We start from the raw sequence: 72,089 nt of genomic DNA, 5'->3' as shown, positions 1-72,089 counted from the left end.
CGCTGGCAACGTTGTGACATATCACTGGGTCCAGCACTCAGTTGATGCGACTCTTCTTTCTGTTCCCTGCCTTCAGAGAGAATTGTGACGTATCTCTAACCCAAAACCAAGGTGAGGCAACTCTCCTGCTTACTGTTTACCCACAGGTGGAATTGTGACATGTATCTTTTCCCAGCCCATAGGTATGACTATGACTGATACCTTGAATTAGCCAATAGAATAAATACTGTCTCTCATAGCAAGGCTTAATAGAAATGAGTAAAACTTTTAATCTGTTCTTTGTACAAAGATCATAGATGATGACCGCTGTCTTGCATGTCATGTAAAGCCTTCGGATGGTATATAGAGTGTCATCACAGGGCCCAGCACACAGGCGAGATTGTTTTTCATATGCACACTCCGCCAACCATTAAGATTGATACTCTTGCACATGGACAGAGAACACTTCTGAGCTCCTGAATCTCACACACAGATACAGTGTAAAGTTGGAATTGTAACGGTCATATGTGAACATCTGGCCACAATTGAGATGGTGACTCATTTCTAAACCCAGCTCATAGACAGGAGACGACTCTCCTATAAGGACCCAGTCAATCAGAGAGATACTCTCATACCTGGACTTCATTTCACAGGTAAAATCATTGATCTACACCAGCATAAAAGTCTCAGAGTGAAATGTCACTGACATGTATATTGTATACATCAACCAGGTGGCACAGAGATTGTCCTAACAAGACCCAGCACACAGGTGAGATTGTGACACACATGTGCACACACAGATGACAGTAAAGATTGTTATTTTTCCACATCGATGCAGCCCTCATTTGAGGTTATAAACCTCACATTCAGAGCAATTCAAAAGTTGAAAAATTGACTCTCATACATGTATCCAGTCCACAGTTGTGTTTGTGACACTAAGATAAAGATTTAACACACCAGACAGGCTGGGACTTCACTAAACAGATGCAGTCTTTCTTTTCTTTTCTTTTCTTTTTTTTGAGACAGAGTCACTCTGTCGCCTGGGTTAGATTGCAGTGGCATGATCTCGGCTCACTGCAACCTCTGCCTTCCAGGTTCAAGCCTCCTGCCTCAGCCTCCCAAGTAGCTGGGATTACAGGCGCCCACCACTACACCGAGCTAATTTTTTGTATTTTTAGTAGAGATGGGTTTTCACCATGTTGGCCAGGCTGGTGTTCAACTGCTGACCTTGTGATCCGCCCACCTCTTCCTCCCAAAGTGTTGGGATTACAGGCGTGAGCCACCGTGCCTGGCCTAGGGATGCAGTCTTAAAGAGAGATTGAGTTTCCCACACATGAGTCCAATCTACCATTGAGATTTTGACTCATGTACTTACACCCAATATACAGGAGGTGTTGAGTCTCGTACCTAGATTCATGACATTTGGGAGACTGTTAATCATATCTATAGACTTTCTTGCAGGTGTAATTGCGGCATATGTTTCTGCCTAACACCTGAGTAATTTTACCCTCTAGGATGGGCCAAGTTCAGAGATGTGACTGTGACATGTCACTGGACCCAGGACCTAGGTGATGCAATTACATTCTCCTGCCTTGGTGCTGCCTTCAGTGGGCACTGTGACATTTTGCTGGGCCTTGCACTTAGATGATGTGAGTCTCTTCTCTTGCACTGGTGTTGCCTACAGTGGGACATTGTGACGTATTACTCAGCCCAGCACCAAGGTTATAAGACTCTTCTGCTCTGCCCTGCCCAGATACGACATTGTGCTAAATTGCTGGGTCCAAAATTAAGGTGATTTAACTCTCCTGCCTGGGCTCTGCCTACAGAGGTCATAGTGACATATATCTGCACCCAGTCCTCAGGTGATGGGACTCTTCTCCTTCAGGGTCCCTGCTCACCAAGAAGATTTTGACTTATTTATGGGTCCAGCACCTAGCTGATATGCCTCTTCTTTTTAGGTTCTGCCTGCAGGGGACATTGTGACATATCACCAGGCTCAACACCAACGTGACTTTTTTTTTTTTGCCTTGGCCCTTCCCTCTAAAGGCGTTGTGATATATTTCTGAACACAGCACCAAGGTGATGTCCATCTCTTGCTTGAATCCTGCACAAGAGAAACACTGTGACTTGCCTCTGGGCCCATCAACAATGTAATGTAACTGGGTGAATCACTTGAGGTCAAGAGTTTGAGACCATCCTAGCCAACATGGAGAAACCCTGTCTCTACTAAAAATACAAAAATTAGCCAGGCCTGGTGACTCATGCCTATAATCCCAGCTACTCAGGAGGCTGAGGCACGAGAATCACTTGAACCCAGGAGGCGGAGTTTGCAGTGAACTGAGATCACACCACTGCACCCCAGCCTGGGTAAAAGAGCGAGACTCCATCTCAAAAAAAAAAAAAAAAGAAAAAGAAAAAAAAAATTAGCACTCTCTTGTATATGGTATAAAGCAGTTGGGTGGTTCAGAGAGTGTCTTCGTATGGCCGAGCACACAGGTGATACGGTGTTTCTTATATGCACATCCTGTGAACCATTAGGATTTTTACCCTTATACATGAATAGAGCCGATTGGTGAGGATATAAATTTTATATGCAGACAGCCCACAGTTGTAATTGTGACTGTCATATGTGAACATTTTGTCACAATTAAGATGGTGATATATTTCTTTTTCTTTCTTTTTTCTTTTCTTTTTTTTGAAATGGAGCCTCGTTCTGTCACCCAAGCTAGGGTGCAATAGCACAATCTCGGTCCACAGTAACCTCTGCCTCCCAGCTTCAAGCGATTCTCCCGCCTCAGCTTCCTGAGTAGCTGGGATTACAGGTATGCACCACCACACCCAGTTAATTTTTGTATTTTTAGTAGAGACAAAGTTTCACCATGCTGGTCAGGCTGACCTTGAACACTTGACCTTGTGATCCACTTGCCTCACCTCCCAAAGTGCTGGGATTACAGGCATGAGCCACTGCACTGAGCCAAGATGCTGATACATTTCCCAACCCAGGTTGCAGGCAGGTGAGGGCACTTCTACCTATACACAGCTGATTAAAGAGATGTTGAACCTCATACCTGGGCTCAGGGCCACAGGTATAAGCATGGGTCTTCACCAGCATGAATATCTCAGAGCATGTTGTGACTCTCCAGCATAATGTACAAAGTTCTCAGGTGGGACAGAGAGTGTCCTAACAGGATCCAGAACACAGAAAAGATGTTGACTCTCCTATGCACACCCAGTCCGCAGTAAAATATGTCGTTCTCGGCCGGGCGCGGTGGCTCAAGCCTGTAATCCCAGCACTTTGGGAGGCCGAGACGGGCGGATCACGAGGTCAGGAGATCGAGACCATCCTGGCTAACCCGGTGAAACCCCGTCTCTACTAAAAATACAAAAAACTAGCCGGGCGAGGTGGCGGGTGCCTGTAGTCCCAGCTACTCGGGAGGCTGAGGCAGTAAACCCGGGAGGCGGAGCTTGCAGTGAGCTGAGATCCGGCCACTGCAGTCCAGCCCGGGCGACAGAGCAAGACTCCGTCTCAAAAAAAAAAAAAAAAAAAAAAAAAAAAAAAAAAAAAAAAAAAAAAATATGTCGTTCTCCCACATAATCACAGCCCAATGTTGAGATTCTGAATCTCACACCTGAAAGAAGTTGAAAGATGGAAAATTGACTCTCATAGATGGATCTGATCTACAGGTAGGTTGGTGACACTAAGACCAAAATTAAGCACACCCATGAGACTATAACTTTTCTAAAAAGACACAGTTCACAGGAGCAATTGATGCTGTCATGAACAAATCCAGTCCGTGACTGAGATTCTAACTCATGTACGCAGACCCAACATACGGAAGGTGTTGACTTTAATGACTAGAACCAGGATATCTGCTCTATTATTAATCTCATCCCTGAAATTTTCTGCAGGTGTCATTGGGACATACACCTGTGCCCAACAGCAGAGTGACGTGACTCTCTTGCTTGGACACAGCTCACAGGGGCCATTGTAAAATACTGCTGATCCTATTACCCAGGTGATGTGAGTCCCCTCTCCTGCTTTGGCACTGCCCATAGGGAACATTATGACATATGACTGGGACCTGCACCCAGGTTATGTGACTTATCTGTTTGTGCTCTGCCCACGTAAGACATTGTAACATATTGTCAGTCCAGTATCCAGGTGATTTAACTCTCCTGCCTGAGCCCTGCCTATAGAGAGCACTGGGACATATCTCTTCACCCATCATTCAGGTGGCAGGACTCTATGTTTCTGCCTGGTCCCTGCTTACAAGGGAAATTGTGACATCTCACTGGGCCTAGCACCTAGCAGATGTCTCTTCCCTTCTGCCAGAGTTCTGCCCAAAGAGGAGATTGTGACATATGGCTGGTCCCAACAGCACAGTGACATGGCTGTTTTGCCTTGGCCGTGACCTCAGAAGACATTGTGACATATTACTTGACTTAGCATCAAAATAATGTGAGTCTCTTGCCCGGACTCTGCCCACAAGAGGTATTGTGACATGTCTCTGGATGCACCAATTATTTGATGAGACTCTACTCTCTTATTTGAGATATGCCCATTAGGGAGACTGTGGCATATCCCTGGGCTCAGCACCTAGGCGATGTGACTCTTGATCCATCCTGAGCACTGCATATATTGTGTATTGTGACACATGGCTGGGCCAACACCTAGGTAATGCTACTTTTCAGCATAGGTTCTTCCAACAGTAGTATTGTAACATAACTTTTCATTCATCTTCTAAGTGATGTGACTCTTTTTTTCTGTCTGGGCTCTGCCAACAAAAAAGATTGGGACGTATCACCAGACCCACCACGTAGGGGATGTGTGTCTTCTCTTTTACGCAGGCCTCTCATATTTTGAGTATTGTGACATATTGCTAGGCCCGACACCTAGTGTATGGAAGGCTCTTGCCTAAACCTTACACACAGAAAGCCTTGTGACATATCTCTGCATACATTACATAGGAGATGCCACTCTCTTCTGTTTGCACCCTACTCACAGGAGAAATTGTGACATATTGCTAGGAGCAACATGCAGGTGATGTGACTTTCCTGCCTGATCTCTGTCCTTAGGGAATATTGAGAAATATCTCTAGATCCAAACCCAGATGATGTGACTCTGCTGCTCACTCCCTATCCACAGGTGGGATTGTGACATATGTCTTCACTCAGGTAACAGATGTGATGATCACCCTCATTCCTCACACCTGCCAATAGGAGAACACTGTCTTTTGTAGGTAGGCTTAGAAAAATGGGTAAGGTCCTTGGTCTCCTGTTTGTACAAAGATCATGGAGATTTATCACTCTAATGCATGTGGTATAAAGCACTCAGCTGGTACTGAGAGTGTCAGCACAGGGCACAGCACACAATTGACATTGTGTTTTATACATTTACACGTGGCAGTCATGAAGATCATCACCCTCACACATAGACGGAGCCCACTGGAGAGGTCCTGAATCCCAAATGCAGACACAATCTATCATAGGTAGGTAAAGACTTTTCTGTCTGGAACCCACCAATTGAAGAGATATTGACCCTCATATCTGGGCTTAAAGCCACAGGTGAAATCATGAATCCATTCTAGTATTGATTTCAGAACAGAGATATCAGAACAGATTGTGACTCTCATGCATACAACATAAAACCCTTGTGCGATACAGAGAGTGTCCTTACAGGGCCCAGGAATCAGATGAGATTGTAAAGCCTGTATGCGCACCCAACTGATAGTAAAAAGTGTCATCCTTCCACATGAACACAGACCTTTTTGAGCTTCTTAATTTCACACCCTGTGGCAGAGGAAAGTTGGGTTCTATCTACAGAGAGCATTGTTATATGTTTCTGTGCTCATCACTCAGTTGGTGTGACTCTCCTCTCCTGCCTGGGCCATGTCTTCAGGAGAGTGGGAGATACGGAGAGTGACTTATTCCTAGGCCCAGAACACAGGTGATGTAATACTTCTTCCTGGTCTCCTTCCTCAAGTGTTACTATGATATATCATTAGGCCCATCACATAGATGATATGACGCTCCTGTTTTTTTCTGCAACTTGTGCACAGTGTGGATTGTGGAATATCACTTGGCTTAGCACCTACATGGTGTGACTCTCTTCTCATGCCTAGGCCTTATCCACTGCATTGGTTGTGACATAAAGCCGGGCCCAGTACTAGGTTATGTGACTCCTTGGGTAGTACACAGAGTGTCATAACAGACCTCAGCACAAAGTTAAAATTGTGATTCTTATAGGCATACCCAGCCAACAGTGAGGATTGTCCTTCTCACACATGAACAGAGACCACTGGCAAGATCCTGCATATGGCACATGGATGCGGTCCCTGGTTGAAATTGTGCTGTTCACACTCATCCGTCACTGGGTGCTGGGTTCATGGTATATGCATTTTGTAAAAATTTATAAAGCTGTCATTTTATAATATATGTGCTTTTTATGTGTGTAAAATTGAAAACATAATTTTTGATTTTTCTATGTATCTCTTATATTTCTTCCACAATCAATTTTTGTCACATACTTTTCTGGAAAATAGATAATTTCATCTAAATTTTCAAGTTTAATGTCATGACATTTTTAAAAAATATTATGTTTGAATCTTGAATGTATCTCTAAATATCCTCTTTTGTCCTTTGTAAAATTTTTATTCCCCTTGAAATAGTTTATCTACTTCATTATTACATTCAAAGAACAGCACTACTTTTACTCACATGTTATCGCTGAGTAACGAATGAATCAGAGAAGTTGAGAAACTTACCCAAGGTTACACAGGTACTCTGAGCCTGTTCTTCTAACCATTGTACACATGGTGTCATCCAGGAAAACACATGCAATACTATTTCTAAAGGTCCATAAAATCACATATATACACATGCAAATTTGTGTAAAAACAAAATGAACTTATACAGAGTATTCCTGCAGAAAGGCACTGGTTGAGGGTCTAGAAGGTCACATAGAAGAAGTCTTCTCTGTTTTTGTTGTTTTGTTGTTTGTATAACAATAAGGTCTTGCGGCCGGGCGCGGTGGCTCAAGCCTGTAATCCCAGCACTTTGGGAGGCCGAGACGGGCGGATCACGAGGTCAGGAGATCAAGACCATCCTGGCTAACCCGGTGAAACCCCGTCTCTACTAAAAAATACAAAAATCTAGCCGGGCGAGGTGGCGGGCGCCTGTAGTCCCAGCTACTCGGGAGTCTTGAGGCAGGAGAATGGCGTGAACCCGGGAGGCGGAGCTTGCAGTGAGCTGAGATCCGGCCACTGCACTCCAGCCTGGGCGACAGAGCGAGACTCCGCCTCAAAAAAAAAAAAAAAATAAGATAAGGTCTTGCTATATTGTCTAGGCTGATCTCAATCTCTTTGGCTCAAGCAATCCTCCTGCTTCAGACTCCCAAAGTGCTCTCCGTCATATTTTTAAAAGTACTTATTGGGTCAAGTATGCTGGCTCATGCCTGTAATCACAACATTTTGGCAGGCCAAGGGGAATAGATTGTTTGAGTACAGGAGTTTAAGTGAAGCCTGGGCAATGTAGTGAGATCTCATCTCTACTAAAAATAGAAAAAAAAAAAGCTGGGCATGGCGGCGCACACCTGTAATCTCATCACTTTGGGAGACTTTTTCTTCCATGATTAAAAACAAATCTTGGTGTCTGGCAGCCAGGCACAGCCAGGTAAGGTGAGGGCAGGAGGCAGAATCTTGCAATCCGTGGGCTGCGTTGCCTTTTTCAACATTTCCTTTTCCTCCCCAGCTACACAGAGAATTTCTTCAGTGTTTGATCTTATGCATCTTTGAATCCAAGCATCTCATTCTTTGCCTTATACATATTAAAAATGTATTCACAGTTCATAAAACAAAATCTATCAAGAAATATTCTAAACAAAAACAGTCTCTTTATAGAACCTAGTAATGCACCTTAATTCCTTATAATTTGTGTTAAGAATTACTAGTATAATGATGTTTTCTAACATGTAATAAGTACTTTTAGATGTTTAACGCTTGTGATATATTATAAAAACCTTCTCAAAATTAACCTGCGACTCCAAAGAATATGTATGACCCAAACAGTTGTTTTCGTCCCAATACCAAGGAATGGCATACAAGGCTGTCTTCAAGTTGAGGACAGGTCATAAAGAAAAATTTTTAAAAAGAGAAAAAAATGTCTGCAAACTTGTTTCTACACATTGGTCTTACACACATTTCTCCATCAATTTTATTAATTCTGAATGAACCACATTACCTGAAGTGGTACAAATAATTGTTTCAAATTGTAGAATCCCCAGGAAACAGAAAGAAGCAAAAGCAAACTCTCCCAAAGAAAGTCACATCTATTCCAGACCTTGATGAACCTTGCAAATTTTCCATTATGTGCAATGACTAGCAAGCAATCAAATATAACAAAGTTGACAATAAATAATGTGAAAGACACCAGAAAAAAAATATAACAGAAACAAATCTGCAAAGACATCCAATATTAGAGTTATTAGACACAAAAATTCAAAAACAGCTATGCTTACCATAGCTAAAAAAGACAAAAGAAAGTATCTGCAGGAAAGAAGAAACGATATAAAGATTCTAAAAATAAATTGTAAAATGAATAATACAATAACTAAAATAAAAACTAACCACATTTGGACTTACATGTACAAGACAGAATCAGTAAACTAGATGCTAGATCAATAGAAATTAACACATATGCAACAAGTATCAGTCTCAGAAAAATGCCTGGTAAGTATTGCAAGCATTCAAAATTTAAAACTGAAAAGCAGAAGGTTGATAGTACTTAACCTTTCTCAAAAATAGAGTAGGTAAAAACACTGCACAACTCAATTCCTGAGTTAATATCAAAGCTTGACTGAGACAAAACAAGGACAACTATAGATAATCTCATTCATAAAGACAAAAAAAATTTTTTTTTTTGAGACGGAGTCTTGCTCTGTCACCCAGGCTGGGGTGCAATGGCCCAATCTCAGCTCACTGTAACCTCCGCCTCCCGGTTTCAAGCGATTCTCCTGCCTCAGCCTCCTGAGTAGCTGGGATTATAGGCACATGCCAGTATGCCAGGCTAATTTTTGTGTTTTTAGTACAGACGGGGTTTTACCATGTTGGTCAGGCTGGTCTCGAACTCCTGACCACATGATCCACCCGCCTTGGTCTCCCAAAGTGCTGGGATTACAGGCGTGAACCACTGCACCCAGTCAAGACAAAAATTTTTTAAACCAATTACAAACAAAGTGACTCTTTCTCTGTATAAAATGAATAAAACCATCAATAAGTTTATCTCAAGAGTACAGGATAAGTTGAACATTGTATAATCTACATGTCTACATAAAATAGGCACAGAACAAGAGCTTGGTAACTAGAAATAAAAGAATATTTTATTTTACTTCCTAAATATACAAGGTATTTCAAATAAAGTACAGCAAATGTACATAATAAACTACTGAAAGCTTGTATTTTAATGTCATAAACGTAATAATTATGTTGGTGTTCAAGATTTTTATTAAACATTGCATCCATGGTTTCAGCCAACAGGTTAAAATGAGAAATCAGTTATACAATTATACTGGCAAAGCAGAACTAGTCGATAAACTAATAAACTATTGGTTCTACCTAGGTAGACTGGATCCTTGCAAAGCAACTAACACAAAAATTGTGCATATATATCGAGGATTTAAAACTTCTAGGAGAGGCCCGGTGGGGTGGCTCATGCCTGTAATCCTCGCACTTTGGGAAGCCGAGGCGGCAGATCATGAGGTGGGGAGTTCGAGAACAGCCTGGCCAATATGGTGAAACCCTGTCTCTACTAATAACACAAAAATTAGCCGGGCATGGTGCCTTGGGAGGCTAAAGCAGAAGAATCGCTTGAACCTGGGAGGCGGAGGTTGAAGTGAGCCAAGATTGCGTCACTGCATTCCAGCCTGGGTGACAAAGTAAGACTCTGTCTCAAAAACAAAAAACAAAACATAACAAAAAACAAAACTTCCATGAAAACATGAAGAACAATATTGTTATTATAATTGTGGGAAAATAAAAACTTCTTAGACATCGCACAATATAAAAATTATACATATGCTGGGAGTGGTGACTTGTACCTGTAATCCCAGCATTCTCTGAGACCCAGGCAGGCAGATCACTTCAAGTCAGGGGTTCCAGACCAGGTTCACCAACATGGTAAAACCCTGTCTCAATTAGAAACACAAAAATCAGCAGGGTGTGCTGCGCATGTCTGTTGTCCCAGCTATTCGGGAGGCTGCGACATGAAGAGCGCTTGAACCCAGGAGGCGAAGATTGCACAAAGATTGCAGTGAGCTGAGGTTGCGCCATTGCACTCCCTAGGTGATAGAGTGAGACTTTATCTAAAAAAAAATGCATTAAAATATTAATAAATTAGACTATATCAATTTTAAGAATTTTTGATTATCAAAAACATAAAAGCCTGTTTTAATAAAGATGGTGAAAAGGCAAACCATAACTGGGGGAAAATAGTTTAAAAACACATAGTACAAAAAATTAGTATTTAGAAAATATATATTACAGAATATGTATGAATAAACAAGGAATGGAAAACATAAATAGGACAGATAACAAGTCTTAAAGCACAAACTTACAAAAATGTTAACTTCATTAGTAACTATGGAAATGCTCAATAAAACTATAAATAATATGTCTTTCTAATTAACCATTTTGTCAAAAAAATTATGTCTAGCAATTCCAAGAGTTGGTAAAAGATATGCAATATCTCGAATGCACAAATACCGACTGGCAATAGACTTGATTTATAAATTGATGTATATTTACACTATGCAGTAGTGAAAATGGAGAGCTATAGCTATGCAAAGCAACATGAAAATAAAACAATTATAAATAAAAAAGCAAGTCACAGATGAAAACTCATGCTAGCATGTATAGACAGGCAAATAGTAGGTAACGCTGAAACATATACTGTTAATAGACAAAATTGCACAAAGTAAATAATAACACAAAATTCAGATAGAGGTCACTCTAGGGTAGGAGGTTAATAGAAGACTTTAGAGGTATTGACAGGAGTGTGTGAGGATTTTATGCAGCAAGACTGACAGTTTTATAAGAGTAAAGAGCAAAATTTATTTTTTCTCCATTTTATCTCCTAAGGGCTAGCAGAAAGTATGGCACAACGTGTGTGCTCCACACACATTTATCAGTTAAATGAATAAATTCCCCTTGTAAACGGTCGAGCTGTGCAAACCAAGACTTTATTTATTATTGTTTAGTTGATACAATCAAATAGAAGGTAATAAAGTGTAAAATTCAGAAAGCACTGTTGAAAGTTTGATGTAACTTCGGCATTCTTAGGTAAAATAGAGTAAAATTTTTAGTTTCTAAGTTTGTGACCATTATAAAATTAAATTGCCACGTGAGAATGAAAAATGAAATCTTACTTTAGGCGAGCATAATTTGAGAGGAAAAGGCGAAAAGATAAAAGAAAAACTGAAAACTCGGTTGGGTCAGATATGCCAGTTCTACTCTATACTTTCTTTTTTTTTTTTTTTTTTTTTTTTTTTTTTTTTTTTTTGAGACGGAGTCTCGCTCTGTCGCCCAGGCTGGAGTGCAGTGGTGCAATCTCGGCTCACTGCAAGCTCCGCCTCCCGGGTTCACGCCATTCTCCTACCTCAGCCTCCCAAGTAGCTGGGACTACAGGCGCCCGCCACTGCGCCCGGCTAATTTTTTTCTATTTTTTAGTAGAGACGGGGTTTCACCATGGTCTCGATCTCCTGACCTTGTGATCCGCCCGCCTCGGCCTCCCAAAGTGCTGGGATTACAGGCGTGAGCCACCGCGCCCGGCCCCTACTCTATACTTTCTTTTTTGGAACTAGTTCCCTCCTGACGCAGAGGGAGGCTGGCTGGGGGACCCTGGGCCCCTCTGTCCTTGTCGCGGTGGCAGTGGCTGATCTCTGCTCAGGCGTGAGGGCTGCAGCCCTGCGCTGGGCTTGTGCCTGCCCGGCCCAGCCCCTCCTCACTTCCCTGGACTCTTCACGGTGTCTACCCGCCCCCGCACAATCCTGAGCGTCCCTCTGGTGGAAGGGGAGGTGGCAGCAGAAAACCAGTGGGAGGAACTGGCCCCGCAGGTCCAGGAGGGCTCGCCCAGCTGTGGGAAATGCCCTGGTTGACGGCGGATTTCCGTGCACCGAGCTGAGCCCCGACCCCGGCTTTGAGCCCAGGGTTCCCCGCGCTGGGCGACCTTAGGCGTGGGTGCTCGGCTGCTGCGGTGGTTCCTGCTGTGCTCAGCTGGGTCACGACTGGAACTGGTGCCCGCCAGAAGTGAAGGAGGTGCCCCTCAGGCGGGAGGAGGCGGTAGCCATGGTCCCTGTAAACCAGGCCTTGCTGACAAATCTCAGATGCCAAGAACAGAAGAACGGAGACTTTCAGCCAAATGGACGAACTGTTGGAGCGGCTGAGGGTGAAGATGCCCAAACTCCTCAAAGCGGAGCAGCGAAGCAAACACCAGAGGAGAAGAAAAATGAAAGTCAAAGAAAATTAGCAGGAACCAAAGGCAGATGCTAATGCAGTGCAAAACAGTTCACACTATGATAGAAAGAGTTGATGAGTCTCAGAAACTAATCTTAGTGACAGAGCAAAAGGACAGCAGTGAACGTGGTAAGGTGCTGACGATTCTGGTCCACTAGGACAGTAAATACCATCACAGTCACCACACAGTGAATTACAACTGCATCATTTCCTATTTATTCCTAAATGAATAAAGGTGATTCTCATCACAAGTGCAAATAAAAAGTTATTTATCTTTTTTTTAAACTGAAGTGTCATGCTTTAGCTTTTTTTTTTTAGTTCTTATAATTTTGAAAATGAAATTGACATTTGTATGGCTTATGAAGTTTTCGATAGTCTTGCATTAGTTGAATTGTTCTAAGTAAGTATATTGTAAACTAAGAAGAGTAAACTGTTTGTGTTTTACATATTAAAGGCTCAAAGTAACAAATAATGTATCTGTTTATGATTTGAAAACTTCAAAGTTTGATTATTTATCCATACATACACAGAATAGTGTATCATGCTAAAACATTTGTTTTTTAAAGTGGCAGCCATAGTTCCTGCCTGTCTGGATATATTTTGGACTTTTGTATGTTAAATACAACATTAAAAAAACTTTATTATGTTTCAGAAAATCTTAGATTGCTATACACAAACAAACTTCAAAGGAATATCATATGGTGTTCCTTTAAATTAAGCATTTAAATGAAAGCACAGCAAGGCTTTCTTAAGATGCTAATCTGCTCTATATAAAAATTTCTAAAAGATTGTAAAAGATTTGTAAAAATCGGAGATCCATTCCAAGATAGCCAAATAGGAAGAGCTGTGGTCTGCAGCTCCCAACATAATTGAAGCAGAAGATGGGTGATTTCTGCATTTCCAACTGAGGTACCTGGCTCATCTCATTGGGACTGGATGCACAGTGGATGCAGCCCATGGAGGGTAAGCCAAAGCAGGGCAGGGCGTCACCTTACCCAGGAAGCACAAGGGGTTTGGGGATTTCCCTTTCCTAGCTAGGGAAAGCCAGAACAGACTGCACTTGGGAAAACAGGACATTCCCACCCAAATGCTGCACCTTTCCCAAGGTCTTAGCAATCGGCAAACAAGAAGATTCTCTCCCACACCTGGCTCAGCAGGTCCTGCACCCATGGAGCCTTGCTCACTGCTAATGCACCAGTCTAAGATCAAATGGCAATACAGCAACCTGGCTGGGGGAGATGCATTCAACATTGCTGAGGCTTGAGTAGCCAAACAAAGTGGCCGGGAAGCTCGAACTGGGCAGAGCCCACTGCAGCTCAGTAAGGCCTACTGCCTCTATAGGCTCCACCTTTGCGGGCAGGGCATAGCTGAACAAAAGGCAGCAGACAGCTTCTGCAGATTAAAACATTCCTGTCTGACAGCCCTGAAGAGAGCAGTGGTTCTCCCAGCATGGCATTTGAGCTCTGAGAATGGACAGACTGCCTCCTCAAGTCAATCCCTGACCTCGTGTAGCCTAACTGGGAGACACCTCCCAGTAGGGGTCGACAGACACCTCATATAGGTGGGTGTCCCTCTGGGACAAATCTTCCAGAGGAAGGATAAGTCAGCAATATTTACTGTTCTGTAATAATTGCCATTCTGCAGCATCCACTGGTGATACTCAGGCAAACAGGGTCTGCAGTGGACCTCCAGCAAATTCCAATAGACCTGCAGCTGAGAGACCTGACTGTTAGAAAGAAAGCCAGCAAACAGAAAGGAATGGAAGCAACATCAACAAAAAGGACATATACACCAAAACCCCATCTGTAGGTCACCAACATCAAAGACCAAATATAAATAAAACCACAAAGATGGGGAGAAACCAGAGCAGAAAAGCTGAAAATTCTAAAACCCAGGACACCTCTTCTCCAAAGGACTGCAGTTCCTCACCAGCAATGGAACAAAGCTGGATGGAGAATAACTTTGATGAGTTGACAGAAGTAGGCTTCAGAAGGTCAGTATTAACAAACTTCTCTGAGCTAAAGGAGCATGTTCAAACCCACCACCAGGAACCTAAAAACCTTGAAAAAGGGTTAGACAAATGGATAACTAGAATAAACAGTGAAGAGAACACCTTAAATGACCTGGTGGAGCTGAAAACCATGGCAAGAGAACTTCGTGACACATGCACAAGCTTCAGTAGCTGATTCAATCAAGTGGAAGAAAGGCTACCAGTGATTGAAGATAAAATTAATGAAATAAAGTGAGAAGACAAGGTTAGGGGAAAAATAGTAAAAAGAAATGAGCAAAGCCTCCAAGAAATATGGGACTATGTGAAAAGACCAAATCCACATCTGATTGGTACACCTGAAAGTGATGGGGAGAAAGGAACCAAGTTGGAAAACGCTCTTCAGGATATTATCCAGGAGAACTTCCCCAACCTAGTGAGGCAGGCCAACATTCAAATTCAGGAAATACAGAGAACACCACAAAGATACTCCTCTAGAAGAGCAACTCCAAGATACATAATTGTCAGATTCACCAAGGTTGAAATGAAAGAAAAAATGTTAAGGGTAGCCAGAGACAAATGTCAGGTTACCCACAAAGGGAAGCCCATCAGACTACCAGCAGATCTCGCAGCAGAAATCCTACAAACCAGAAGAGAGTGGGGGCCAATATTCAACATTCTCAAAGAAGAGAATCTTCAACCCATAATTTCATGTCCAGCCAAACTAAGCTTCATAAGTGAAGGAGAAATAAGATTCTTTACAGACATGCAAATACTGAGAGATTTCATCAGCACCAGGCCTGCCTTACAAGAGCTCCTGAAGGAAGCAATAAAAATGGAAAGAAACAATGGGTACCAGCCACTGCAAAAACATGTCAAACTGTAAAGACCATCAATGTTATGAAGAAACCATCAATTAACCAACAAAACAAACAGCTAATATAAAAAGACAGGATCAAATTCACAAAAAACAATATTAACCTTAAATGTAAATGGGCTAAATGCCCAATTAAAAGACACAGACTGGCAAATTGGAAAAAGAGTCAATACCCATCTGTGTGCTGTATTTAGGAGACCCATCTCACATTCATATACACACATAGGCTCAAAATAAAGGGAAGGAGGAAGATCTACCAAGCAAATGGAAAAAAAAAAAAAAAAAAAAAAAAAGCAGGGGTTGCAATCCTAGTCGCTGATAAAACAAAATTTAAACCAGCAAAGATTAAAAGAGACAAAGAAGGACATTACATAATGGTGAAGGGATCAATGCAACAAGAAGAGCTAACTATCCTAAATAGATATGCACCCAATACAGGAGCACCTAGATTCATAAAGCAAGTCACCAGACACCTACAAAGAGACTTAGACTCCCACACAATAAAAATGGGAGACTTTAACACCCCACTGTCAACATCAGACAGATCAATAAGACAGAAGGCTAACAAGGATATCCAGGACTTGAACTCAGCTCTGCACCAAGCAGACCTAACTGACATCTACAAAACTCTCCATCCCAAATCAACAACATACACATTCTTCTCAGCACCACATCACACTTATTCTAAAATTGACAACATAATTAGAAGTAAAGCATTCTTCAGCAAATATAAAATAACAGAAATCACAAAAACTGTCTCTCAGACCACAGTGCAGTCAAATTAGAATTCAGGATTAAGAAACTCACTAAAAACTGCAAAACTACATGGAAACTGAACAAGCTGCTCCTGAATGACTACTGGGTAAATAATGAAATGAAGGCAGAAATAAAGATGTTCTTTGAAACCAATGAAAAAGATACAACATACCAGAATCGGTGGTGCACATTTAAAGCAGTGTGTAGAGGGAAATTTATAGCACAAAATGCCCACAAGAGAAAGCAGGAAAGATCTAAAATTGACATCCTACAATCGCAATTAAAAGAACTAGAGAAGCCAGAGCAAACAAATTCAATAACTAGCAGAAGGCAAGAAACAACTAAGATTAGAACAGAAGTGAAAGAGATGGAGACACAAAAAAACCCTTCAAAAAATCAATGAATCCAGGAGTTGTTTTTTTGAAAAGATCAACAAAATTGACAGAACACTAGCAAGACTAATAAAGAAGAGTGAAGAATAAAATAGATGCAATAAAAAATGATAAAGGAGATATCACTACCGATCCCACAGAAATACAAACTACCATCGGAGAGTACTATAAACACATCTATGCAAATAAACTAGAAACTGTAGAAGAAATGGATAAATTCCTGGAAACATACACCGTCCCAAAACTAAACCAGGAAGAAGTTGAATCTGTGACTACACTGATAACAGGTTCTGAAATTGAGGAAATAATGAATAGCCTACCAACAAAAAAGGTCCAGGACCAGATGGATTCACAGCAGAATTCTACCAGAGGTTCCAAAAGGAGATGGTACCATTCCTTCTGAAACTATTCCAATCAATAGAAAAAGACAGAATCCCCCCTAACTCAATTTATGAGGCCAGCATCATCCTGACAACAAAGCTTGGCAGAGAAACAGCAACATAGAATTTTACACCAATATCCCTGATGAACATTGATGCAAAAACTCTCAATAAAATACTGGCAACCCAAATCCAGCAGCACATCAAAAATCTTATCCACTACAAGCAAGTCAGCTTCACCCCTGGGGTGCAAGACTGGTTCAACATGTGCAAACCAATAAACACAATCCATCACATAAACAGAACCATCGACAAAAACCACATGATTATCTCCATAGATGCAGAAAAGGCCTTTGACAAAATTCAGCAGCCCTTCATGCTAAAAACTCTAAATAAACTAGATATTGATAGAATGTTTCTCAAAATAATAAGAGTTATTTATGACAAATCCACAGCCAATATCATACTGAATGGGCAAAAACTGGAAGCGTTTCCTTTGAAAACTGGCACAAGACAGGGATGCCCTCTCTCACCACTCCTATTCAACATAGTGTTGGAAGTTCTGGCCAGGGCAATCAGGCAAGAGAAAGAAATAAAGGGTATTCAGTTAGGAAAAGACGAAGTCAAATTACCCGTGTTTGCCGATGACTTGATTTTATATTTAGAAAACCCCATCATCTCAACCCCATGTCTCCTTAAGCTGATAAGCAACTTCAGCAAATTCTCAGAATACAAAAGTTTTCAATGTGTAAAAATCACAAGCATTCCTATACACCAATAACAGACAAACAGAGAGCCAAATCATGAGTGAACTCCCATTCACAATTGCTACAGAGAAAATAAAATACCTAGGAATACAATTCACAAGGGATGTGAAGGACCTCTTCAAGGAGAACTACAAACCACTGCTAGTGAAATAAGAGAGGACACAAACAAATGGAAGAAAATTCCATGCTCATGGAAGTCCTTGCCCATTCCTACGTCCTGAATGGTATTGCCTAGGTTTTCTTCTAGGGTTCTTATGGTTTTATGGTTTTAGGTCTAACATTTAAGTCTTTAATCCATCTTGAATTAATTTTTGTATAAGGTGTAAGGAAGGGATCCAGTTTCAGCTTTCTACATATGGCTAGCCAGTTTTCCCAGCATCATTTATTAAATATGGAATTCTTTCCCCATGTCTTGTTTTTGTCAGGTTTGTCAAAGATCAATGATTGTAGATGTGTGGTGTTATTTCTGAGGCCTCTGTTCTGTTCCATTGGTCTATATCTCTGTTTTGGTACCAGTACCATGCTGTTTTCATTACTGTAGCCTTGTAGTATAGGTTGAAGTCAGGTAGCGTGATGTCTCCAGCTTTGTTCTTTCTGCTTAGGATTGTCTTGGCAATGAGGGCTCTTTTGTGGTTCCATATGAACTTTAAAGTAGTTTTTTCCAATTCTGTGAAGAAAGTCAATGGTAGCTTGATGAGGATGGCATTGAATCTATAAATTACCTTGGGCAGTATGACCATTTTCACGATATTGTCTTCCCATCCACGAGCATGGAATGTACTTCCATTCGTTTGTGTCCTCTTTTATTTCATTGAGTAATTCTGCTTGAAGAGGTCCTTCACATCCCTTGTAAGTTGGATTCCTAGGTATTTTATTCTCTTTGAAGCAATTGTGAATGGGAGTTCACTCATGATTTTGCTCTCTGTTTGTCTGTTATTGGTGTATAGGAATGCTTGTGATTTCTGCACATTGAAAAATTTTGTATTCTGAGACTTTGCTGAAGTTGCTTAGCAGCTTAAGGAGATTTTGGGTTGAAACGATGGGGTTTTCTAAATGTACAATCATGTCATCTGCAGACAGGGACCATTTGACTTTGTCTTTTCCTAATTGAATACCCTTTATTTCTTTCTCTTGCCTGATTGCCCTGGCCAGAACTTCCAACACTATGTTGAATAGGAGTGGTGAGAGAGGGCATCCCTGTCTTGTGCCAGTTTTCAAAGGGAATGCTTCCAGTTTTTGCCCATTCAGTATGTTATTGGCTGTGGGTTTGTCATAAATAACTCTTATTATTTTGAGATACATCACATTAATACCTAGTTGACTGAGAGTTTTTAGCATCAAGGGCTGTTGGGTTTTGTTGTATGCCTTTTCTGCATCTATTGAGATAATGATGTGGTTTTTGTCATTGGTTCTGTTTATGCAGATTAAGTCTGCAGAAGCTGTCTTTTCTTCAGCTATGCCCTGCCCCCAGAGGTGGAGTCTAAAGAGGTAGGCAGGCCTCTTTGAGCTACGGTGAAGTCCACCCCGTTTGAGGTTCCCAATGGCTTTGTTTACCTACTCAAGCCTCAGCAATGGCAGACGCCCCTCCGCCAGCCTCACTGCTGCTTTGCAGTTCGATGTCAGAATGCTGTGCCAGCAGTGAGTGAGGCTCCACGGGCATGGGACTCTCTGAGCCAGGCATGGGATATAATCTCCTGGTGTGCCATCTGCTAAGACCATTGGAAAAGCACAGTATTAGGGTGGGAGTATCCCCATTTTCCAGGTACAGTCTGTCACGGCTTCCCTTGGCTAGGAAAGGTATGACCCCAATGCCTTGAGCTTCCTGGGTGAGGCGATGCCCTGCCCTGCTTCAGCTCACACTCCGTAGGCTACACCCACTGTCCAACAAGCCCCAGTGAGATGAACCCAGTACCTCAGTTGAGAATGCAGAAATCAAATTGTCTGAGTCACTCATGCTGGGAACTGTAGACTGGAGTTGATCCTACTTGGCCATCTTGGAACCTTTATCAACTAGTTATAAGTATTCTTAACTTACAACAATATAGTTGTTTGCATCAGTGAAACAAAAATCCATTTCCTATTCTTTTTTTTTCTTTTGAGAGATAGTCTCACTCTGTCTGTGGTCGGCACGCAGTGGCATTATCTCAGCTCACTGCAACCTCTGTCTCTCAGGTTCAAGTGATTCTCCTGCCTCAACTTCCTGAGTAGCTGAGACTACAGGCATGCACCACCATGGCCAGCTAATTTTTATATTTTTAGTAGAGATGGGGTTTCACCGTGTTGGTTAGGATGATCTTGATCTCTTGACCTTGTGATCTGCCCACCTCAGCATACCAAAGTGCTGCAATTACAGGTATGAGCCACCGTGCCCAACTGAAAAATCCATTTCTTCTGCAGTGAAACACAATAGAAAAATGCTAGTTCTTTTATCACAGCTTTAACTGGAAGGATGTGTTTTCCTTTAAGAAATCAAGTTTAAGTTGCAAAGCCTGTAACAGCATCTTGGGAAACCTGGTCTCATCCTTGTCTACACAGTCCTCATACAGAATTCCTGGCCTATGGTGAGTAAAAAAATGTCACTTTGTAACAGAATCAGAAACAGTATGCTCTTCTAGCCTCAGAAACACAGGAGTTTAATCAACTCACAGGTATTTATGGGTACAAATCCACGGCTTGGCCCAGCTTTAAAAAATCCTATCTAAGATTTCTTTTGGAACAGAGTTCCATCAAAGCCTACCGAAAAGGCCTATGGAGAGAGAGTTATTCTTGCTGCACTATGGCCATATAGGCTGAGTATAATACTAAAGTCTATTTTGCAAACAATTCAGACTCTTGTGAGTTGTTTTTAACAAAACAAAATCTAAAAAAAAAATATGCTTCAAAACTTTTCATACATTTCTCATGAACTTCTAGTCTCATTCATTGTTTTAAAGTTTTTGATGACATTTTAAACCCTGCTTATTCCTGTAAGCCAACCAGAAATCTCTGCCTGCAGTTCAGAAAAAAAAAGAAAGGGATGGGTAATGTAAAAATCTAAATCAATATTCTAGTTCTAAGCAATTATTCTGCAAATCCGGCTGGGTGATGGTAATAAATAAGGTGCCAATAACCCACAGGTTTCTTTTATCAGAAAGTAAGATCAAGGGAGCTAACCAAAGCCAAGTCTCATGCCCCCAAATCTTAGCAAACATAACTATAGCTACCAGTTATTGGGGTGTGTCAGCAGCCTCAACATTTTTAGGCTTTTCCTACCCTCCTTGTTTCATTTCATTGCGTGTCCTCTACTAAACCAGCTTGTTTTTTTTTCCCTAAAAACTATCAAGCTCCAAGTGGTAATGCAAATGGAATGCATAAACACACGTTTCTTTCAAGACACTTAAACCAGCCCTGGAAGAAATTCTAGCTGCTGTTTTCTACACACACCCCTCTCCAGCGAGGAATAGCCAAAAATATCAATGCCTAATCTCCCTAACAGAAGTTAGGGTCTCCACTCCTGAGAGGTGACTGAGAGGGATTAGCTAGCTAGCCTAAGGTAGACAGCGAGGGAAGGGTCCTCAGAGAGCCCCCAACCCATGAGTCAGTGCCTCATAACCACATACCTACCAACCTGGGCATAATGGCACACACCTGTAATCCCAGTGACTCACGAGGCTGAGGTATGAGAATTGCTTGAACCTTGGAGGCGGAGGTGGCAGTGAACTGAGATCACACCATTGCGCTCCAGCCTGGGTGACAGAACGAGACTCAGTCTCAACAAACACACACAAAAAAAACCCTCATCTTTCATCAATACCTTAATAGTTTTATGTCTGAGTACTTAAGCCTCAAGGACAGGACCCTGGATGACGATAAGAGCATATTTAAATTCATAAAGTAAAAAATGACCATCAGAGTCTAATAAGTGATGAATACAGCAACATAATACTTCACAAAATCATTCCGGGTATGTTTGATAAACAAGAAGGTTGCACAGGACCTTCTTGTGCTACTCATGTGAAGTGTTCTTCTCTCTCACTTTAGTCTCAATTCCCAACCTTACAACTACCTCATACTCACATACACAGAATGAGAAAAATTAACTTATTTTCTTAGAAGGCCATGATTCACATTTTATTCTATTATGTCGTTTCCATATTGCTGTTATAATAGTGTTGAAGTGCACCCTCTTTCACCAGAACACTTTTGTGAATGTGAATGCAATGACACTGGAGAAGACCAGCTCAGCGCACTCACCTGAACAATCCCTTTGCTTTACAGGCATTAAAAATGCCTTCGAGGAGTGAAAGTGACTGTGGATTGAGTAGAGAGTTATACATTGAAAAACATTTGTCAATTGTTTGAAGATTACATTGCACGGTCTACAACTTTTAAAATATAAAATGCATAGCATAAATACTGCAGAGGAAAATAGAATAAAAATGAGGGAGCTGACCACAAAAGACAGCCAAAGCTGTATTATAGCAATATAGAAAAATATATATCTACTGTCAGAAGAAGGTAACTTGAAGTATTTCAGAGATGTTCTCTAACAAACTAAAAATATTTTTAGTTTTAGATTCTGTAAAAAATATTTAAGCATTTTTAATTTTCAAAAAAATGTGAGTGCATACTTTGTCAACTTAGTTTTTCTGAAGAATTTAAATATAATAGAGTAAAATAATATATATTTAAAATACCTTTTCTGGTAATAGAGCAGTTTAAAGATTAAAAAAGTAAAATTTTACAAAATTATATGCTGACCAATTTAATCAAAAGCTTCTTTCTTACACCTGTGAGAAATGACACAAAGATTCAACTTTTATGTTGGGCAGAAGAGAAAATGATTACCAGGGCCTAGAAAATTGTTTCACTAATCAATGTTGATTTTTATTGCTATAATGTCTCAGATCATGTTAATAATAAAGTAATGGCCTTGATCCAAAAATTTGTTTAAAAATTTATTGTTTCAATCAGTCAAAATATTAACCAAAAGGCATAGAAATAAAGGCATTTAACAGAATTTAGTACAAAATTAAAGTGTATCTAGAAACAAAAAGAAAAAAGATATATAATAGCTAAGGTATGAAATCAACCTAAGTGTCCATCAACAGGTGAATGAACTTTAAAAAGTGGTATATTTACACAATGGAATGCTCTTTATTCCTTAAAATGAAAGTCTTAGAGGTGGGCTCAGCAGTCTCTATCTTAGTAAGCCTCACAGGGACTCTGATGCATGCTGAAGTTTGAGTATCATTGGAATGGATACTGTCAATATGATTGCTGGGTCACCATGTCTGAATGTTAAGAACATCTGGAGTGAGACCAGTAAGTATATTGAAGCTCTTTCTCCAGCCATAACCAGAAAGTCTTTGCTTTCCCTTTGCCTTGCACCATGATTGTAAGTTTCTTGAAGCCTCTGCAGCTGTATGAAACTAGAAAAAGATGCACACCCAAAAGCCTCATTACAGTTTTAAACACAGTTGTGGAAAAGAAAGCAACCCAACCTGGTGTGAAGATGAGAATGAATACCTTTATGATGATCTACTTCCAGTTAATAGTGATTCGAGAATCCTTAAGACAGCACTCAGCTACCAATGTCAATGAATAAGATTTTGCATCACAGTTGAAATCTGCTCACCACTCCTTTTGTAGATGTTCTGAATTGTGTACCAGAAGTCAATTGTTATTGGGGGATCCCACCCACAATATTTCAATGTAGCTTCTATTTTCCCTAAGTGTCGGGCAGTCTGAGAAATAAAAAGAGTACAGAGAGGAATTTTGCAGCTGGGCCTCCGGGGGTGATGTCACATATTGGTAGGACCATGATGCCCACCTGAGCTGCAAAACAAAGATCATATGCTTCTGATGAAACAGGGCAAGGACAAAAGCAAAGATCACAAGGCAAAGTGCAAAAATTAGAATTACTGAAGAGGGCCTATGTTCAGATGTGTACATAATGTCTTCATAAACATCTTGAACAATAGAAAACAGGGTTCAAGAGCAGAGACCTGGTCTGACCTGAAATTCACCACCCTAGGTATTTTTCCCATCCTAATAAGGCTAAGGGTACTGCAGGAGGCCATGGCGTATTTCAGTCCTTATCTCAACCACGTAAGACAGACACTCCCAGAGTGGCTATTTATAGACCTCCCCACAGGAATGCCATTCCTTTCCCAGGGTCTTAATAATATTCCTTACTAGGAAAAAAATTCAGTGATATTTTCCCTGCTTTCAAGTCCATTTATAGGCTCTCTGCAAGAAAACTATGGCTCTATTCTGCCCGACCCCACAGGCAGACTTTATGGTTGTCTTCCTTTGTTCCCTAAAATTGTTATTCTGTTTTTTCAAGGTCCACTGATTTCATATTGTGCAAACACACATTTTACAATCAATTTGTACAATAGTGGTTCTGAGGTGACATACATCCTCAGCTTACAAAGATAACAGGATTAAGAGATTAAAGTAACACAGGCATAAGAAATTATAACAGTATTATTTGGGAACTGACAAATGTCAATGAAATCATCACAATTTATGTTCAGAGACTGAAGTAAAGACAGACATAAGAAATTATAAGAGTATTTTTAGGGAAGTGATAAATGCCCATATTAAAATGAAATCTTCACAATTTGTGATCCTCTGCTGCAGCTCCAGTTGGTCCCTCCATTCGGGGTCCCTGAAAAATTATCTCATTATTAAGATGACTTCTCAAGTGATTCATTTTTATGACACATAATAAGTGTTAGCTGAGGTCTAGCTGTATGGTGAAAAGTGCTGATGAAAAATATTGTCTACAGATAGGATAGTCAACTTTTATTAACTGTGAGTTATACTGGGAGCTATACGTAATTCATTGAGACTTTATTTGGTCAGTTTTTTTATATTTCAAAAAAAAGAATTTTTTGAAAAGTATTTTAAAATATATATTCTGCTCAACTCACCATTTCTTTTTTTCTGACTAAAAGGACTTTTTCATGATCTTTCAGGGATTATATTTTCTTTCACCTTCTATCTGCATTCTCTTTCTTCAGCCAATTGATTAAAAAAGAGACGCAGAGAAGACACATTTGCTTCTCATCCACACATCACTTCCACTTGCTATTAGCCAATGTGAGTAGAGCTGAGAATAGCAGTTTTCTAGCATGACAGCAACTTCGGAGAAATAAACACTCAGAAACAAAACTATAAATCTTTTCAAAAGCTAATGTATTTTAAGCAAAATAAACAGATGGATCAATAATAAAATGCTTGTGGTAAAATTGATTTATTTTGATTTCTATCAAGTTCAGATAAGATTTGACCAAAATCTAGCAAATAGAGCAGAAAAAATATCTGAATTAAGAATATTGTAAATGAAGTTAATTTGTCAATAGAAATAAGATTATGACCTCATGCTAATAGTCTCCTCTACGGCTGTAAAACATCAAATGCTACTTTTTATTATAAACTGTATTTCCTATAAGTATTCCATTTATATCACCCTCTTTCACTATTTTCAATGCCTTCTCCCTTCATATCAGTGGAAAACAGGCCAGCTACTTCCAGGAAAGCAGCAATGCTCTTTTCACTTTAACAATGATAATCAAGAGCACTTGTTTTGGTAATACTCTCAGCCAAAAACTGTTATTTTGCCTGAAGTACTGATTTTCTATTTTTCTCTATATTTATTAATAAAATAAAATTCTTAACCAAGAGGAATTTATCTCATTCAAGTTTTATGGAATTTTGTTTACATTTAAGTGTCTCTGACTTTCCTGGAATATTGAAATTGTTATGAATCTAAATTGAGTACTATAAACAAACAATCTTTTACTAAAAGACTTTTGAAGTGGAGTGATATTTATAAAAACTTTTCATAACATTGAAGAAATGTTTTAACCATGTTCCCAATAATTACTCTGAACACAGAATTTTCAGTTTTCAATATTCTTTCTGCGTCACTCAGGGGAAATTGATATCTTTACAAATTGGCCACAAAAAAGGTGCTGAGTGGAGGTGCAACACATTGCACATCAATGTGTTTCACATGTACCTATTAGCGTCTTAATTTAGTTGAACTGTCATTTGCATAGCTACACACTGAATCTAGTCATACTATTTTTTGCCAATGAATGCCATGTTTGTTACCCATTAGTTTTATACACTTATGTTCTCAGCTGAAAAAAATAAATCTTCCTTAATTTACTCTACATTGAGAGACTAGATTCACAGTCTGGGGCTATAATAGTGGTTGACTGTTTTTAATATTATTCTTGGCAAATTCTCATACATTCACATTCAGAAAGGATATAAATTTTATGAAAAGGGAGCTGACAAAAAGTAAAAACTTTCAAATACGTTAAGTTTTGAGATCTATTGCACAGGATGGTAACTATAGTAACTATAATGTATTGTATATTAATAACTAAGAGGACATTTCAAATGTACCACCACAAAAATGATAGGTGAGTTCACAGATATGTTACTAAACAAAACTTAATTATCCCATAGTTTATACATATAGTAAAACATCACATTGTAGCCCATAAATTTATGCAACTGTGATTTACCAATCAAAATGACTACTAATACTTTATATATATATATATTTCAAAAGGCTTGCTCATTTACAGATGTAGGTAAGTACATCTAAGTGCTGAGAACCCAGCACTCAGAAATAGACTGTTGATTTTTAATGTTCAAAATAGTATAGTACTTTAAAAGACAGACTCTAAAGCAACTGTTTAGAGTAAAATTCTCTCTAAATTTTTAAATAAACGATTTCCTTCACTTTTTAGAAAAAATTTTTAATTTATATTTTTAAACTATATTCAAATGTCCAATTAATATAAATTCATTTCTGTAGTACAAAATGTGTACAATAAAATCTGTGATACAAGTAAATATACTATAACCCTCTTTATATTTGTAATGTGTTTTCTCAAAATTAATATTCTTCTGTACTTTAAGAATTATTTTCTGAAAGATCTATTGACAGTAATTGCACCCTTAATGCTTTTATTTAGTATGAACTCTCTGATGTTTAATAAGATGTGAGAAGATATTAGTGGCATTCAATTTTTTTTTTCCAGACAGAGTTGCCCAGGCTAGTATAAATGCTTTCCTTTGCAATAAGGCATGAGCATTGGTTAAATGTTTTGCCACACTGTTTATTATAGCAGTTTTCTTCAGTATGAGTTATTTTACCTACAATCAAGTGTGACAGCCATTTAAAGGCTTTATCACATTCTTCACATTCCCAGGATTTCTCATCAGTATGATTTCTTTTATATTCAGAAAAGTCTTGAGGTGTTGCCAAAAGCATTGTCTTTCAGGTTGTAGAGTCTGGTTTGTAGAGTCTGTTAAGAATTGAGGATCTATTAGAGGCTTTCCCACATTCTTCACACGTGTATGGTTTCTCTAGAGTGTAAGTTGTCTTATATGTAGTAAGCCTTAAGGACTGGTTAAAGGCTTTGCCACATTCCACACAATTGTAGGAATTCCCTCCAGTATGAATTACATGAATGTTTAGTAAGGATTGAGGAACAGTGAAAAGGCTAGCCACATACTTCACATTTGTAAGGTTTCTCTCCAGTATGAATTCTCCTGTGTTTAGTAAGGCTTGAGGATCAGTTGAAGGCTTTGCCACATCCTTCACATTCGTAGGGTTTCTATCTGGTATGAATTACCTTGTGTTTAGTAAGGACTGAGAACTTACTAAAGGCTTTGCCACATTCTTCACATTTGTAGAGTTTCTCTCCAGTATGAATTACCTTATGTTTAGTAAGGATTAAGAACATACTAAAGCCTTTGCCACATTCTTCATATTTGTAGTGTTTCTCTCCAGTATGAATTACCTTATGTTTAGTAAGGATTGAGAACATACTAAAGCCTTTGCCACATTCTTCACATTTGTAGGGTTTCTCTCCAGTATGAATTTTCTTATGATAACTAAGGGTTGAGAACCACTTAAAGGCTTTGCCACATTCTTCACAATTGTAGGGTTTCTCTCAAGCATGAATTCTCTTGTGTTTACTAAGGCTTGAGGCCCAGCTGAAGGCTTTGCCACATTCTTCACATTTGTAGGGTTTCTCTCCAGTATGAATTTTCTTATGTTTAGTAAAGACTGAGAACGTACTAAAGCCTTTGCCACATTCTTCACATTTGTAGGGTTTCTCTCTAGTATGAATTTTCTTATGATAACTAAGGGTTGAGGGCCAGTTATAGGCTTTGCCACATTCTTCGCATTTGTAGAGTTTCTCTCCAGTATGAATTACCTTATGTTTAGTAAGGATTAAGAACATACTAAAGCCTTTGCCACATTCTTCATATTTGTAGTGTTTCTCTCCAGTATGAATTACCTTATGTTTAGTAAGGATTGAGAACATACTAAAGCCTTTGCCACATTCTTCACATTTGTAGGGTTTCTCTCCAGTATGAATTTTCTTATGATAACTAAGGGTTGAGAACCACTTAAAGGCTTTGCCACATTCTTCACAATTGTAGGGTTTCTCTCAAGCATGAATTCTCTTGTGTTTACTAAGGCTTGAGGCCCAGCTGAAGGCTTTGCCACATTCTTCACATTTGTAGGGTTTCTCTCCAGTATGAATTTTCTTATGTTTAGTAAAGACTGAGAACGTACTAAAGCCTTTGCCACATTCTTCACATTTGTAGGGTTTCTCTCTAGTATGAATTTTCTTATGATAACTAAGGGTTGAGGGCCAGTTATAGGCTTTGCCACATTCTTCGCATTTGTAGAGTTTCTCTCCAGTATGAATTTTCTTATGATAACTAAGGGTTGAGGGCCACTTATAGACTTTGCCACATTCTTCACATTTGTAGAGCTTCTCTCCAGTATGAATTACCTTATGGTTACCAAAGACTGAGAAAGAGCTGAAGACTTTACCACATTCTTCACATTTGTAGGGTTTCTCTCCAGTATGAATTTTCTTATGTTTAGTAAAGATTGAGAATGTAGTAAAGTCTTTGCCACATTCTTCACATTTATAGGGTTTCTCTCCAGTATGAATTAACTTATGGTTACTAAAGACTGAGAAACAGCCGAAGGCTTTACCACATTCTTCACATTTGTAAGATTTCTCTCCAGTATGATTTTTCTTATGAAAACTAAGGGTTGAGGGCCACTTACAGGCTTTGCCACATCCTTCACATTTGTAAGGTTTCTCTCCAGTATGAATTTTCTTATGATAACTAAGGGTTGAGGGCCACTTATAGGCTTTGCCACATTCTTCACATTTATAGGGTTTCTCTCCAGTATGAATTTTCTTATGATAACTAAGGGTTGAGCGCCACTTATAGGCTTTCCCACATACTTCACATTTGTAGAGTTTCTCTCCAGTATGAATTACCCTATGTGTATTAAGGATTGAGAACATACTAAAGCCTTTGCCACATTCTTCACATTTGTAGGGTTTCTCTCCAGTATGAATTTTCTTGTGACAACAAAGGGTTGAGAACCACTTAAAGGCTTCGCCACATTCTTCACATTTATAGGGTTTCTCTCCAGCATGAATTCTCTTGTGTTTAGTAAGGTTTGAGGACCAGCTGAAGGCTTTGCCACATTCTTCACATTTGTAAGGTTTCTCTCCAGTATGAAGTACCTTATGTTTAGTAAGGCTTGAGAACACACTAAAGCTTTTGCCACATTGTTCACATTTGTAGGGTTTCTCTCCAGCATGAATTCTCTTGTGCTTAGAAAGGTTTGAGGACCAGCTGAAGGCTTTGCCATGTTCTTTATATTTGTAGAGTTTCTCTCTGGTATGAATTACCTTGTGTTTACTAAGGACTGAGAACTTACTAAAGGCTTTGCCACATTCTTTACATTTGTAGGATTTCTTTCCAGTATGAATTCTCTTATAATAAGTAAGTGTTGAGGACCAGTTAAAGGCTTTGCCATCTTCTTCACATTTGTAGGAATTCTCTCTAGTACAAATTCTTTTATGGTGAGATAGGTGTGAACGCATGCAAAATGATCTGACATATTCTTTACATTTCAAAAGTTTCTTTCCAGTATGTCTTATCTTATGTCTGTTTGAATTTGAACGTTTATTAAAGACGTTTGCATATTTGCCACATTGAAATACTTTGCTCTGTGTAGTTGTCAAACTCTGGTTAAGCTGATTATAACCTTTTTTGTGCACCTTACACTCATCCACATTGGTACAATCAATTTTTAACTGTAAATTCTCATGTCCACATTTTTCATATTTTCTCAATATCACTTTTTGGAGAGAATCTTCTATGCCCTGCTCTGGCCAAAGGTCTTGAGCAAAATGAGAACATATAACTGAAAAGAAATAAAAACAACAAATTAGTCCACTTATTAGACTCAGATAAATATAGTTTCCAAATCTAACCTATAAATTATTCAAACTACATAAGCAAGATGACATTGCAAATGACACAGGCCCTAATTCTTCATAGACATATAAATGTAATGAAAACATACAGACCAAAATACATATGAGGATAATTTATATATGAGTTAAGTGTGTGCAGTGCCTGAATTAAGCCCAATGCAAAGAGCCACATAGAAAAAAGAAAAGTTTGTTAAATTTACCCAATACAACTCTTTCTGCTCCTCAATATTACCTAGTCCCTTCAGAAGTAAATTGTCAACTTGTTTGTTTGTTTGTTTAAGGAAAGTAAAATATTGGCACATACGATTTAATTTACCACACACTGGTTTCTGTCTCCCACGACAAAAAGTGCTGACAGATATGGTGATATACTTTGAAATGACACTTTTGAGTCTGCTGAGACCAAAGGTAAATGCACTGCAGCAGAGCACTGCAGTGCTGCAGAGAGAGAACAGGTGTACCAAGTGATTACTTTTCAGAAGAAACATAAATAGGCTCTCTTAACTAAAACTAAACACAAAATTTCAGACAAGACAAATCTGAAGACGTTTGAGAGACCCACATAATCTCTAGCCAAGATCATTATTTTCTGACTGTGCCAGGACAAAGCTACATTATAAACTTTGTGACAGGTAGCCTTTTTAAATGTCCAAATCTCAAAGATTACAATCTATACAAAATAGGGCAATATAATCTCATCAAAAATATTATAAAATTTTCATAAAGAAACCATTAAAATGTATACACTAATTTTAAAAACTGAATAACATTCGGTGAGTGAAATAGGAAAACAAAAGAGTATAGAAAATCAGAAAAATGAGGATAAGAACAAAAATAACCAGTGAATTGTCAATAAAAGATTTGCAGGCCAGAAGAGAACTGCATGATATAGTCAAAGTCCTAAAAAAAAAAAAAAAAAAAAAGAAAAAAAAATAGCAAACAAGTGAGAATAATACCATCAGCAAATCTGTCCTGCCTAATAGGAAAAAAAAAACAAAAGAAAGAAACTTTCAAAATAACTAAATTCTTAAGTATATTGGGACTGCATATGTCTTCCATAGGAAACATGCCGAAAGCAGTTCTTACCACTGAAAATAACATAATGCAAGAAAACAAAACCTAATCATATAAAAATACATTATTTTCTAGAAAAGATATGCACATACAAAAAATTGAATTTCTAGCATTATTCTAATGGTGCAGAAAAGATTTTTAATTATTCTCTAACATTTGAGAGATAAAAGCATAGGAATTATTATAAACATCTGTAAATGAATATACAACATAAATAGATAAACTTAGCAACATCAGTGACAAATTTAAGGGCAGACATAATCAGGAAGAATTTTTTATGCAACCAAAGTTAATTTTTCACCTGATTAAAATATGCTGTTGTATTTTTAGAGGTTTTATGTAATCCCCAAGATACCACACACATAAAAACTATATACATATACAAAAGAAAAATAAGAAAGTGAAAGCATATCAATACAAAAATCAGAAAGAAACAAAGGAAGACAGAGAGAGAAAATGAGGGACATGCAAGAATCAAATAGAATAGGTAATAAAATAAAAGTAATGCCTTCACTTTCCAAAATGTATTTAAATATATGGAAAATTAACTTTCAAATCAACAGATTTTTTATAGATTTATTAACATTTTTTCTTTTGAGACAAAGTTTTACTCTTGTTGCCCAGGCTGGAGTGCAATGAGACTATCTCAGCTCACTGTAACCTCTGACTTTCAGGTTCAAGAAATTCTCCTGCCTCAGATTCCCAAGTAGCTGGGATTACCAAAGTCCACCAACACGCCCAGCTAATTTTTGTATTTTTAGTAGAGATGGGGTTTCACAATGTTGGCCAGGGTGGTCTGGAACCCCTCACCTCAGGTGATCCACCCACCTTGGCCTCCTGAAGTGCTAGGATTTCAGGCATGAGTCACTGTGCATGGCCTATTAAATATTTTAAATATCAAGAACCAACTTGCCTTCTACAAGCGTCAGTTGAAATCTAATATTAAAAAGGCTCAAAGTGGCAAGATGGAAGTAGACATTTCATGCAAATATTAATCAAATGAGAGTGGAATAAGTCAAAATAATATTACACAAGCTAAATTTTTAGTCAAGGACTCATATTTTATAAAATGCACTTGACAGTGAAACTCCAAAGAGACAAAGAAAGATATTAAAAATAATAGATTAACTGGGAACCTGTGAAAACTTTGAATATGTGTGTGTGTGTGTCCGTCACACAGGATTACAAATATATAAATCAAATACTGACAGAATAGAAGAAACACAAGGAGAGCAATATAATTATAGTAGGATATTATTATACCACACTTTCTGTAATAAAAATCAAAATAGAGGAGGCTGGCAAGATGGCCGAATAGGAACAGCTCTGGTCTGTGATCGACACAGAAGGTGGGTGATTTCTGCATTTCCAACTGAGGTACCCGGTTCATCTCATTAGGACTGGTTGAACAGTGGGTGCAGCTCACTGAGTAGGAGCCAAAGCAGGGTGGGACGTTGCCTCACCAGGGAAGTGCAAGGGGTTGGGGAACTCCCTCTCCTAGCCAAGGGAAGGGTTTAGGGACTGCACCATGAAGCACAGTGCTCTCCAGCCCAGATACTGTGCTTTTCCTGTGGTCTTCATAAGCTGCAGACCAGGAGATTCCCTCCGGTGCCTATGACACCAGGTCCCTGGGTTTCGAGCACAAAACTTGAAAGCACAAAGACTGAACTGGGTGGAGCCCACCGCACCTCAGCAAGATCAGACTGTATCTCAAGATTCCTCCTCTTTGGGCAGGGCATCTCTGAAAAAAGAGGCAGCAGCCACAGTCAGGGGAATATAGATAAAACACCCATCTCCCTGGGACAGAGCACCTGGAGTAAGGGACAGCTGTGAGTGCAGCTTTAGCAGACTTAAACATCCCTGCTGGACAACTCTGAAGAGAGAAGTGGATCTACCAGCACAGCATTCAAGCTCTGCTAAGGGTCAGACTGCCACCTCAAGTCTCCTGATTGAGACTCCTGATTGCCACCCGTGTCTCCTGATTGAGAGACACCTCCCAGTAGAAGCTGATAGACACCTCGTACAAGACAGCTCTAGCTGGCCTTTGGTGGGTGGCCTCTGGGACAAAGCTTCTAGAGGAAGGAACAGGCAGCAATCTTTGCTGTTCTGCAGCCTCCACTGGTGATACCCAGGCAACCAGGGTCTGGAGTGGGCCTCCAGCAAGCTCCAGCAGATCTGCAGCAGAGGGTCCTGACTGTTAAAAGGAAAACAAACAAACAGAAAGGAATAGAAGCAACATGTACAAAAAGGATGTTTACTCAGAGACCCCATCCGAACATCATCAACATCAAAGACCAAAGGTAGATAAACCCATAAAGATGGGGAGAAGTCAGTGCAAAAAGGCTGAAAATTCCAAAAACCAGAATGCCTGTTCTCCTCCAAAGGATCACAACTCATCACCAGTAAAAAAACAAAGCTGAATGGAAAATAAGTCTGATGAATTGACAAACTCAAATTTGACAAATTTCAGAGGTGGGTAATAACAAACTCCTCCAAGCTAAAGGAGCATGTTCTAACCCAATGCCAGGAAGCCAAGAACCTTGAAAAAAAGGTTAGATGGATTGCTAATGAGAATAACGACTTCAGAGAAGAACATAAATGCCTGATGGAGATGAAAAACACAGCATGAGAACTTCATGAAGCATGCGCAAATATCAACAGCTGAATTGATAAAGTGGAAGAAAGGATATCAGAGATTGAAGATCAATTTAATGAAATAAAGCAAGACGACAAGATTAGAGAAAAAAAGAATAAAAAGAAATGAACAAAGCCTCCAAGAAATATGGGACTATGTAAAAAAAAGACCAAATCTATGTTTGATTGGGGTACCTGAAAGTGACAGGGAGAATGGAACCAAGTTGGAAAACACTCTTTAGGATATCATCTAGGAGAATATCCCCAAACTAGCGAGACAGGCCAACATTCAAATTCAGAAAATACAGAGACCACCACAAAGATACTCCTCGAGAAGAGCAACCCCAAGACACAGAATCGTCAGATACACCAAGGTTGAAATGAAAAGAAAACGGTAGAGGGCAGCCTGAAAGAAAGGCTGGGTTACCCATCAAAGTAAGCCCATCAGACTAACAATGGATCTCTCTACAGAAACCCTACAAGCCAGAACAGAGTGGGGCCAATACTCAACATTCTTAAAGAAAGGAATTTTCAACCCAGAATTTCATATCCAGCCAAACTAAGCTTCATAAGTAAAGGAGAAATAAAATCCTTTACAGACAAGCAAATGTTGAGAGATTTTGTCACCACCGGGTCTGCCTTACAAGAGCTCCTGAAGGAAGCACTGAACATAAAAAGGAAAGACTGGTACCAGCCACTGCAAAAACATACCAAATTGTAAAGACCATTAACACTATGAAGAAACCGCATCAACTAATAGGCAAAATAACCAGCTAGCATCATAATGACAGGATCAAATTCACACATAACAATATTAACCTTAAATGTAAACATGCTAAATGCCCCAATTAAAAGACACAGAATGGCAAATTGAATAAAGAGTCAAGATCCATCGAAGTGATGTATTCAGGAGATCCATCTCATGTGAAGAGACACACAAAAGGCTCAGAATAAAGGGATGAAGATCTACCAAGCAAATGAAACCCAAAAAAAAAAAAAAAAGAAGCAGGGGTTGCAAATCTACTCTCTGATAAAACCAGACTTTAAACCAGCAAAGATCAAAAGAGACAAAGAAGGTCATTACATAATGGTAAAGGGATCAATTCAACCAGAAGAGCTAACTATCCTAAATATATATGCACCCAATACAAGAGCATCCAGATTCACAGAGTAAGTCCTTAGAGACCTACAAAGAGACTGAGACTTCCACATAATAACGGGAGACTTTAATACCCTGCTGTTGGATCAATGTGACAGAAGGTTAACAAGGATATCCAGGACTTGAACTCAGCTCTGCACCAAGCAGACCCAATAGACATCTACAGAACTCTCCACCCCAAATCTACAGCATATACTTCTCAGCACCACATCTAAAATCACTCCTCAGAAAATGGAAGAGAACAGAAATTACCACAAACTGTCTCTCGGACCACAGTGCAATCAAATTAGAACTCAGGATTAAGAAACTCACTCAAAACTGCACAACTTACATGGAAACTGAACTACCTGCTCCTGAATGACTACTGGGTAAATAACGAAATGAAGGCAGAAATAAGATCAAGTCAGCTTCATCCCTGGGATGCAAGACTGGTTCAATATACATAAAACAATAAACATAATCAATCACATAAACAGAACCAATGACAAAAACCACATGATTATCTCAAAAGATGCAGAAAAGGTCTTCAACAAAATTCAACAGTCTTCATGCTAAAAACTCACAATAAACTAGATATAGATGGAACGTATCTCAAAATAATAAAAGCTATTTATGACAACCCCCACAGACAATATCATACTGAATGGGCAAAAACTGGAAGCATTCCCTTTGAAAACTGGCACAAGACAGGGATGCCCTCTCTCACCACTCCTGTTCAACACATTATTGGAGGTTCTGGTGACGGCAATCAGGCAAGAAAAAGAAATAAAGGATATTCAAATAGGAAAAGAGGAAGTCAAATTGTCTCTATTTGCAGATGACATGATTGTATATTTAGAAAAAACCATTGTCTCAGCCCAAAATCTCCCTAAGTGGATAAGCAACTTCAAAGTCTCAGAATACAAAATCAATGTGCAAAAATCATAAGCATTCCTATATCCTATACATCAATAATAGAGAGCCAAATCATGAGTGAACTCCCATTCATAATTGCTACAAAGAGAGTAAAATACCTAGCAATACAACTTACAAGGGATGTGAAGGACCTCTTCAAGAACTGCAAACCACTGCTCAAGAAAATAAGAGAGGACACAAAAAATGTAAGAACATTCCATGGCCCGGTGCAGTGGCTCATGCCTCTAATCCTAGAACTTTGGGAGGCCGAGACGGGCAGATCACAAGGTCAGGAGATCGAGATCATCCTGGCTAACACGGTGAAAACCCGTCTCTACTAAAAAAATACAAAAACCTAGCTGGGCGAGGTGGCAGGCGCCTGTAGTCCCAGCTACTCAGGAGGCTGAGGCAGGAGAATGGTGTAAACCCAGGAGGCGGAGCTTGCAGTGAGCTGAGATCCGGCCACTGCACTCCAGCCTGGGTGACACAGCGACACTCCGTCTCAAAACAAACAAAAAAATATATACATATATATATGAATTTAACAAAACACTCGAGCATGCTCTTATGCAAAGGTTGTAATGTTAATATTGTAAAGAGGTTCATCCTGCTCAATATATTCTACAAATTTAATGAAATGTTTTTCAAATTTCTCATTGCATTTTTGAAAAAATAGAAACAGCACCCTAAAAGTATATAGAATCTCAAAAGACAATAAAGCACCCAACAATCTTAAAATAATAATAATAATAAAGCAATGTTGTAGGCATTAAAGTTCCTGATTTCAAAAGACATTCCAAGCTACAGAATTAAAACAATCTGGTATAAAGATGAAAAATTAGACTAATAAAACAGAATGCAACACATATATATACTTAAACATGGTCACATGAGGAGTCATTTACAGAGCAATAATTATTACTGTAATAATATGTAAAGGCAATGCAAATTTCTGTCACCAAATCATTCAGTAAATAAAATGTGAAATACAAAAATACTGGAGTATCACTCAGTTTTCAAAAAGCAGAAAATATTCTACCAATTGTGAAGATAAATCTTGATAACATTATGCAAAATGAAATGAGTCAGCCACAAGAAGACAAAGATTGTAAGAGATAGATAGATATAAAGCATTTACACTCTTAGAAACAGATAAAAAGAAAAAGGTTTCCTATTTGCTTAACCCCCAACACCAAGAAAGTCTGTCAGTCATCCGTGAAAAAAACGTCTTAATGAGAGAACCGGGCATCATGGTTAACATCTGTAATGACAGCTACATGGTACAGTAAGGTTGGAGAATGGCTTCAGGCCAAAATTAAGACCAGTCTAGGTTATGTAGTGAGACGCCATCTCAAAAATAAGTACCTTTAAGAGAGCTTTGAGATCCAGGGAAAGAATTGTGAAACTTTGCCGAGCCCAAGGTCAAGGAGCACCCTTTTCAGAAGGCAAGCTTTCATTCAGGTGGCAAGCGACAGGATCCCTGCTCTTGACTACAGACCAGGAAATGTCCCACCCAACTTGGCCCCACTGAGAATTTTGAACTGACTGTGTAATCATCCCAAACTCCTCCCAGCCACAGTCTGTGAGAGGTCTTGGTCTTCCAGAAGCCTGGAGAGAGATATCCATTTAGACCCATGATGGCAGGGCGGCAGACCTTGGTCCTTACTGTGGTCCTAATAGCAGTTCCAGCTTCCTAAGCCACAGTTCATGGCCACTTCTGCCCATGTAGAAACCCACAGTGACCTCAGAAATCCTCTCTAGTACTTGGTGAAAGCCATACTAATCCACATCCTAATATAAAGCCCACCATATGCAGACCTGACTGCAGAAACCTGCCCTACCGTCTACCCTACTGAGCAAAGTCCTGAAGGATATTTACTCTGTCCAAAAATAAAATGAGAATTACAACTACCCAATCCCCTTACAATAAGCCAACTCTAGTGCAGAGCCAGCTGCCTTGTGGCCAAGCTACAACCCCGCTCTACTACAAACCCAGAGGGCATTCTATTCCGCTGGAGGCCCAACAAAAGACTTTTATCCTTTGAAACTATTTTTTTTTTTTTGAGATGGAGTCTCGCTCTGTTGCCCAGGCTGTGTGCAGTGGCGCGATGTCAGCTCACTGCAAGCTCCGCCTCCTGGGTTCACGCCATTCTCCTGCCTCAGCCTCCCAAGTAGCTGGGACTATAGGTGCCTGCCACCTCGCCCGGCTAGTTTTTTGAATTTTTTAGTAGAGATGGGGTTTCACCGTTTTAGCCAGGATGGTCTCGATCTCCTGACCTTGTGATCCGCCCGTCTCGGCCTCCCAAAGTGCTGGGATTACAGGCTTGAGCCCCTGCGCCCGGCCTCATATAAAAACTTTAAAAGGTGTTTACTCCTTCAAATTCAGACACCAATGCAAAAGTACACTGTGCCCATTGTCAATGCTTCTATTTTAACACAACACTTGATGTGGAAGAAAAATTAGTCAAAAAAATTTTAAAGTCATTTAAATTGAAGACAAATAAGTAAAATGTTGCTGTTTGTAGATCATGCAATGTTCTCTACAAAAAACCATAAACAGTACATTAAAACCTTTTCAAACCAATAAATACACTCAGTAAATCAGCAAAATATAAAAACATACAAGTTATGATTCCATACACTTAAACTATCTGATAAAAGAGGAAGAAAACAATCTTATTTACAATAGCACTAAAATAATAAATATCTGAGAACAAATTTAACTGAGAAGCTGAAAAAGTTTTAAAGTGAAATATTTATCAATGAAAAATAATGAGAAAACAAACAAATTTAAATATATTTTATGTCTATCAATTCAAAGAATAAACGTTAAAATGCCATATTATCCAAAATGATCTCCAGATTCAATGAACTCTCTATCAATATTACAGTTTTTTTTCACAGTAATAAAAAATACAATCATAAAATTTACATGAAACTACAAGAAAGTGAATAGGCAAAGCAATCTTGTAGAAAAAGAAAAAAGCAGGACATCATACTTTATACTTTCAAACTATATTTCAAGACTATAGTAATAAAAACAGGATGAAATGTGCAGAAAAATGAGCCAAAAAAACCCAATGATACAGAAACCACTAGTCTCACATTTCAGAGATGATGGAAAAAGAGAATGTAAAAGATAGTTTAACATGAAGTATCTTAAAATTATGCAGATATCTGTGTGTCCACAAACACAAACAAACAAAAGTCAGATTGTACACTCTCTTGTACGCCATGAACAGTACTTTGGCTGTCACTGTAAACTTGAAGATTACTGAAGGGAAAGAATTCTTAGAAATTTTGAAAGCATAAGACAGAAGATGCCCCTGTGTGAGAGAAAATTTAAAAAATAAAAATAAAAATTAGGCTTTCCAGAAACTATTTATTTTGGAACACAGCTTCCGTATCACTTTAAGGACTGGCTTTCTCCTTGACCTTGGACCTCTCATGCATGTCGTCTATTGTATTCATTCTCACCTACCTGGGGGTTCTTCCACCATCTCATATCTCTTCACATTCCAGGGCTCTTTTCCTTGCTCCAGAAAAATGATCAGATCTGGCTTAAAGGCAGCAATACCTGTTTTATTAAAAATGAACAACATGCATCTTGCTCATATTCTCCAATTACCAACTTGGTAATGTGCTCAGTAAAGAGGATGTAATACAATATTCTAATACATTTATCCCAAAATACTAAATTATAAAACGTTGGGGAAAAGGCTTATGGGGTGCCTGTATAAACTGGCCACAAAAATATGGGACAATAAGTTGTGGAAAGACACAGGAGGTCTCTGAGGAAAGCCTCCTTATTACCGTCACGTTCCCATGACCACACGTGACCTGCTCTCTTATTTATAAACACCGTGCTCAAGGAGAAAGATACTCCTTTGAAGCATTGGAATGTGGCCAGATACGCTGGCTCCCAGTTAGGCCCACTCCCCACAGCTGCTCTCTGATAAGTTAAAGAATAAATCAGTAGTTAAGTTTATGCTGCTTCAGCACAAAGAAAATTTACCCAAACTACCACTACTATAGATTAGGTGTATGACACACCGCCTCCCTTTCACCGTTTCACCCCTGAACATCTGCTTCTTAGATCTAAGTGACTGTACTCAATAAATAGTGTGGAGACCAGAACTTGATGCCTTTTGCAGCCTCCAAAAGTGCAACTGGCCTCCTGGCACCCCACCCTTCATGCACTCTTAACCTGACTCTTCTCATTTCTTCATCGCCACTGGACTTCATGTACCCTACAGGTGGTGTTGAAGCTGGTCCCCAACAGTAACAGAAATTTCTAAATATTTAGAAAATACTCTAATTTTGCAGGTTCTTAATTTTATCACCTGATACTACTGAATTAAAACTTGGTGGTTGCCAGTAAACATTTGAAATTACCATTAATCTAAAGTGAAGGACACAGATCAGCTCAAAAATGTGGTAAGTTCAGGTCAAGATGAAACATCTTGAAATTTTTTTTCTATATGGAAAAATCCCCATGATTTTCTTGAAAACAGAAATCTGTAAGCATACATTATCAAAAAGAAATTATACAAAAAAGAAATGGTGTTGGGAGCTGAAAGCCGGAGGGTTGTGACCCACTCAGCATTCCACTGGAGGCTATATGATCAAACAGTAAACTGTTTATCATGAATGCAGAATGTGTGCAAACTTGCTTATTCTCCTGCCACCAGAAGGTACACTGAGGGCAGTCACTCCCTGGTGCCATGCTTCTTGAGGTTATCTACTGTAACATCTGGAGACTGTTCAAAGAATGGAGTCATGCAGGCCTGCACTTAGTCAAGCAGCTGACCACAACCTCCCCCTTCTCCCTATCTCCTTGATTCAATAAATATGAAGGGCTATAGAGGCTCAGGGCCCTTATACTAGAAGCAAAGAGGCCCCTGACCCCTTCTTCCAAATATACTCTTTTGTCTTTGTGTTTATTCCCACATTCGTCCTCCTTTGTTCAGTCCAATAAGGTCCGCAGCAAAGTGGCATCCGAACACAGGGACTTCGAGGATGTGAATGAAGAAGGTCTGCTGGAGCAGAAGTGAAATTGACCAGATGAACGGGGACCCTGGGACAAAACTGCCAGCAGTGGATATAAGGTCAGTGTTCTAAAGAAATACTGGGAATGGGAACTTTCTGAATCAAGGTAACATGAGCAGAATTTGTCTGTTGAAGAAACACGTTATGTGCAGTTGCTTAAAGTTCTGTTGAAACAGTCTGGAGCTCAAGTTAATTCACAGACATTAACCTTCTGCAGGAGGTTATTAAGCATAACTTATGGTTTCTGCAGGCAGGCACTATCAATGAGGAAAACTGGAATAGAGTAGGAGACAGATTGAAATTGGCTCATCAAAAAGGTCTTAAAGTGGACCCTTCTGTTTTGTCTGCTTGGGGTTTGGTTTGCACAGTCCTACTGCCACTGTCTCCTTCTTATTCTGTCAGACAACAGGAGTCAGGTTCTGAGTCTCAAGAATTAAAAAGATCATTTGTTCCTCTGAGAATGCCTATAGAAAATAATGAGCAAAAGAAAGGGGAGAATTGGCCACTTGCTAAGCAGAAAACAGGAGAGAATTGGTCTCTGCCACCCCCTGCAATAACAGAAGTAAAAACCTCCATACAAAATAATCTTGCATGCTGCTGCTGTGACTGGGGAGCCTTTAGGACCTTGTGCTTTTCCTATTACTGTGAGGACTGATCCAAACAATCCGCAACATCTTTTACATGAGCACACTCCTGTACAGTTTAAATTACTAAAAGAATTAAAAGCTAGTATGGTTAATTCACTATAGGGCTGTTAGAATCGGTGTTCAGAGCCAAGCACCACCCATACTTTCATATAAAACATTTGGCTGCACTTGCTTATCCACCAGGGCACAGCTGACATGGAGCTTAAATTGGCAAGAAATGTGTGCAGACCAGGCGAGGCAGAATCACACCGCTGGCCAAGGAAACATTGCAGAAATGATGACAGGCAGTGGCCCATTTTCAGATCTGGTACAACAATTAACATTCCCAGAGGCTGCTTACCACTGGTCTGCCTTAGCCGCCAAGCACACTTGGAGAACAATTCCTGAAGAGGGAGTTCCAGTGCAGTCTTTCTACATATCACGCAGGGATCATGAAAGCCTTAGGAACAATTTATTGCATGGCTGCTGGAGGCAGTGTGGCATCAGATCCCTCATGCCCCTGCTCCAGAAATGCTTACCATAATTCTAACCTATGAAAACCCAAATGCAGATTGCAAGCGAGTAATGGCTCCCATGAGATCCACAAAAAGCTTGGGGAATTACCTTAAAGCTTGTCAGAATGTAGGAATTGAATTTCATTGTTCTACAATGTTAGCACAAGTAATGGCTAGTTTAGTAGTTGACAGATCTAAAAGGAGCCAAGAGTCAAACCCTCAAGTGGGAAAATGTTGTAATTGTGGAAAAACTGGACATTTCAAAAAGGGATGCCACCAGATCTCAGGACAGAAAGGACCTCACAATGCAGTGCCCCCAACCCTGAGCAGAAAAAAAACCAAGACTCTGTCCTCACTGTAACAAAGGGAATCACTGGGCAGTAACAACGGCAATCATTGGGCTAATCAGTGCTGCTTGAACGACATCCCCCTGTTGGGAAACGAGAAGGGGCCCTGGACCCAGGCCCCTCAAACAATGAAGGCATTCGCAGTTCAGACCATAACCCCATATTAAGGGTTGGTCCCAGGAGAAACATTGATTCCCTCTCCCCAGGAACACCAGGAAGTACAGGATTAGATCTCCCAGTCAGAGAAAGAATTACATTAGTTGCAGGAGACAAACCTAGCAAAGTACCCAATGTTATTTGGGGACCTATACCAGCAGCATACATGGGACTAATTTTAGGCAAAAGCTGCCTTAACTTGCAAGGCATCACTGTAGTCCAAGGAGTAGTTGACTCCGATTATGAAGGAGAAATTCAAGTAGTTTTAATGTCACAAGATCTTTGGGTTTTTGAACCAGGAGAATATATAGTGTAATTATTGCTTACGTCCTGCAAATTACATTCTTGTCCACAAAAGGAGAAATGAAGAAATAAAGGGTTTGGGAGCACAACTACATGAGAAACCCATCTATCACAACCCACAGTCTCTAATAGACCCACCTGTGTAGCGCAAATTAAAAGAAATTTTATGGGCTTATGGAAACAGGAGCTGATGTGTCAGTAATATCCAGTAAGGATTAGCCCGTATCTTGGCCCATTATGGGATGCATCCCTGGGCTATGGATTCCTGTTAATCTGTCCGAGCCTTCGGCTGCCACCCCTAATCTGCATTTCATGAAACTTCTTCTAACTCAACTTAGTCATTGTGCCCGTAGAGGCTTAGGCATAATAGTTTTTGCTATTGTTTCCTTGGTCACACTAATAACTTCTGTTGTGATGTCCTCTGTAGTTTTGCATAGTTCTATTCAACAGTTCTACAAGTATAAAGCTTCAATTGCAACAGCAATTGTGTTGTCATTTAAATCACACTCATATTTGTGTAACCAACTTAGAACATAACCAAAGTGAGTATCCATGGGAACTTGTGAGAGCCCATTTGCAGGGAACTTTCACATCCAACATAACCTTTGACACTGGTGAATGACAAAACAAAATTCTTGATTTAAATAGGCAAACTCAAGAGTTTCAGCCTTCTTTAGAAGACTGGACTGAATTCCAGAAAGGCTTGGAGAGCCTCAATCCTTGGACCTATCTAAAGCACCACATTAAAATCTCATATGTAGTTCTTGGAGTAATGCTGTTCTGTCTCTGTTTTCTGTTCATAGTCTGTAAAATCGGATGGACCAGCAATCAGAAAATGACAGCTGCCCAACCTGGCCTTACATTCATTCGATTAATGCATAAACAGAAAGGGGGAAATGTTAGGAGCTGAAACTCTGAGGGTCATTCCACTGGAGGCTATATGGTCAAACAGTAAACTGTTTATCATGAATGCAGAATGTGGGCAAACTCGCATCTGCTCCTACCACCAGAAGGTACACTGAGGGCAGTCACCCCTGGTGCCATGCTCCTTGTGGTTATCTACTGGAATATCTGGAGAGTATTGTTCAAAGAATACAGTCATGCAGGCCTGCATTAAGTCAAGCAGCTGACCACAACCTCCTTCTTCTCCCTGTCTCCTTTACTCCATAAATACGAAGGGCTATAGAAGCTCAGGTCACTTGTTCACTAGAAGCAAGGAGCCCCCTGACCGCTTCTTCCAAATATATTCTTTTGTCTTTGCCTTTATTCTCGCATTCATCCTCCTTTGTTCAGTCCAAAAAGGTCTGCAGCAAAATGAAACCCATAGCGTATACTAGGAATTGCATATTAAAGTTATTCTCACCCAGGAAGACCAGGTTTCTGTAGTTCTCTAACATCACATTTCTATATAAATTCTGCTGTGCAGTGTCCAGGCATTGCCACTCCTCCAGAGAGAATTCTATGGCCACATCCCTAAATGTCAGAGATCCCTGGAAAACACAAACAAACACTCATATTTACCAATTGGTCATGGGCAGAATTTTTAATTTGACTCAAGGTAAAATGGAGAGAGTAAAGAGAGCTGGTTCTGACTCATAAGCAGGATGGCAATTATTCAATAAAATAGTTTTCAACACAGAAATATTCTCTAATGTTTTCTCTAACTCTGACAAAAGAAAGTGGTATAAGATCCATAACATCAGTGTATATGTAATGTTTTTCTGGATAATAAAGTATAAATTGGGGGAATAAACACTAGCACATACAATTTTGGGTGCTGTATTTACATTGAACAGAATTAATTGTGTGCCAGGCATGGTGGCTCATGTCTGTAATCCCAGCACTTTGGGAGGCCTGAGGCAGGTAGATCACCTGACGTTGGAAGTTTGAGACCAGCCTGACCAACATGGAGAAAGTCTCTACTAAAAACACAAAATTAGCCAGTCGTGGTGGCATATGCCTGTAATCCTAGCTACTCGGGAGGCTGAGGTAGGAGAATCACTTGAACCTGGGAGATGGAGGTTGCGGTGAGCCGAGATCGCACCATTGCACTCCAGCTTGGGCAACATTAGCAAAACTCCATCTCAAAAAAAAAAAGGAATTAATTGTATTTTTCAGATGGAAAAGACATAGTTTTATATATTATTCAGATGGAATAGACATGTTAAGTTAGGAGGTATCAGTCCAATTTTAATGCGTACAATAAGGTAGAGATCCAGTTAATGCAGCTTTTTTTTTTTTTGCTTCAGAAGTTCTAGGATAAAGTCTGAGTTGCTGAATTTCTAATAAGCTCATCAGTATGCCAATGATTTTGGCACAAAAAGATTATTTGGTCAAACATCCAGTAATTGAATGAGCCTGTGTTTTTCTCAATTTTTCTGGTTTGTAGACAAAGATGAGAGCCTTCATTTTCCAAAAACAGACAAATGCAAAGGAAACCTAAGAAAGAAGGGCAGCTGCCAGATTAAATGTGATGGTTTGTTCACATCAGCCGCATAAAGATACTTAATAATGAAGAGAGGCGGGGTGCAGTGGCTCACGCCTGTAATCCCAGCACTTTGGGAGGCCAAGGCAGGCAGATCACGACGTCAAGAGATGGAGACCATCCTGCCTAACACGGTGAAACCCCGTCTCTACTAAAAAATACTAAAAACTAGCCGGGCGAGGTGGCGGGCGCCTGTAGTCCCAGCTACTGGGGAGGCTGAGGCAGGAGAATGGTGTGAACTCAGGAGGCGGAGCTTGCAGTGAGCAGAGATCACGCCACTGCACTCCAACCTGGGCAACTGAGCAAGACTCCGTCTCAAAAATAATAATAATAATTAAGAGAAAAATAATTCTATAGTGAAAAAATGTGTCAGAGAGCTTATCAACTAAGTGATTTATTAACATCAACTACACTAAAACAAACTTTTATAATGTCCTGATGTACCCAGAAGGACACAGCATTACTGCTGAGATATTGCACCCTGAAAGGTAAATTACAGTGTGAATTTCACCATAAGGAAACATTAGTTTTATGGAAAGTTCAAGATAGAGATATCTCCCATGTGCTGTAATGTTTAATAGTGATGTTAAGTAGTCTTTCTTTAGCACTGTAGAGAGCAGGTATCTCCTAACAATTCTTTTAGAATTTTCTGGGTAACAAATACCATACTGCTTCAATGAGTGTTTTCTTAATCCTGTACTGCATAGATATAATAAAGAATACAGATGAAACCTCAACATTACATGTTCTCTGTCTTCACTAAAAACACCAGATTTTCCCCAACAGGAATTTGGAGTATCTACACCTTTCCATGTTCAACAGCCACAAAGGGACATTTTTAATATTGCAGATTATAAATTCACAGTGAGATTTCTGCATGACATATAAGAAGCTGTAATATAGAGAAGGCTCTGGTACATAGAAAAATATACATTTTTCAGAGACTTTGATTATTGTAAGAACTTTTTAAAGTAGTTAAGAAAAACTCATTAGGGAGTAAAAACACGAGTAGAGAAGTACAGGTTTGCAAGTACCAAACTTATGTTTCCTGGAGGAAGCAGAGTGGACACAGATCTTGATCTGAGACATGTTTAGCTGTAAAAGAAAAGGCCATTTTTTTTCTCTTTCTCCTCCTTTTCTAGGATTCTTTCTCAGATAAAATTTTCTGGACAAGTTACACCTGCATCTTGAGAATATGCCTTTAAAAGTGTCAGCACCACAGGTCTACCTGCTCTCACCACATCCACAGGCAGAAGGACCAACACAGAAAAACTCCATCCATTTCTGTCCTTTATAGCAGAAAAGACTAACAAAGAGTAGCTCCACAGAGATAAAAACATGCTTTTCTTTATTTTGTCCTCAGGAGTCGTCCCCTGACACAGGCACCAGCAATTTCTGCTACAGTAATGGAAATACGGGCCATGCTGTACTGTTCCTACCAAATCCAAACAGAATAGTTTCTTGGACCACCCTTTAATGCAAAGATGTAACTTAACTGTCATGAATGTATTTTGAATTCCTCATACTTGATTCTGGCCTCACCTTAGAGTCACATGAGCCACTTAATTACAACAACATGGATGCTTCCACCCGAACAATAAACAGAATCCATGGACAGGGCACAAGTAAAAAGAGTTCGGCAAAATGGCCAGGTGATACTAACTAGAAGCCTGGGCTGATAACCCCTTAAGTAAGCATTTCCTCTGAAGCTCTAATGAGCTTATAAAATCAGTTGGTAATTTTGGTCCCACTCTATGAAACGTAATTCTGAGGTATGGAAAGGGTCCATAAATGGGTCTTTTAAACAAGTGCCCTGTCAATCATGATGTTGCTTCCCCTGGGCTTATTATTAGCATTAGTTACAGAAATGAGGCACAACACAAGAGTCCCTTACAGGCAGCACAACACAAATACTTCTGGTACAAATGAAAACAATCATTCTTCATCCTAAAGAATTATATTCTTTGCTGACTCTTTAAAGTTTACAAAGAAAAAAAAGCAATTTCTGAGTAAGTCTGCGTTTGGAGAACATGTGCACATGTACTAATGCAGTGTTTATTAAGCAGGTACTATGGGCTCAATAGGATGTTACAGAGCACTGTGATAGCACATTATGTGGTTTAATCCTAATAACACCCTGTGAGTCAATACTAAGTGTTCAATAATTCCAAGACTTTAAAGGACCCAGCATTTTTATTTCTATTTCTGTTGATCTGTCATTAATTTTTTCAAAAAATGCATAGAATAAAAGCTAAATATAGACAGATGAAAGGGATACAGATGGAAAGAGTTTAATAAAATTTAGATAAATTATTGTGTTTACTTTCTTGCGACTTGTGAATCAACTACTACATCTGCAGGAACAGAAAACAAGCTGCTAAATAATGTCTCTGCAAGCACTGGTTTTAATAAAAAATTTGAAAAGTAAGATCCTATAATGCATACTTTATATTTCCCATTTATCTGTTTTTAATTTTCAGAAAATGTTGAGCACCAGTTCTAAAAAGGCAACAGGATTCATGACCCAAAACTCTGATCTCTTCTAATCAGTTCTTTGAGGCAAGACTCCAGGGTAGAGCCAGACATAAATAAGGACTCCAAAAAGGGTGAATATGAACTAGGCTGGGGCAGAGTGGAGAGCCGATGTACAATTCTGTTCTCTATGCCACTGGGGGGTGTTGTCAGTTCTTTTTTTTAAAGCTTACTTAAGTAAACCTAAGTCTGAGTTTGTATAATTTTAATCTTTTTTAGCCACTGCCCTGTAAATTTTATATATAATATACTTATACTAATATTAATATACTAATAGGCAATTCAAAAAAAATCCCTTAAGGTTTTCTAGAGTAATTTTTTTAGAAGAAAAATAAGTATTCTTAGCAGGGTAAAAGAAATACAAATAATAATAACCACTCTTCTGTTTATAAGTTCAAGTGTAGACATCAGAAACCACAATATAAAGAAAGTAGCTCAAATAAAGCCCAAGTTTTTTGTACATATCTATTTATTGTACCCACCATCTGATGCATAATTCAACCACTTTTCCAGTTGCTAGTCTAGACTAAAGCTGCCAGGATGGTAGGAATCATGACTGCTTCATCTATTTTTCTCTTTATTCTGTCTTTCTTTCTTTTTTTTTTTTTTCTGAGACTGAGTTTCACTTTTTTGCCCAGGCTGGAGTGCAATGATGTGATCTCGACTCACTGTAGCCTCCTCCTCCCAGGTTTAAGAGATTCTCCTGTCTCAGCCTCAGGTAGCCCAGACTACAGGTATGAGCCATCACACCCGGATAATTTTGATATTTTTACTAGAGGTGGGATTTCACCATGTTGGCCAGGCTGGTCTCGAATTCCTGACCTCAGGTGATCCACCAGTCTTGGCTTCCCAAAGTGCTGGGATTACAGGTATGATCCACTGCACCCAGCCTTTTTCATCTATTTTTTTATGACTATATAAAATGGAAGCAATTAGTTTACCTGTTTGAACCTCCAGACCTCCTGATTTTTTACCCAAGTACCAGGGAACTGGAAAAACTCTCATCTGGGTACCAACCAAAGATACTTCTTGTATAATGGGAGAAACAAACACAAGATGACTCATTTCTCTCACACTGGGACAGAAGCAGAATTAATCACTCTTGTCAGCCTGACACAATTCTGTTCTGGACATTCTCAAATGTCTCAAAGATTCACAGGTGATTGTGAGAGGGTTCCCAGTGATCCTGGGCTGATGGTCCAACGATAAGCCAGGCACAGAAGACTCAGGATGATTCTAAATAAAAAATAGAACTACTTTGGCTGAACTCCAGAATCTGGGTCATCCATCCTGATTTGCTAGCTGCTGGGTAAGTAGAAGGACAAGAATACTTTACTCCAGTATCACATTTTACAGGTAAGTATAGTTGTGGTCGTGGCTCTGGATACTTTGTGCCCTTAAGATGCTTGTTTACACTTACAGATTCTGCCATCAGATTCCATTTATTCCTGGAGTCTCTCACATAACTGTGGCAGGTTAATGACGAAGATGTGAAAAGGTCAAAAAGACATATTCTCAAAAGAGGAATTTAAAATGTCTATGTTGATATCTCACAATGCAGAAAATATCTCCTGTTGGTTTTCTGTAAATTCTCAATCCACAGTCAGGCCCTGCCTTGTAAATCCCAGCAGAGGCCAGACCTTATTTGCAGATTCTGGGTGAAATCACCCTCACTCTGCATTTTTGGGTGATACAGCAAGTAGAGTGAAATCAAAGGAGAAATCCCCTCATAGAGGCTGCTCTAGAATATTCTAAATAATATTTTGCTTTAAAAAGCTGACACAAAATGAACATAAGCAGACAGTTTATTTGGGTCAACCTTAAGGATTTTAACTTGAGACAAAATATTCAAGTTGCCTGGAACCTAATGTAACCTGCTAACCTTACATTAGCAGCACTTACAAGTGGATTTGGAAAGGTAAAAAAGAGGAACAGTGAGTGAGCTGACACAAAATTGGTTGTGAGAGATTCTTATTTATGCAAAATAACTTTAATAATTGATTGGATATACATCGTTAAGGTTAAGGATATGGAATATAGTGTCCAGTGTGGAATTATTAGTTTAATTTATAGCTACTTGTGGCAATAGTGAGCAGTATCAAGAGATAAATATATACCTGAAAAAAGGGGGTGAAAAACACAATTGTGCTCTCATTTTAATGTCTCTCTGAGTTTGATACCTAAAAGGACTTGCATTCCTCATATTAAAAAATTTTTTTTCTTTTCAATTCTGAAGACCTAGATTTAGAATATGGAGCTGCAAATTCAGGCCCTGCATGGGTTAAGTAGCAGCAGTGTTCAGGTAAATGTTACCTGAACATTTGTGAGCATTTTAGCATGAGGAGGGAGGGAGAAGTGGAGATTCTCATGTCTACAGGTCTCCTCAATGCACATATTTTACTGTGATTGGGTTTCGGTGCCCCATGGTCACTGAATCAGTTTCAGGTCTGAAGACACAAGTCATGGAAAGAGGTAAAATGGTTAATATCTGACCTATGAAGTTTGTAGAAATCTGTTCTAGCCTCTCTAAAAGTGACTGTAGAGGATGATAGATACCAAGTACGTACAGACACAATTCCACCTGCATATTTAGGGGACAGCATGCACTTCGCAGCACAATTGTGAATTGACTGGAAGTCTGAGCAGAAAAGGCCTATCTAGACTAAAGCTTAGTTGGCACCTTATGTGTTTACATTACGTCTGGTAATTCTAGACAAGGTTTGGAAAATATAATTAGAAGCAAACTTTTCTTCAGTCCCAGAGGAACTCCACAATAACAGAACAGAAAGAAAACTGTTTTATTACACAATTATACGTGAATGTAACATGTATTACAGTCAATTTGCTCAAGAGATTGCAAAGACAGAAAGACAGTCACCATAATTCATCTACAGGTAGAATTTACAATACTATGTCATACATAGTTCATCCTAAATTCACCTGGTAGTTGGGAAGGCCACCTCTGTATGCTAATCCGTTATAATCAATGACAAAATAAACTTTTCACATCTTCATGACTGGAGGTAATTTTCAACTTGAACCCCGGTGCCTGCTGAAAGTAGGCTTTAACTGTTCGACAAAAATTGTTGATTTGGGTGCTATCCTTTTGGCTATTTACATTTTAAAGCAATAGCTCTCTACTCCCTGAGCACTGGGCTAGAGTACTCCTGCTTTCCCTCTCCTGGTGGCTAGTGTACTCTCTTGACCCCTACCATCTGCCACTGAGGCACAGCCCACAGCACAGGGCTCACAGCTGGAAACTGGCATCTTAGGTGAACCGCAATTGCCACAGCAGCACTCCGGTGCCACATCAGAGAGTGAAGCCTGAGCAGCAGGAGGAGAGTCTGCAGACCTCCTGGGTAGAATTGCACCTTCACAATAATAGAAAAGGGGGAAGTGTTTCAGCCTTAGTTTTTATTTAGAACGGTGACAGGAAAAAATACTGCCGGGTTTTAGCACGAGTCCAGATAGAGACAGCTCTGAGAGTTCTCACTGTGACAGCCCACGTCTTTCACAGACACCATGGAATACTAATAGGGTTTCTATTAACTATAGACACACAACGCATTCGAGAGAAAAACAGCTCTCATTCTGAGAAAGATTATATTGAGAGAAAAATGTTAGTGTCTTAAGAAAAAACTGAGATTAGATGTAAGATTGATCAAGTTGGCCAGAAAATATCTCCCAAAGAAGAATATCTTTCCAAACACCCAAAGTGCATAGCTACTCTCAGCAAGAGAAACATGAGCATTATTGAATAAAGGGGGCATATTCTCAGCAAATTTTTTTTTTTTCTTTTTTGAGATGGAGTTTCATTCTTGTTGCCGAGGCTGGAGTGCAATGGTGTGATCTTGGCTCACTGCAACCTCCGCCTCCGGGTTCAATGGATTCTCCTGTCTCAGCCTTCTAAATACCTAGGACTACAGGCACACACCGCCACAAATGGCTAATTCTGTTATTTTTGGTAGAGAGGAGGTTTCACCATTGTCCAGGCTGGTCTCAAACTCCTGACCTCAGGTGATCCACACACCTTGGCCTCCCAAAGTGCGGGGATTACAGGCATGAGCCACAACACCCAGCTCTCAGCAGAATTTTAAAAGATTTATCCTCCATCTCTGCTGTTCTCTTATTTCCTAACCATTGAATGTGAGATCTATATTGGAATACATCTGACAACTTCCACCAGCGCATTTTTATAAAAAATTGAAATCTGACTGTGTTAATATAGTAGAATATATTAGAGCTTGCAACATAGCTGACTGGAGAGCTATTACGGTTTCTGGGTAGCCATATCACCTGTCTTTATTTGTCCTGCAATAGCAGCACACTAATTTGGTAAAATATATGACACTAAAATTATGCTTACCTATAATTATTTCCACTGGATATATTAATAAGCATGTCAACTAATATCTACTATAACAATTTAATGGTAAAATTTTTGGATATCAGATATAAATATATAAGTATCAGTAATTTTATGTACTAGTCACAATGTATGTAAGATTTTAAAAAATTATCTGAACTATAATTCGGTTGAAACTATATTTCAAAAGTATGAATAATAATATTAAAATAACTAAGGAATTCAATCAAAGTAAATATTGTGATCTTAAATTCATACTATTGTAGAAAATACTGGTTAATTTATATGAATGCAGGTTGCCTACAAACACTACACATAACTACACTAACTGTACTGAAGTAAGCCAAGTACAACAGACTCCACTGTTCAGTTTATACACTGAACTCTTCTGGCTTTTGCAGTGTAAGTATGTCAGCCTGCAAATAATCACCTTGGATAATCATGTTTTTGCCAAAGAACTTACTCAGTATCTTTTAGTCTTTGTTATTCTGTATTGCTAAATTTATTCCTATCTTTGTGCTCAACTTTATTATGCTCTTGAAATGAACTTTACTCTGAATAAAGTTGTGTCTACTTTAAAGACTAAAGATAAAAAAAGTATAATCTTTTGCCAAGACAAAAGGAAAGCAATGAATCTCAGGTCCCAGATAAAGACAATTCTGAGTCAAAAAGAATGACAAAAGGTTTATTTCATTGCTAATATGATTTACACATATTTCAAAAAGCAGAAAAAAAATATAATCTAAACCTTTTATAAAAATCAGGTAGTTATCCTCCCTTATTTTCACATATGAGAATAAAGCCTCTTATTTATAATTTATATTTTCTCTTAAAACAGCCAGGTCTCTGGACAGGTTCTTGAACTCTTAGACATCTGAATTTTGCACACTGCGTGCACTTGAAAGAATGCTTATGGGGGGAAAAGCAGAAGAGAGAAAGGTGTTATAAAAAAATCCATGGGTTCACATGAATAAAGCAAGTTCTTAGAGACCTATGAAGAGACTTAGAGTCTGACACAGTAATAATCGGAGACTACATCTCACAGGCACTGATGGACAGATCATTGAAGAAAATTAACAACAATATTAGGACCTGAACTCAGCACTTGACCAGATAAATAGTCCTAATAGACATCTACAGAACTCTTCATCTAAAAATACCGTAAAACACATTCTTCTCATCACCACATGGCACATACTCAAAAACTGACCACACGATCAGAAACAAAACAATTCTCAGCAAATTCAGAAATCCCAAAATGATACAAACCACACATAGATTACAGCTTAAGAAAACTATGTTTCAACGCCAATAAAACAATTGGAAACTATATAATTAAATAAAATTAAATGGCCTACACTTGAATAACTTCTTGGTAAATAATGAAATTAAGGCAGAAACCAAGAAGTGTTTTGAAACAAATAAGAACGAAAACACAACACACCAGAACCCCTGAAATACAGCCAAGGCAGTGTTAAAAGAAACATTTATATAATTAAATCTTCACATCAGAAAGTTATAGAAAGATCTCAGTTTAACAACCCGACATCATAAATAAAAGACTGAGAGCAATAAAAGCAAATCAGCCCCTAAGCTAGCAAAAGACAAGAAATAACCAAAATCAGATCTGAACTGAAGAAGATTTAGACATGAAAAACTACAAAATATCAAGAAATCCAGGTATTAAATCTATTTTTAAAAAAGGTAAATAAACTACTAGCTAGATTAATGAAGATACAAATAAACACAATCAGAAATGACAAAAGGAGACATTACCACTGACCCCACAAAAATATACTGAAGTCTGCTATGCACATAAACAAACAAAAATCTAGAAGAAATGAAAAACTTCTTGAACAAATACATCTTCCCAAGACTGAACACACACACACAAAAATCAAAGCCCTAAATACATAGATAAGCTCAAAAAATTGAATTAGTAATAAATAGCCTACCAACTAAATGAAGCTCAGGACCAGACATATTCACAGCTGAATTCTACCAGATGTACAAATAGAAGCTGATATTATTTCTACTAGAATAATTTCAAAAGACTAAAAAGAAGAAACTCCTCTGCAACTCATTATGTAAGAACAGCATCATTCTGATATCAAAACCTAACAGAGATAAAACAAAAAAAGGCAACTTCAGGCCAATATCCCTGAAAATTGATGCAGAAATCTTCAACAAACGGCTGGGTCCGGTGGCTCATGCCTGTAATCCCAGAACTTTAGGAGGCAAAGGTAGGCTGATTTCCTGAGGTCAGGAGTTCAAGACCAGCCTGGCCAACATGATGAAATCCCATCTCTTCTAAAAACACAAAAAAATTAGCTGGGCATGGTAGCACACACCTGTAATCCCAGCTACCCGAGAGACTGAGGCAGGAGAATCACTTGAACCTGGGAGGCAGAGGTTACAGTGAGCCAAGATCACACCACTACACTCCAGCCTGGATGACATAGTGAGACTCCATCTCAAAAAAAAAAAAAAAAGAAAAGAAAAAAACTAGAAATCTTCAACAAACTACTGGCAAATCAAATCCAGCAGCTTATCAAAAAGCTAACCCACTGTGATAAACTACGGTTTATTTTTGGGGATTCAAGATTTGTTCAACACACACAAATCAATAAATGTGATTCATTGCATAAACAGAATTAAAGAGAGAAACCACAAGATTATCTCAATAGATGCACAAAAAGCTTTCAATAAAATTTAACATTTTTCATGTTAAAAACCCTCAACAAACTAGGCATTGAAGGTACATACTGAATGGACAAAACCTGGAAGCATTCCTTCTTGATAACTGGCACAAGACAAAGATGCCTTCTCTCAACACTCCTAGTCAACATAAAATTGGAAGTCTTAGCCAGAGCAATCAGGCAAAAGATAAAAATAAAAGGCATCCAAACAAAAAGAGAGAAAGTCAAACTATCCCTATTTGCAAACAACATGATTCTACATCTGGAAACCCATATACTCTCAGCAGAAAAGCTCTTTAAACTGACAAACCTCAGTAAAGTCTCAGGATACAGAAGAAATGTACAAAAACTAGTAGCAACCCTATATATCAAGAACATCCAGGCCAAATCTGAATTGAAAACACAATTCCATTCACATCTGCCAAAGAAAAGAATAACATATCTAGAAATACAGATAGCCAAAGAGGTAAAAGATCTCTATGACAAGAATTATAAAACAATGCTTAAAGAAGCCAGAGATGACAGAAACAAATAGAAAACCACTTTATGCTCATGAATAAAAAAAATCACTATCATAAAAACAACCATACTGCTTAAATAAATTTAATGCTAACTTAATCAAACAACCAAAATATCTTTTTAACAGAACTAAAAAAACAAACTATTTTAAAATTCACATGGAACCAAAAAAGAGCCTGAATAGCCAAGGCAATCATAAGCAAAAACAACAAAGTTGAAGGCATTACATTACCTGACTTCAAACTACACAAAGCAACATGGTACTGGCACAAAAACAAACTCATAGGCCAATGCGACAGACTAGGAAGCCCAGAAATAATGCCACACACCTAAAACCATCTGATATTCAACAAAGGTGAGAACAGGAATGTGGGAAGAGTTTCCTATTTAATAAATGGTGCTAGAATAACTAGCTAGCACTATGTAGCAGATTGAAACTGGACCCTTTTATAATACCATGTGAAAAAACCAACTCAAGGTAAATGAAAGACTTACATGTTAATCCTAAAAATATATATAAAAAAGAAACCCTAGAAGGTAAGAAGTGCCATTCTAGACATAGAAACTGGAAAAGATTTCATGACGAAGATATGAAAAGCAATTGCACCAAAAGCAAAAATTGACAAATGGGACCTAATTAAACTTTTTCACAACAAAGGAAACTATCAACACTGAAAAGAGACATCCTACAAAATAACAGAAAATATTTGCAAACTATGCTTCTGACAAAGGTCTAGTACCCAGAATCCATAAAAAACTAAAACAAGTTTACAAGAAAAAAAAAAAAACTCTTAGCAAACTATCACAAGAACAGAAAACCAAACACCGCATGTTCTCACTCGTAGGTGGGAACTGAACAATGAGATCACTTGAACTCGGGAAGGGGAACATCACACACCGGGGCCTATCATGGGGAGGGGGGAGGGGGGAGGGGGGAGGGATTGCATTGGGAGTTATACCTGATGTAAATGACGAGTTGATGGGTGCAGCACACCAACATGGCACAAGTATACATATGTAGCAAACCTGCACGTTGTGCACATGTACCCTACAACTTGAAGTTTAATAATAATAAATAAATTTTAAAAATAAATAAATAAATAAATAAATAAAATCTCAAAAAAAAAAAAAGAAAAAAAAAACTAACTTAAAAGACAAAAAAAAAAAAAAAGAAAAAGATGTTTGTCTTCAAAAGGAGACAAACATGTGGTAACAAGCATATAAAAAGGCCCATCACTAATCATTAGAGAAATGCAAAAGAAAACCACAATGAGAAATTATCTCAAACCAGTGAGAATGGCCATTATTATAATCCAACCCTTGTGAAAAGCAGTGTGGTGATTCCTCACTAAACTAAAAACAAAATTACCATTTGACCCAGTAACCTCACAACTGGGTATATACCTAAAAATATATAAATTATTCTATCATAAAGACACAATCACATTCATTGCAGCGCTATTCTCAATAGCAAAGACATGGAATCAACCTAAATGCCTATCACACTGGTAGACTGGATAAAGAAAATATGGTATGGTTGGGCAGGATGGCACATGCCTGTAATCCAGCACTGTAATCTGGGGGCTGAGCCAGATGGATTGCCTGAGTTCAGGAGTTTGAGACCCGCATGGACAACATGGCAAAATCCCATCTATTAAAAAAAAGTACAAAAATAAAAATTAGCTAAGCATGGTGGCACAAGCCTTTAGTCTTAGCTACTTGTGAAGCTTAGGTAGAAGAGAATTTCTTGAGCCTGAGAGGTTGAGGTTTCAGTGAGCCAAGATCACACCACCGCACTCCAGCCCGGGAAAAAGAGTGAGACCTTGTCTCCAAAAATAACAAAAAATTAAAAACTTAATAAACTTAATAAAAACAAAATATGGGCTGGGTGTGGTGGCTCACACCTGTAATCCTAGCACTTTGGGAGGCCAGAGGGGCGGATCACCTGAAGTCAGGAGTTCGAGACCCACCTGGCCAACATGGCAAAACTCTGTCTATTCTAAAAATACAAAAATTAGCTGAGTGTGGTGGCACACACCTGTAATCCCAGCTACTCTGGAGGCTGTGGCAGAATTGTTTGAACCCAAGAGGTGGAGGGTGCAGTGAGCCGAGATCATGCCACTGCACTCCAGCCTGAGTGACAGAGCGGGGCTCCATCTCAAACCAACCAACCAAACAAATATGGTAGGTACATAAATATCATGAAATCATGAAATACTGTGTGGCCATAGAAAAAATACAAAAACAAGATTATGTCCTTTGCAGCAACATGGATGAAGCTGGAGATCACTATTCTTAGAAAGTTGATGCAGAAATAGAAAACCAAATGCATGTTATTATTTATAAGTAAGAGCTAAATAATAACACAAGAACACAGAGGAGAAAAAGACACTGAGGCCTGGTTGAGGGTGAAGAGTGGGAGGACTAAAAGGGTCAGAAAAAATACCTTTTTGGTGCCATGACTAGTACTGCAGTGACAAAATAATCTGCACACCAAACTCCCATGACACAATTTTAGCTGTATGACAAAGCTGCACGTGTACCCTTGAACCAACCAAAAATAAAAGTTAAAAGAAAACAAGTCCCTGCATTGGAGAGAGTACAAGGCAGGTAGAAGGACTGGTTTGTGCTACAGGTAGTGGCCCAGGTGGGCTGTACTCTGATTTATTTCTGGGTCCATACAGGCAGATAAGATTGCAAACCCTAGGCTGGTGGAGAAAACAGGTTGCTACTGCAGATTCAGTGTCTGAAAATAGAGATATGCCAGGAGACTCGTAGACACTTTTGTAGGTTTCTGGCCAAAAAAACCACTAGGATCAAAAATGCTGTGGTAAAATTCCTGAGGGTGGTGCCTTGTCCTGAGAGGGGTGTGGACACATCAATGTCTAGTGGGTGTTTGTGAGTGGGTGGAAATCCTCTGCTGGCAGCTGTGGAAAAGGGGATTTGTCATCAGATCTCCTTTTAAGTTTTCAGTCGTCTGTCACCCTGGGAGGAATTCTGAAATTAAAGAACAAAGGACAGTGTGACAGCCTGTGTAGAGGAGAGCAGAGCCTCCCCATTCCCAGACACCCAGAGTTTCATTCCAGGCCAGGAGTCTGTGCTATCTTTCTTCTGGCACCAAATCTGCAGTTTGATGAACACCAACAATTCTCCAACACCAACTCATTGTCTAACACTTGAATTCTGACACCACCCAGAGTCAGCACAGACCCTGATTCAGGGCTCAGTCCCACAACGTTGTCCTCACTGCAGATGTCAGTCACAAACTCCACAGGCTCATCTATGCTTCTGACCTACTGTTTAAAAATTGGGGACTCTCCTTTTTCAAATCCAATAATCTGAGAGAGCTACTCATAGAACGCAACAGAACACTGTAGTTATATTCACTGGCTTCAAATAAAATATACAAACCCCAAAAAGTCAAATGGAAGAAAAGCATAGAACCAAGGAAAGAGGTGGGAAAAGATGAAGCATACAGATAATAAACAGCTGTGATTAATAAAATTCTCTATCCTCTGTGTTCTCCAGGAACATTTTACGAAAAGACACACCCTTCCCATTATGACTTAGATGGTGCTCTCTTTACTTACCTACTACACAGCCAGGAAGACACTCTGCCTATTTTCCTCTTCTCATTAAAAAAATCAGCTAAATTTGCCTTCAGTGGTCAACATAAAATACTTTTTAATCAAACTTAAGTTTATTTTCTTCCCACAGGATCCTGAAATCTAAGCTATGCTCAGTCTGAGTCACCATACAACCTCATTTTATGCTACTGCAGATTCAGTGTCTGAAGAACACTCCTAAACATTCTCTGATCTAAAATCTGAGTATTCCACCCTTCATTTAAACATTCCCCTCACCTTCTTTCTAATCTTATTTGCTTTTCCCTAGGAAAAAAAGGCCTTTTCTACCTAATCTTTGCAATCCTTAAAGATCATATAGTTGGCGCTTCCTCCTGTTGCAATACTCCTTTGGAATTCAATTATTTCTTTTTAATGTACATCTAACTGGTTTATTTTAAAACCTCTTGAAACTGACCCAAAACAGTAACAATTTTATCTTCAGTAAGACCCCCAAACCCCTTCTATCCTAATCTTAACTGCATCTGCCTGTGGGGCCCCAGCTTTCCAGGGCTCTGTAGCTTCTCTCACTATGGAGGCTTCTTCCAACGCTGGGGTGAGCAGGCTGGGACATCTGCAGGAAAGGCTTTCCGGAAGGAACTAACTGGGCCTTTAATAACCTCCTTTTGCCAGCTCAAAATTAACCTCAGCTTGCAGTCATGGGGCTCAAGCTTTAATTACCATGTCAGTCATTCACTTAGTTTTTGAAACTAAGTGTGAAAAATCCAGCAAAATGATTCAAAAAGTGTCCATATAAGAAAAATTTAAGGTGCTTACCTTTTGTACCTCAGTAAAAGAAGCAAATGTATTTTTTTTTTTTTACAATAAAGCATTATTTTACTGTTTGTATTAAAAATCATGTGGTAAACAGTTATACGGGAACACTTCTAGGAGGTACCAAGTTTCATCACATAAAATTTACCATTAAATTCAGAAACTGAAATAACAGGATATAGAACAAAGATATTTATTTTTGCAAATTCACTGCAAAAAAACTGATGTTTCCACGAATCTATGTAACTCACCAATTATCTACCACATTTTCTTGTGGAAATATATTAATTCTCTATAGCCGAAATGGAAGAAAAATTTTGATTTTTTTTTCTTCGGTAGCTAACATTCTAAAAGCTAGATGGAATTCTGTTTGAAATCACTCAGAAATAAAAAAACATACCTGAGGGCCAGGCGCGGTGGCTCGTGCCTGTAATCCCTGCACTTTAGGAGGCTAAGGCAGGCAGATCATGAGGTCAGGAGATTGAGACCATCCTGGTAAACACGGTGAAACCCTGTCTCTACTAAAAATACAAAAAAATTAGCTGGGCGTGGTGGCGGGCACCTGCAGTCCCAGCTACTTGGGAGGCTAACACAGGAGATCGCCATGAACCCAGGAGGCAGAGCTTGCAGTGACTGAGATCCCACCACTGCACTCCAGCCTGGGTGACAAAGCAAGACTCTGTCTCAAAAAAAAAAAAACCTGAAAAAACTCTTAAATTCACTGAGAAAAAAAAAGGTAAATGAGAACTTCAACAAATAAAATATATAATTAGATATATTTTTTTTGAAACTCACCTTTTTTACATCCTTTGTAAATATTTTCTTACCTTTCAAGCCCTACTAATAAAATGCAATGTACAGTTAAAAAACTGAGGTCAGTCGGGCACAGTGGCTCACACCTGCAGTCCCAGCACTTTGGGAGGCCAAGGTGGGCAGATTACTTGAGGTCAGAATTTTGAACTCACACAGCCTAGTCAACATGGCAAACCCCCAGCTCTACTAAAAATACAAAAAGTAGCCAGGTATGGTGGCGGACACCTGTAGTCCCAGCTACTCGGGAGGCTGAGGCATGAGAATCACTTGAACTTGGAATGAGGTTTCAGTGAGATTGCACCACTGCACTCCAGCCTGGGGGACAGAGGAAAACAGTCTTTAAAAAAAAAAAAAAAAAAAAAGCCGGGCGCCGTGGCTGACGCCTATAATCCCAGCACTTTAGGAGGCCAAGACGGGCAGATCACCAGGTCAAGAGTTCGAGAACAGCCTGACCAATATGGTGAAACTCCGTCTGTACCACAAATACAAAAATTAGCCGGGCTTTGTGGTGCACGCCTGTAGTCCCAGCTACCCGGGAGGCTAAGGCAGAAGAATTGCTTGAACCTCGGAGGTGGAGGTTGCAGTCAGCAGAGATCGTGCCACTGCACTGCAGCCTAGGTGACAGAATGAAACTCTATCTCAAAAAATAAAAAAAAACGCCGGGCGCGGTGGCTCAAGCCTGTAATCCCAGCACTTTGGGAGGCCAAGACGGGCGGATCACGAAGTCAGGAGATCGAGGCCATCCTGGCTAACACGGTGAAACCCCGTCTCTACTAAAAAATACAAAAAACTAGCCGGGGGAGGTGGCGGGCACCTGTAGTCCCAGCTACTCGGGAGGCTGAGGCAGGAGAATGGCGTGAACCCGGGAGGCGGAGCTTGCAGTGAGCTGAGATCCTGCCACTGCACTCCAGCCTGGGCGACAGAGCGAGACTCCGTCTCAAAAAATAAATAAATAAATAAATAAAATAAAAATTAAAAATTAAAAAAAAACCTGAGGTCAAAATAAGTGAACAAATCATTTAATCATTTCAAGGTACAGATATGTCTGACTCATGTGTCAGGTCAGGCCATCCAATTACTTTAGAGATTCTCCCACCCCATCCTGTTCACTTAGTGCCCCAGTGAGTGCCCCAGGTACATTTTACTTTGCAAGTTCTTGCACCATCTCACTGGGGTCAGGTTTTTTTTTTTCTTTGTCTTTGGAGAGCTATTTTTTTCACAAACTTTTTGCCATTTTTATTTCACTATTTTTCTGTCCCCTAAGAGAATCTAGGGGAAAAAATTATTTTGGTTTCCCCTTCAATACCAGCATCTGATTGTCTGAACAGCAACGTGTCTCCAAGAAATGGAAGCTGGGTTGGGTAAAGACAATATTAATATCTCAAGGGGGTAGCTTTCCAAAAAACAGCGCATCGGAGGATGCCTCTCAGCCCCAGGGCATTCACCTGTTCTCTTGAGAGGCTACACTCCGTATCTCAGTTTGTGTTATGGGAGAAGAGAGGCTACACTCTGTACCTCAGCTTGTCTTATGGGAGAAAATGATCCAGCAACTGATATTCACTAGACGCTCTGGCAGACGTAGCTATGGCGGGTATCCTGGTTTTTCCCCAGACAGTACTGAATCTCAGGTCCAAGAAAAAACTGAACGGTGGCTGAGGACATAGCTCTCTATGAAGTTGCCAAAGGGAAACCTTGACCCAAAAACATTCTGATATCTGTGTCTAGGGAAAACAGAAGAAAAAATATTAACAGAAAACAAATCTTTTTAAATGTGCCATCAAATGCTGTGTCAAAAAATGATTAAAATAGGTATCAAAATGTACACTAAAGGACAAATAGTTGATAATGTGAATAAGGGAGGGGAAATTGGCTTTTGGGAATGTCAGAAGGAAGTGGAAATTAAGTATTTTACTGCAAGCCAGAGTCAGGCTGGAGAAATAGGGGTGGCGGAATGACTTGAGGCCCTGCTTGGGACTTATGTGAAAATTGCAAGGAAACAGCAGTTCCTTGTGGGGTGTGAAAATAATTAAGTGGCTGGCAGTTAGACTGAGGCGGCTCTAGTTCCTAATTTCTACTTTTAAAAAATCTACTTCGGCCAGGCGCGGCGGCTTACACCTGTAACCCAGCACTTTGGGAGGCCGAAGCAGGTGGATCACTTGAAATCAGGAGTCCGAGACCAGCCTGACCAACATGGTAAAACCCCGTCCCTGTTAAAAATACAAAGTTAGCCGGGCATGGTGGCGCATGCCTGTAATCCCAGCTACTTGGGAGGCTGAAGCAAGAGAATCGCTTGAATCTGGGAGGCGGAGATTGCAGTGAGCACAGATGGCGCCATTGCACTCCAGCCTGGGCGAGAGTGAGACTTAGTATCAAAAAAAAATATCTAAGCCGGGTGCGGTGGCTCACGCCTGTAATCCCAGCACTTTGGGAGACCGAGGCGGGCGGATCACGAGGTCAGGAGATCGAGACCATCCTGGCTAACACGGTGAAACCCCGTCTCTACTAAAAATGCAAAAAATTAGCCGGGCGTGGCCGCGGACGCCTGTAGTCCCAGCTACTTGGGAGGCTGAGGCAAGAGAATGGCGTGAACCCGGGAGGCGGAGCTTACAGTGAGCCGAGATCACGCCACTGCATTCCAGCCTGGGCGACTGAGGGAGACTCCGTCTCAGGAAAAAAAAAAACTAATACAAATACATTTTTTGTAAATTACTACTTTGGGGGGAAAAACATTCAGGCTTAACACACTATGAACTGCCAATTAACCTCTGATTACATAACCAAGAAATTTCCATCTTGATGTTACAAATTAAGAAACTACAAGGCCGGGCGCGGTGGCTCACGCCTATAATCTCAGCACTTTTCGAGGCCGAGGCGGGCGGATCACGAGGTCAGGAGATCGAGACCATCCTGGCTAACGAGGTGAAACCCCGTCTGTACTAAAAATATAAAAAAAAAATTAGCCGGGCGTGGTGGCAGGGGGCTGTTGTTCCAGCTATGGGAAGGCTAAGGCCAGGGGAATGGGGTGAACCCGGGAGGCGGAGCTTGCAGTGAACCAAGATCGTGCCACTGCACTCCAGCCTGGGCGACAGAGGGAAGACTCGGTCTCAAAAAATAATAATAATAAAACAAAACAAGAAACTAGGTAACTGTACCTAACCAATTATTGAATGTAGTTTTCTTCATTATGCACCTTATAAAACCCTTTCCGTCAAACCCCTTCAATAGGCCATAAACTACAATGCATAGCTGGGTGCTCTACAATTTTGGAATCACTCTTTGATTAAATTCTTTAATATTTTTGCAGTGACTTCCATAAATTTTTAATAAGAGGAAACAGGAACTGGGAACCTCACGGACCAAAGCTCTTCCCATTCATGAACCCACACCCCGAGTCAGGATTCTCCTCTGACTACCCTCCCATGGTCCCTGCACATCTGGGAGAGACTCCGCGCTGCGGGTGCAGAGCTGCCCCAAGAGGGCTCCAGGCCAGGGCACAATTACAGCGCAGGGAAGAGACAGGACGCCCGGGGCCGGCTGTCGGCGCAGCCGCCATCTTAGGGCTGAAGGGGACTGAGGTCCAGCTAGGCAAGGAGAACTTGGGGCGCAGATGTGGAGCTAACTGCGGGGAGACCAGAGCCCCGCCACAGCCACTTCCCGTCGGTTCAAACCAGCCCCTGCCACTCTCTCGGGATATCGGACCCGGCACACTCACCATTTCTAGGCTTCCAGGGGGTCCTGGCGACTTAGTTGTGGATCTCCCAACACCTGCAGGTCACAGGGCCGCAGATCTGGACCTCTAGGAGCAGAGGATACACAGCAGTAAGGAAGAGACCTTGACCTCCGGCTGCAGAGAAAGCCTAGGGTTCCTACGTCCCCGGAAACCGCCCTGTCCGCTCCAGCTGCGTGCCTGATTGGACGTTCGAAGCCCAGTGTCCTTGATTGGATAATGTTTAAGGCCCCGTCCCCTCAGGCCCTGAGTGACAGAAGATGTGATCAGAGGCAGGGCTGAATGAAGAAAGAATGCCACCCTAGGCTGTAGCCTTTTCAGGCAGGGCTTCCTCCCTGAGCTGAGCCAGGTCCACCTCAGAGCATGGGAAAATTCTATCTCTACTTTACTCTCTCTCTTTTTAAATGTATTCGAAATGTGAACAAATGTATTGTACTGTCATGTTAATACATAAAACTTTTGTTCAAGAGTAAACCAATTTTTACTTTAGTTATAGTGTATTATCAATACTGAAGGCCGGGCGCGATGGCTTACGCCTTTAATCCCAACAGTTTGGGAGGCCTAGGCGGGCGGATCACTGGAGGTCAGAAGTTCAAGACCAGCCTGGTCAACATGGTGAAACCCCTTCTCTACTAAAAATACAAAAATTAGTTGGGCATGGAGGTGGGCGCCTGTAATCCCAGCTACTCAGGAGGCTGAGGCAGGAGAATCATTTGAACCCAGGAGGTGGAGATTGCAGTGAGCCAAGATCGGGCCATTGCACTCCAGCCTAGGCAACAAGAGGGAAACGCCATGTCAAAACACAAAACAACAAAAAAACTAAACCTAATTTTAGTAAAACCTTATAAATCTATCAAACTTGTCATTTTTGAACACCCTAGATTTTCATATATATTTTATAATCTCACTTTTTGACTTTTTATATTTTAATTTAATAGACTTTTTTTTTTTTTTAACGTGAAACAACCTTAAGTTTTTTGTTTTTTTTTTGAGACAGAGTCTTGCTCTGTCGGCCAGGCTAGAGTGCAATGGCATAATCTTAGCTCACTGTAACCTCCGCCTCCTGGGTTCAAGTGATTCTCCTGCCTCAGCCTCCAAAGTAGGTGGGATTACAGGTGCCCGCCACCACACCCAGCTAATTTAGCATGGTGACCGGAACCTGTAGTACCAGCTATTCAGGGGTTGAAGTACGAGGATCGCCTGAGCCCAGGAGGTTGTGGCTACAGTGAGCCCTGATCAAGCCACTGCACTCCATGCTGGGTGACAGAGTGAGCCCTTTCTTAAAAAAAAAAAAAAAAAAAAAAAAGCCAAAGCATATAAATTTAAACTTATGGGAGTTTGGGGATTTTTATTTTTGTCTTAAATTATTATATTTCAATAGTTTTGGGGTATAGGTAGTATTTGGTTACATGAATAAGCTCTTTTGTGGTGATTTCTGAGATTTAGGTGCACCAATCTCCCAAGCAATGTTCGCTGTACCCATTGTGTTGTAATACCTAACCTTGTTTTTCACTAACTTTGTTTTTAAACTCTCCCTTTCTTCCTTAAACACCTAGCCTTGTTTCCACATGAATAAGCTCTCCCTTAGCTGAAAAAGCCGGATGAACTCCATTTGGCTCCATCATTTGCAAGGCCTCAAGGACTCCTTACCCACCCCCTTCCTCAAGGAGTTAACTTGTATAAGCAGACTCAACATATCAAAAAGTCCAATTAACTGATAAGTACTGAAGCAAGCAATGTACGAAGTTCCCAGGATTTTGCTGAAGAGATAACAACATAAAGCCTTGAGTTTTCCACCGGCAGAGCCCACATATATAACATCTTATGAAAGATTTAGAGCCCCTGCGCCTGGAAACTGTTTCTCTGTAACCATCTGTCTTTTTAACTTTTTAACATGTTTTTACTTCTGTAGAATTGTTGCAACTGAGCTCCCCGCTCCCCTTCCTAACCCTAAGTATAAAAGAAAGTCAAGCCCCCTCCTCGGGGCCTAGAGAATTTCCAGCCTTAGCCCTCTCTCGGTCGCCGGCTAATAAAGGACTCTTAACTTTGTCTCAAACTATGGCGTTTCTCTAACTCGCTCAGGTACAACAGTGTAGTCTTTCATCCTTCACCCCCTCTCCCACCCTTCCCGCTGAGTGCCCAGAGTCCATTATATTATTTATTTATTTATTCATTTGTTTGTTTATTTCTTGAGACAGAGTTTCGCTCTTGTTGCCCAGGCTGGAGTATAGTGGCATGATCTCGGCTCACCGCAACCTCCGCCTCCCAGGTTCAAGCGATTTCTCCTACCTCAGCCTTCCCAAGTAGCTGGGATTACAGGCGTGCCCCAACATGCCTAGCTAATTTTGTATTGTTAGTAGAGACAAGGTTTCTCCATGTTGGTCAGGCTGGTCTTGAACTCCTGACCTCAGGTGATCTCCCGTCTTTGCCTCCCAAAGTGCTGGGATTCCAGTCGTGAGCCACCGCACCCGGCCCCATTATATTATTTTCATGCCTTTGCATCTTCACAGCTTCGCTCCCACTTAAGTGAGGACATACAATATTTGGGGTTTTATCCCCTATTTCTTTTTTTTCTTTTCTTTTTTCTTTTTTTTTTTTTTCTTTTTTTGAAACGGAGTTTGCGGTGATTACAGGCATGAGTCACCGTGCCTGGCCTATTTTTTGATGTTTTAATTATGGTCTTTTTTGTTTGTTTGTTTGCTTGCTTGCTTGTTTGTTTCTGAGATGGAGTCTCGCTCTGTTGCCCACACTGGAGTGCAGTGGTGTGATCTCAGCTCATTGCAACCTCCGCCTCTGTGGTTCAAGCGATTCTCTAGCCTCAGACTCCGCAGTACCAGGGATTACAGACACATGCCGTCGCGCCCTGCTAATTTTTATATTTTTAGTAGAGGCAGGGTTTTATCATTGGCCAGGCTGGTCTGGAACTCCTGACCTCAGGTGATTCACCCTTCTCAGTCTCCCAGAGTGCTAGGATTACAGGCAAGATCCACCATGCGCGGCCACTCATGGTCATTCTTGCAAGAGTAAGGTGGTATCACATTGTGGTTTTGATTTGCATTTCCCTGATTGTTAATCATTAGGGATGTTCAGTATTTTTTTTTTCTATGTTTGTTGGCCATTTGTATATCTTCTTTTGAGAACTGTTTAAGTCCCATCTGTCTTTGTTTTTGTTGCATTTGCTTTGGGGTTCTTGGCCGTGCACTCTTTGCCTAAGTCAATGCCTAGAAGAGTTTTTTCAATGCTTTAGAATTTGGGTAGTTTCAGGTCTTAAAGTATTTTTCACTCGCATCCCTGTGAAGAGATCAGCAAACAGGCTTTGTGTGAGCAACAAGGCTGTTTATTTCACCTGGGTGCAGGCAGAGTGAGTCCGAAAAGAGTCAGCGAAGGGAGATGGAGTGGAGCCGTTTTACAAGATCTGGGTAGGCGAAGGAAAATTACAGTCAAAGGGGGGTTGTTCTCTGGCGGGCAGGAGTGGGGGTCACAAGGTGCTCAGTGGGGGAGATTTCTGAGCCAGGATGAGCCCGGAGAAGGAATTTCACAAGGTAATGTCATCAGTTAAGGCAAGGACCAGTCATTTTCACTTCTTTTGTGGTGGAATGTCATTAGTTAAGGCAGGAACAGGCCATTTAAATTGCACTTCTTCTGTGATTCTTCAGTTACTTTAGGCCATCTGGATGTATACGTGCAGGTTACAGGGGTATGATGGCTTATTTGGGTCAGAGGCCTGACGGTATTTGATCCATCTTGGTTGATTTTTGTATAAGGTGAAAGATGAAGATCCCCTTATTTTATTTTTTTTATTTTTATTTTTTTGAGACAGTCTCTCTTTGTTCCCAGGCTGGAGTGCAGGGGCGCGATCTTGGCTCACTGCAACCTCTGGCTCCTGGATTGAAGCAATTCTCTCCTCAACCTCCAAGTAACTGGGATTACAGGCACCCGCCACCATACTTGGCTAATTTTTTTTTTTTTTTTTTTTTTTTTTTTTTTGTATTTTTAGTTGAGACGGGGATTCATCATCTTGGCCAGGTTGGCCTTGATTTCCTGACCTCGTGATCCACCCACCTCAACATCCCAAAGTGTTAGGATTACAGGTATGAGTCAATGCCCCCAGCCGAAGATCCATTTTTATTCTTCAATATGTGGCTTACCAATTATCCCAGCACCATTTATTGAATAGGGTGTTCTTTCCCCACCTTATATCTTTGTTTACTTTGTCAAACATCAGTTGGCTATAAGCATTTGGGTTTATTTCTGGTTTTCCTATTCTGTTTCATTGGTCTACATGTCTATTTTTATACCCATACAATGCTGTTTGGTAACTATAGCCGTATAGTATAGTTTGAAGTCAGATAACGTGATGCTTTCAGATTCTTTGGTCTGTGTTTTTGGTTTTGTTTTTTCTTAGTCTTGCTTTGACTATGGAGGCTCTCTTTTTAAATTATATAAATTTTAGGATTTTTTTCTAGTTCTGTGAAGAATGATAGTGTTATTTTGATGGAAATTACATTGAATTTGTAAACTGATTTTGGTAGGTTGATCATTGTCACAATAGGATTGCTACTCATCTATAAGCATGAAATATGTTTCCATTTGTTTTTGTTGTCTATGTCAGGACTCTGACCCAAAGCTAAGCCATCATATCCCCTGTGACCTGCACGTACACATCCAGATGGCCAGTTCCTGCCTTAACTGATGACATTCCACAACAAAAGAAGTGAAAATGGCCTGTTCCTGCCTTAACTAAAGACATTACCTTTTGAAATTCCTTTTCCTGGCTCAAAAGATCCCCCACTGAGCACCTTGTTACCACCCCCCCCATCCCTGCCCGCCAGAGAACAACCCCCTTTGACTGTAATTTTCCTTTACATACCCAAATCCTAGAAAACGGCCCCGCCCCTATCTCCCTTCACTGACTCTCTTTTTGAACTCAGCCCACCTGCACCCAGGTGATTAAAAACCTTTATTGCTCACACAAAGCCTGTTTGGTGGTCTCTTCACAGGGACGTGCATGACAGTCTATGACTTCTTTCACTGACGTTTTGTAGTTTTCCTTGTAAAGATCTTTCACCACCTTGGTTAGACATATTCCTAATTACTTTTTTTTGCAGCTATTTTAAAATACTGAGTTCTTAACTTAATCCTTAGTTTGGTCACTGTTGGTGTACACCAGTGCCACTAATTTGTGCACATTGATTTTGTATCCTGAAATTTTACTGAATTTATGTATCAGATCGAAAAAGTTTTTTTGTTTGTTTGTTTTTTTTCTTTTGAGACAAGGTCTTACTCTGTCACCCAGGCTGGAGTGCAGTGGCATGATCTCAGCTCACTGCCACCTCTGCCTCCCGGATTCAAGTGATTCTCCTGTCTCAGCCTCCCTAGTAGCTGGGATTACACCACTGGCCACCACGACCGGCTAATTTTTGTATTCTTATTGGAGATGGGGTTTTACCATGTTGGCCAGGCTGGTCTTGAACTCCTGACCTTGGGTAATCAACCTGCCTCCACCTCCCAAAGTGCTGGGATTACAGGCTTGAGCCACTGCACCCGGCCCTAAAAGCTTTTTAGATGAGTATTTAGGGTTTCCTAGTAAGGGAGGAGACCACCCCTCATATTGTTTTATGCCCAATTTCTGCCTCCAAAGAAAGAAGAAGTAAAAACTAAAAGGCAGAAATGAAATCCACAGGCAGACGGCCCAGTGACACACCCTGGGCCTGATAGTTAAAGATAGACCCCTGACCGAATTGGTTCTGTTATCTATAGATTACAGGCATTGTATAGAAATGTGAAGGGGTGGCCTGCCCCTCCACACTTGTGGGTGTTTCTCGTTAGGTGGAACGAGAGACTTGAGAAAAGAAATGAGACAGAGACAAAGTATAAAGAGAAAGTGGGCCCAGGGGACCGGCGCTCAGCTTACAGAGGACCCACGCCGGCACCGGTCTCTGAGTTCCCTTAGTATTTATTGATAATTATCTTTACCATCTTAAAGATAAGGGAGTGGCAGGACAATAGGATCATTGTAGGGAGGAAATCGGCAGTAAGACATATGAACAAAAACCTCTGTGACATGAATAAGTTTAAAGGAAAATGCTGTACCTTGAGATGCATATGCAAACCTCTCCATAAACCTTTTAGCATTATTTCAGCCTATCACATGGGGAGAAACCTTGGACAATACCTAGCTTTCCTAGGCAGAGGTCCCTGCGACCTTTGGCCGTGTACGTGTCCCTGGGTAGTTGAAATTAAGAGAATGGTGATGACTTTTAACCAGCAAGCTGCCTTCAGGCACTTGTTTAACAAAGACACATCCTGCACAGCCCAAAATCCATTAAACCTTGAGTCACCGCAGCACATGTCTCTTGCAAGGTTGGGGGTAGGGTCACAGATTAACAGCATCTCAAATACAGAACAAAATGGAGTCTCTTATGTCTACTTCTTTCTATATAGACACAGTAACAGGCTGATCTCTCTTTCTTTTCCCCACAGAAATGCACTGTGAAAATCCCTATCTTGTTTTACCGGTGCACGCAGCCCCCAGCCAGGTACCCCTTGCTTGCTCAATCAGTCATGACCCTCTCGCATGCACCCCCTTAGAGTTGTGAGCCCTTAAAATGGACAGGAATTGCTCACTCAGGGAGCTCAGCTCTTGAGACTGAAGTCTTGCCGATGCCCCCGGCCGAATAACCCCTTCCTTCTGTAACTCGGTGTCTGAGGAGTTTTGTCTACTGCTCATCCTGCTACACTAGGTATACAACTATATCACTGGTAAACAGTGACAATTTGACTTCCTCTTTACCAATTTAGATGCTGTTTAATTTATTTTATTTTATTTTATTTTTATTTATTTATTTATTTATTTATTTATTTATTTATTTATTTGAGATGGAGCCTTGCTCTGTCACCCAGGCTGGAGTGCAGTGGCACAATCTCGGCTCACTGCAAGTTCTGCCTCCCAGGTTCGTGCCATTCTCCTCCCTCAGCCTCCCAAGTAGCTGGGACTACAAGCGTCCGCCGCCACGCCCGGCTAATTTTTTGTGTTTTTACTAGAGACAGGGTTTCACCGTGTTAGCCACGATGGTCTGGATATCCTGACCTCGTGATCCGCCTACCTCGGCCTCCCAGAGTTCTGGGATTACAGGCGTGAGCCACTGCCTCTGGCTGATGCTGTTCATTTTTTGCTTTACTCTGATTGCTCTAGCTAAGACATCCATTACTGTGTTGAATAGAAGTGGTGAGACTGCACATTATTGTCTTGTTCCAGTTCTCAGAAAAAATCCTTTCAACTTTTTCCCATTCAGTGTAATGTTGGCTGTTTATCATAGATGGCTTTTTTTTTTTTTCAGACGGAGTGTCACTCTGTCACCCAGGCTGGAGTGCAATGTCAGAATCTCTGCTCACTGCAATCTCTGCCTTCCAGACTCAACCGATTCTCCTACCTCAACCTCCCCAGTAGCTGGGACCACTAGGCACCCACCATCATGCCTGGCTAATTTTTGTATTTTTGAACAGACGAGGTTTCACCATGTTGACCAGGCTGATCTCAAACTCCTGACCTCAGGTGATCTGCCCACCTCGGCCTCCCAAAGTGCCGGGATTACAGGTGTGAGCAACCGTGCCCCGCCTGTCATAGATGGCTTTTATGACTTCACAATATGTTCCCTCTATCCCAATTTTGCTGAGGATTTTAATCATAAAGGGATGCTGGATTTTGCCAAATGATTTTTCTGTGTATATTGAGATATTTATATAATTTTTGTTTTAATTCTGTTTATTTGGTGTATAACATGTATTGACTTGCCTATGTTAAATCATCTC

The 72,089-nt window shown here is 40.0% G+C and overlaps 1 protein-coding gene across 1 annotated transcript; it reads right to left on the bottom strand.

Moving 5' to 3' along the window:
* Window positions 1-26,287: 26,287 nt before the first annotated feature.
* On the bottom strand, window positions 26,288-44,217 carry LOC103234282 (uncharacterized). The gene is given in 6 exon segments (XM_073016720.1): window positions 26,288-27,879; window positions 27,964-28,243; window positions 28,832-29,307; window positions 29,392-29,909; window positions 39,225-39,320; window positions 44,103-44,217. Coding segments are annotated over 6 exon segments (2,010 nt in total). The 5' UTR covers window positions 44,137-44,217; the 3' UTR covers window positions 26,288-27,273.
* Between the last annotated feature and the right edge of the window lie 27,872 nt (window positions 44,218-72,089).

Source organism: Chlorocebus sabaeus, chromosome 6 (genome assembly GCF_047675955.1).
Source record: "Chlorocebus sabaeus isolate Y175 chromosome 6, mChlSab1.0.hap1, whole genome shotgun sequence".
Taxonomy (NCBI): domain Eukaryota; kingdom Metazoa; phylum Chordata; class Mammalia; order Primates; family Cercopithecidae; genus Chlorocebus; species Chlorocebus sabaeus.
This window is presented reverse-complemented; position numbering and strand designations above follow the sequence as displayed.